Here is a 72,089-nt window from a genome sequence, read left to right as displayed (position 1 = left end):
ACTAAAACTACCCAGGAAAAGTAGATGCTGCCCTAGTTTGAACATGATAACATGTAAACAGCAGCAGCAACAGCACTTGTTAGATGTATTTTGTATCTTTATTGAGATCTCTGCAGTATGTGCAGGGAGAACAACTGATAATTCTGGGAAATATCCTAATTAATTTTGAAACAAATACTTACTTCTGTTTCTTCTGTGCAAACAATCAATGTCTGGTAGTTGTATTGGCAGCCTGGTATTTTTAGTGTCTTGGTTACATTAAAGTAATCTTGTCTCAGTCACCTTAAGCTTTTCAATCATTTTCAGTCTCAAACAAGCTTGACTTAGAGACTTAATCTTTTTGTTTATGTATTCATTAAAAATGTAATCTAAATAAACCCTTCATTAAAATCTGTTGGACAAGGCCAGTGCTGTTAGAGCAATGTAACACTACATCTCTATTTGTTGTGAATCAAATGCTTAATGGGACTATCATCTGATTAGCAAATGTATGAAAGGAAAATTAATCTTATAGTACCCTTATCAGATTAAAGATGCAAATCAGAAGACTAATACAGGGCATATTTATCTTTCTTCCAAGTGCTAGAACAATCAAGAAAGAAAGCATAGAAACTGCTTAAGGAAAATCCTAGAAACAATACTGTGCCTGCAAATGATGAGAGTGATGGGCAGATCTGAACTTTCTCAAAGCTCACAGTTGTTCAGAAAGAGATTTTAGCACCTGTTTCCAAGCAGCTTAAATGAGATGGAGAGCAAATATTTAATATGAGCCTCTGAATCTCACAATAAAATAGAAAAGTTTGGTACAGATGTTACCTTTGAAAATGTGGGATGAACTCGACTCTGTTCATTTTGTTACTTTTTCTGCTGCCAGTTCTGGATCAAAAAAACCTCATTCTAAATTCTTAGATGCATCTTTTGGCACAGTGAGAGGCAAGGAGAGTTGGTTGTTGCATCTATTTTCAGGCAGAACTCCAAGTACAATGTTTTTGCATTAACAGAATGACATTTATTGGACAAATACTAATCATTCCACCTTCACTTTAAGGCAACAGAAAAACAAGGGGCAATTCTGCAGCAGAATTCCTCCCATCCTAATGAAGGTAAATAAAAGCATTCAGTTCAATTATGCCCAAGAAATGCCTTTTCCTTTCTCTACTGAATCTAAATGGGAGCTGTGTAGGGAGTCTGGGAGGTTAGGGCATTAAAAACCAGTTAGTTAATATGAAAATGATTAAATGAAACCTACCACAGTTTGCTTCTCAATTGCAGGAATTTCCTCACTTTATGGCCAAGCTTTATTTGAATGGGCACATCTTGATATCTGCATCCCCTACTTTGGAGAATCTTCAGGTTAAGAAAGACAGGTAAAAATCTTTCATTACAGTTTCCTGGATGACTTTAATGAGGAGAAAGCTTAAAAATTGAACAAAAGAAAACAAGAGAGCAAGATTCACTTGTAAAATTTCCTGTGTTGTTGCAGGCCTTTATACAGTTGTCCAGCTTATAATACATATTTGAGGATAATTCCTGAATTTATGCATACTTAAACACAGTTAGATGCAGCCCTCGAATACTTCTACTAACTTCAACAAATCTGTGTAATCCTTCAATTTCAGTGCCTCACCCCTTTCAGTTCTCATTTTTCTAGCAGCATAACTGTTCCTGTTTTTAAGTGCCCTGGCCTAAGTTCATCAGGCCCATTTCAACAGAAAATTAAGTACTCTCCAGCCCCTTCTTCCATATTTTAATCAGAAATGACACTCACCATTAGTCATTAGCTGTGTTTTGATCTCATTAAAGACCTCAACACAGATCTTTATTAGTGAAAATTGTGACCAGAGAAAGCACTGAATTCTTTTTCTTTCCAACTTTCCAGCTTTTTCTATCTTTCTCTTTCTGTGAGACACAGTCCAGCATTGTCCTGCCGCAGGCAGTGCCAACGAGCTCATGGAAACATTTCTTTTCACCCTTGGTAATATCTTGCTCACTGAATCTTATTTAGAGTGAATATCAGCAGCTTTGTAACACAACTGGTTTCCTCCACCAAGCCCAGCTCTGCCACACTTGGCTTCCCTGAATGTTCCTCTTCAGATGTATTAAGGCAGAGAGCCTTTCTGCAAGCCTAGATTTTACAGGTAGAGGATCTTTTATATTCTGGTTACTTCTGTTCTTTAGATGTATCTAATTGTAAATATGAAAAATATCTGGAAAAATATTTCCATCCACTCCATCCCAGGGGCTGCTATTGAGAGCCCCTTCCTTTAGGTGACCTGCCCCAACCTATGCTCTCTGACAGGTGTGAAAATAGCAAACTTGACCAAGGGTAAAAGTGATAGTATATTCACATCCTCAAGGAAAGAAAAAATCCCAAACCACTGAAGAATTTATGTAACTCTCATTTAAATGAAAACGCAGAGAAACAGCATCCTCAGGGTGTGCTCTGAAAGTTCAAAACAATAGGATTAACCATTTTTAAAATGGCACTTGAGAGTAATTTCCAGAGAGAGAAAAAAAATCTCCTTTCTTAACATGCAGAAACTGAATATCTTTTCTAATATTGACTGGTATTGCGAAAGGAGAGACATGAATGGTCAAAAAAAATGTCCCTAAATGCAATTCTGGGCCAAGAGCAACATCCTAAATTCTATTTGCAAAGAATCAGGTAGTCAAGGATAACTGTGGAGCTCCTGTGTCACCAAGGCCATTACCTAGTGCCCCCTGGTTAGGAGGATGCCACAGTTTGCATCAGCTGCTTTAATGATTTTAAGGGACACCGTGAATGAGAACAGTCTAGAGACTGTATACAAAGTGTTGAAACCTTCTGTCTAGCAAAGGCAATTGTCCTGGTTACTATTGCTAACATCTGTATTTCATAACCACTGAAGGTCACCAACTGGGAACTGAATTAACAAGGGAAAAAAACCCAAACTCTCAAAGAAATAACCATGCAAAAAGGAAGATCTCACACTAGTCATACCCTCTGGGTGTTAGCCTGACTGGGGCAGGACAGGCTATTCCCAGCAAATTTGTTGAAATCCTAACATCAGAGAATGCATACAGAAAGTAATTGTAAGTAGGAGGTGACTTAGGAGAGGCATCACTAGCAGCAGGCTCCAGGTTTCTCATTACTTTCTTAAGGTCTTTGTAGGAGTTTATCTGGGAGTAAGAAACAACTGCCCTTTGGAAACACACAACAAGAAAAATTTTGACCCCAGCATATCACTTGCTGCAGCTGCGGGCAAGTTACTGCCATCTCACCAATTATTATTTAAAATAGGGTGTGCATTTTGCAACATCAGTAGAAGCAGAAAGCACAGAGGCCAGGCCCTTCAGGAACTCTGCTATTGATTACAGAAGTGCATGTCATCTTTAATTTCTGTCTGCATTTAAGCATGTCTCCAGCAATGAATGTACTGTGCCACATCTGAAGTTTGAAAAACTGCTGAGAATCCTGCTATTCGATGCTCATAAACTAATTTGAAATACCAATTTCAATTTATTAAGTGGTTTAGAAAAAAATCTGCTCTTCTGCAGTGCATTGTGTGGCAATATTAATTACGTGACAAATTTCAGATTACAAAGCGTAAACAGTTTGGTTTGAGAACTCAAAGTTCTCCTGTTTTGTAACAGCAAAAGTGCTTCTTCTACCACTGTCTGACTTGGAGTAGTTAATTCCAGTTAAGGGAATCTGTTCAAAATGTTCTGGGTAAAAACTGGATCTGAGCAGATACCAAAGGGCATCTCTCATAAGCTCTCATAGAGGTAGTCCTGAAACAGGCTCATTCACAAGATGCCCACCAGCTTTCTCCAACCAGCTCAATTTTTAATTGTTTTTAATTATTTCAAAGCTGCACAGTGGCACAGGAGGGGAGTGAGTGAGAGTGTGCACAGGGAAAGAGATTGTTATCTGAGATACTAGGATGGGAAGCCAAATCCTCCAACACTTTTGGTGTCCATTTCTGATTTTGCCACTGACTGTGTGATCCTGAATAATTCATTTAAAGGTAACAAATTAGAAAGCTTCTAAGGATTGCCAGGTAAAGGTTTTTAAGACTCCCTTGAAGGAAATGTTCACTCCATGCATACACATCCAAACAGAAGTCTCATCAGGAATTTGGCAGTGCCAGATGAGATGCATGCTCAGGAAAGAAATGCTAAATAAATAGCTCTGACACCTACCCACATTCAGTTATGCTGGGTTATTTCCTCATCCTAGAAAGCCAACTTTTTATTACAAAAGAGCACTATACAAGTGATGTAATTTTATTTCTTGAAAATTCCCTTCGAATTCCAAGAAAGAAAAACTGCTCTATTATGGAGATACATCTTAAGCAATGGGAAAGAAAACAGGAAGAATTCTTTTCTTCTAGTTGCATTTAATTTCCCACAAAATACTTTGTAGATAGGTAACAGGGCCATAGCCTTAATTGTTCAAAACTATTAGGCAAATTAATCTGTGAATTTATTTAGGAGTACATGAGGTTCTACCTTACATACTGAGCTTTGAAAGTTCATAAAAGGTTTCACATGAGAAGCATGAGACTGATGCTGGCAGTCAGTTTATTTGCTTAGGTTGGGACAGGAGCAAGAAGAGAAACACTGCAAATGTTTACTCTGCATAAAATAATTTAATCACATCCATTAGCTCTGTGAGACTGGATCGAATCACAGAAGCCTGTTGCGTCAGTGAATTGCTAGTTGTCCCCTGCAGAATTATGACAAAATATTAATGACTAACATTTTATAGATGCTGATAATTTAATAATTAAAAAAAAAATATTAAAGCTCAATAAGAATTACTGCCTGTAACATCTACAGGAAAATTAGGTTGAAATTGCTTTGTGTGATTCATGCTTTTTTTGATAGAGCTCTCAATCTACTGTAAAATCAGTACACTTATAACAGCTATGGGTGATCATTTAATACATCAGCAAAGCATCTCAAATAGGAATTTATGCAGTAAAATCATCTTAGCCTGCATTCCTTGAGAGACTGCACTGCTCTCTGACCCTGGCAAGTGGGTGACCCTACACATGACCAAGAAAGGAGCTTTAGGGGGAAAACCATTTCATTTCTTTCCCTGTTTCATACTTTAGAATTGCACTTCCAGTATGCTATTTTTCTTCCGCTGTTAAAATGTCACTCTTAAAAATTCTTTTTTTGTGGAAACTGGGTAATTCTGACTTTTCAAGGCCCATATGCTCTCCATCCTGAGATTCTGGGGCTTTTTGTTTTTTCCTGTGGTGCAATTATGACCAGAATTACATTAAAAACAAATAAACAAAAAAGCCCACAGCACCACAACACAGAAAGAACAAGAAAGACATCTTCCCTCTTTCTCCCCCCCCCCCCCCCCCATGTGGGGGGTGTCAGACACCCCATTATATCTTTTTCCTTGGAGGAACAGAAAGAATCAGAAGAGCTACATTTTCCCATCAAGATGAGAGAGTGTGAGTTTTTAAATCCAAAGAAGTGTACATATCCTCATTGCTCTAACAGTAAAAGGAAGCATACCTTTGTGAAGTCATTGTCTGCACCATCTTAAAACAATCTGTAAAGAAGAATCACATTCTCCAAATAATTCTGCTGAGTATTCAGGCTTAGAAACACCAAGCATCACCGACTGGGAAGAAAGCAGATTTGTCTTTTTATTTTGGAGTCCAGTGGTCAGAGTCACCATGAAATGAAATTCAGATTAATGGTTTCATGTGGTTTTGATTATTTTGAACCTACTTTGGGTATAGCCACAATATGCATCCCCTGTTGTTCCTGTGACAGTGATTTTTCTTTGACACTGGTGCTTGAATAAGAATCTCTATAGTACTGGATGGGGCATTATTATCAGCTCCATCCATACCAAGTAAATTCATTTACAACAATAATTTCTTCTGTTTGCATGCGATTTTCTCACCTTCTGCCCCATGGATTATGCCCTTTGAACAGAATACTTGTGCCCTAGAGGAGTAGAACTCTGGAACACTTGTGTGTGACTCTCACTTCGTCAGTATTCATAATGCTGCTTGGGTCATCTGATAACCTTTATGTGTAAAGAAGGGCTCAGATGAGGTCTTTAGAAGCAGTATTACAGAGCTGGAAAGAACCTAATATAGTTTCCAGAGCTCAGTTGCAATCTGTTGCATCAGAAATGCCATTAGTGGGATCTGAAATTAATAAACACTTGTGAAACTTGTGAATCAAACTAGGCTCTGTTACCTAGTTACATTCAAGGGGAGATCTGGGTTTCACAGAGGAGCATTGGGCATTCTGTGTTTGTATCTGAGTTCATTAAGAAAATAAGAGATTATTGGTAAAATTTGCACTCTTTTTTTCCTGCCTATCTTGCAAGTTGAGCCACCAAGTAGCTAATTTTTAACATGCTACAATGAATAAGCTTGCTGACTAGTACTGCTTTTAACCATCCCGTAGGCTCTCAGAAGCAGGCATTTGACCTGCTGAATCTCTCTGACTGGAGAAGATAAATACTACAGGCAAGTTTAAAGGGCTTTGTCATGTCAGGCTTTCTGTGATACTGTCATTCAAGAAAGTCATTGTTGAGAATTAGAGATAATATTTTTTTTTCTTGAAACCTAAGAATGAATATTTCAGCAGCAATTCTCTTTCCATTTTTGGTTCCTTTTCTCTTCATGTGTTTTCAGTGGGGGGTTTTTGGTGTTTTGGTTTGATTTTGGTTTTTTTTTACAATTCTTTCTTAGCCTCCTCCCTGTGTCTCATCAGTAACAGAATTACATATCACTCTTCTTTTCTTACACATGATGTGTACTGAGTATTATTTGAATCTGAAAAGACCTATGAAGAATAAGAAGCCAGTAGGTTTTAAGAGGACCTAAAAGGATTTTCTTGGAGGCGATGAAGAGTTTTATCACCTGGATACTAAATGCGGCTTCTTTTACAATATCACAATGTACAGTTCCAGAACACCATAGAATGAAAATGAGATAAAAATCAATTGGGCCTTTCTAATCTGACTGAGGTATAATTATATACATAAAAATCATATTTAAGTGTTTGCATAAAATAAAAAATAAGTAACACAATATAGTTACAGAAGCTGCCTCCAGAAAACCACTGAAGAAAACTCTGTAGTCCCAACAAACCCAATAATGCTACTCCCAGAAATAAAATTGAACTGACATTCTTATACCTTAATTGGAGGCTACTTCCAGGCACGGGCTTGCTTGCAAAATAACAAAAAGCAATAAATTTTGTTCCTATGTATTCCAGAGGCTTTTGAAGGCTTTATGAATGTTCATTTCTACACCACCAGAATGTTTTTGCAAAGTGTAAAAATAGAAATGAAAGTTGCATTCCCTTCTTGGTAGGCCCCCTGCAGCATTTGCAGCCCAGAAAGCCAACCGTATCCTGGGCTGCATCAAAAGCAGCGTGGCCAGCAGGTCAAGAGAGGTGATTCTCCCCTTCTACTCTGCTCTCATGAGACTCCATCTAGAGTGCTGTGTCCAGTTCTGGATCCCCCAGCACAAAAAAGACATGGAGCTGTTGGAGCAAGTACAGAGGAGGGCCATGAAGATGGTCAGAAGGCTGGAGCACCTCTTCTATGAGGACAGGCCGAGAAAGATGGGCTTGTTTAGCATAGAGAAGGCTCTGTGGTGACCTTTAGCAGCCCTCCAGTAGCTGAAAGGGCCCTATAGGAAAGCTGGAGAGGAACTTTTTGCAAGGGCATGTAGTGATGTAGTGACAGGACAAGGGGAGATGTTTTTAAGGTGGAAGAGGGTAGATTTAGGTTAGACAGACATTAGGAAGAAATTCTTTAGTGTGAAGGTGGTGAGGCGTTGGAACAGGTTGCTCAGGGACGCTGTGGATGTCTTATCCCTGGCAATGTTCAAGGCCAGGTTGGATGGGGCCTTGAGCAACCTGGTCTGGTGGGAGGTGTCCCTGCCCATGCAGGGAGTTTGTAAGTAGGTGATTTTTAAGGTCCATTCCAACCATAACCATTCTATGGTTTTATGGTTATTTCAGAGTTCATGCCTAGCCTCTGTATCCTTCTTATCTACATAGGTGGGGCAAGTGGAAATGTCTGTATGCTTTTGTTGAGTGTCCTTTTGCTGAGTGGTCTGGGGACTGGAGGCAGAGTAAATTGATTGTGCAGATACATCACCTCCCCCTGCTTTTAAGGATATCAGGGAAAATAAAGTAATATTGTTTGCAGCTACAACTCTTCAGAGCCCTAAGAATTATTCTGCTCTGCAAGGAAAAAACCTTGAAGCAAACATTTATACAGCTGTGGGGTGGCAATGATCTATCACTTCTCCTTCAGGGTCTACAAAAAGCTGGGACTGATTCCTCCTGCAGAAAGTCCAGGCACCTGCCAGCCTCAGCTGAAACCCTCAACAAAAGCAGCCATGTTTCCTTCTTAGGAGAACACACAGCAGTCTCCATAATGAGATAATTGTTCCATGCATGTCCATTTGTGGAACTCTGGCCTTTTTTTTTCTTTTTAGGAGAAGGGGTAGTTTAAAGAGGCTAGCTAGGTCACAGACTTTTGCATTGAATTCCATAGTTACTTCAGAAAGAAAATAGTGAAATTCAGGTCATGGTAGTTGTGTCTTATGTAATGTCCATAATGTAAAACTTTTGCACTATAAGTAAGGGGGAAACAATATCCATATCCCATTAGCCTTTCAGTCAAGAAATTAGCTCTGAAACTGCAAAAAAACCCTGAGATATTGCCAAAGCATTACATCAGGTTGCAATTTATTTATTTAATGGAAAAAAGGTTGTATATTGCTTTGCTTCTTTGTCTTTTTTAGGAAGTGCTAGTGAAATGGAATATGGAAGTAGGTGTGAGCAGACCCAGATCAGAGTACAGAGCACCAAGCTGTTGTGTGAAGGGAAAAATACAAAAAGTGGAGGAAAAGAAATACATATAATAAAAATGAAGAATAGTAGGGAACATTAAGACATGCAAAATCTTTCTAATTTTTAGTTTACTAATGGACATTGGTTTTCTAAAAAAGCAGTGTCCATTTATTTTATTTTTTTTTTAACTGGGCATGCCAGTAGGGAAAAACTAGTATTATGAAGTTCTTGCCCAGTCCCCAGTGTAGCTGTATTTTAATGTTAAGAGATGTTCATTATTTCAGTACTTCTGAAGTACCTGTTAGTGACCAAGTACTTATTTGCAGAACACGAATTCTGTAACTAGACAATCTAAATTAATGGACTGATTGATCCCAAGTCCTGAGCACAGAGACCCTTCTATGCTATATAGGTGGCTTGAGCTGTTGGAAATGGGTAAAAGATCACTTGTGAAGGGTAAGAAAAGTAGCAAAAAGATTTCTCTCTTAAGCAGAGAAACTTCTCTGGATGCTTTTAGGCCAAGAATAATATCAAGTGATGACAGTCAATGAGGACCTCTAATTTTCAGGTTTCTGGAAAAGGTGATTTTGTTACTTGTACATATTAGGCTTGTCATGGCTTCACTTTTGTTGACATTATGTTTTAACAGATAGGGAAGAGTCAGAACATACAAATACCAAGGTTTTGCAACCTCAAAGGAATTATTTTTATGTTATGATTTTATTTGAAAACTACATAGAATTTGGAAGAATTTTGAGTTTCTACTGCTGGCAGGTTAATAGTTGTTGGAGTTCTGAGAACGGAAAGGGATGGTTCCTTTCAGGTATCTAGCAGATCCAGATCTTGATTGCCTTCAAAAGCAATGAGCACTTTTTTTATCATCATCGAATCATGTATGTTTTAAGGGACTTTGGAGAGTCATCTATTCCAAGCTCCTTTTCAAAAAAGATCAAGCTACACTGAGTTTTATAAGATCTTGTTGAGTTTTGAATTATCTGCAAGGATGAAAATTTTACAGCCTCTTGGGTTTCAGTGTTGGTACACCCCAGGGCAAAACAGGTTTTTCTGACTCTATTCAGAAGTCCCCACTTTCCAGCTTGTACTTGTGCCTCTCCTCCTGTCATTGTGCACCTTTGAAAAGAGCCTGGCTCCACCATCTCTGTCACCTCCCAGCAGGTGGCTGGAGACAGCAGCAATGTCCCTCTATCTTTTCTTTAGGCTGAACCAGCCTAGTTCTGTTATCTTCAACATGTGTGCATCCCTCTAACCATCCTTGTGACTCTTTGGGAGATGCATTCCAGCATGTGTCTTTCTTGTACCAAAGTGTTCAAATCTGGACCCAGCACCCCAGAAGGCATCTCAGAATTGCTGAGCAGAGGAGGAGGGAAACACCTTGTCTTTTGGCCACACTCTTGCTGATGCAGCCCATGATGCCATTGGCTGCCTTTGCCACAGATGCTTTCCTCAATATTGGCTCATACTCAATTTGGAGTCCATCAGGAACCCCAAGTACTCTACTGTAAAGGTGTGTTGGAGCTGGTCAGTCCCCACCGTGCACTGAGACCCAAGCCTATTGCATCAACATTTACCTTTGTTGATGTTCATGAGGTTCCTGGTGGCCTGTTTCTCCAGCCTGTTGAGGTTCCTCTGAATTTCAGGCCTTCCCTCTAGTACATGAACCCCTTTCCCCAATTTGGTATTGTTCATGAACTTCCTGAGTATGCAGGAGTAAAGAAATTAAACAGTATTTCCTCTAGTATTGATCCCTCAGGCATGTAGCAGGTAACCGGCTGCCAGCTGAACTTTGCCCAGCTGACCACAATCCTCACATACATATCAGCAGGCCAATATCCACCTCAGTAGTAGTCATCTCACTATTTTGGCTGTAAGGGTTCTGTGGAAGACTGTGTAATTTTACTTTCTAGGAAAGCTGATATTCGACCATTTGAATTGTCTACTCTATCTCTCTCCTCTGTTCTCTGTAGAAAAATCCTTTTAGGCACTAAAAATGAACTATCAGAGTCCTGATGCTGAACACAGATGTCTAATTTTTGCCTTTGTTTTCCTTCAGAGTCGGTGGGTATAGGCACTTCCAAAGGTAAATGAGTTTGTTAAAGCCAGTATTAACTCCAAGAGTTCTTATTTCCTGCTAAGCAAATGGGCTTGTATTTTTAAAATAATTTTTAAAACCATTACTATGTTCTTTTACACTTCTGATTTTATCCCTGTATTATATTGATCGGGTGTGTAGTGACATGACAAGGGGAAATAGTTTAAAACTTGAAGAGGGTAGATTTAGGCTAGATATTAGGAAGAATTCATTTAATTTGAGGGTGGTGAGACACTGGCACAGATTGCCCAATGAAGTTGGTGCTGACCCCTCCCTGAACGTGTTCAAGGCTGGGCTGGATGGGGCCTTAAGCAACCTGGTCTCATGGATCGTGTCCCTGCCCATGCACAGGGATTGGAACCAGGTGATCTTAAAGGTCCCTGGCAACCCAAACCATTCTATGATTCTGTGATCCTTCATAGGTCTGGAGGGATATCTTTGTGCCTTGCATGACTTCTCTTTAATGCTTATGTTGTTGGAAAAACTCTTATTTCAGCCACACTAATTTCTTATCTTGGCTTTCTGTCTTGCATCAGAGGGATTTGATGTTCTGCATTTATAGACATCTTCAGTTACTGCTACCTTCCTGGCACTCTTCTGTCATTTAAATTAAGTTTCCAGAAGCCTGCATCTGCCAGATCCTCAAGTGAGTCACAGTTTATTTCTTCTAATCCTTTGACTCCTTCCTCTCCTTATAACAAGAAACTCTTCTCATTCAATTTCACTAATCACATTTATGTTTTCAGTCATTTTCTCATGAAAAACAAATTGAAAATAACTGCTTCATCAGCACCTTCTTCTAAGTTGTTTGGTTTGATGGGGCTGGGGATGGGAGTGGGGGGAGACAAGGGAGAAATCATCTCCATAAAAACTTCCTGGAAAAACTGCCTGTACTAGATTTCAGCATACCTAAGAGTACTGATGACCTTTAGAACATAGTCCTGTATGCTAACAAACTGTTAAACTGTGCCCTGGTGTAAGCTTGTCCTTTCAAGCCAGTGCTTCCCCCAAATACTTTTTGGGTGCAGTTTGGCAGTTCATCATTCTGGGAGTCATTACCAATAGGCAGCTTGCATGAAGACATTTGGAAGCTAAGAGATTTTACTTTATTACATGCTGCTTTGCCTTAGTGCAAAAATTCCTGGATGCGTTTCATTCACTGGTTTATAAGACTGCTGTACCCAGTATTTTTTGCTTTTCCAGTAGATTTGATGACCCAAAATATGCTGTCTTTTGTAGGTTTCTGCAGACAGTTTGTAAAAACCCTTCTCCTCCTGATTAATACTTTGCAGATTTTTGTGCTTAAACAAGCCCATATCTCATCTCTTATTGAGCTCCTCAAACATTATATACAGTCTTGACATGAACCTTAATTGTATTTCCATTAAATGTCTTGCATTTTTGTTCTGTAGTCAACAGGATGCATCTATACCTTTTAACCATTACATTCTGGACTTCAGCCTTTACCTCTTCCCAGTGGTAATAGTGGCTGTGATTTGACCAGGTGTCACAGCTTGGGACAGCGGCTGGACAGTGACAGATGCTCTCTGTTATTCCCACTATCCTCCCCAGGGAAGAAGAGAAAAAGGGAGAGAGACTCTAAGGTTGAAAAAAACTTGAGTAGGTAGAAGGCAACCTTCTCTGATTAGAAAATGAGCAGGGGCAGGAGCAGGAGCAGGAGCAGGAGCAGGAGCAGGAGCAGGAGCAGGAGCAGGAGCAGGAGCAGGAGCAGGAGCAGGAGCAGGAGCAGGAGCAGGAGCAGGAGCAGGAGCAGGAGCAGGAGCAGGAGCAGGAGCAGGAGCAGGAGCAGGAGCTTACCCCAGCTAACACACCACTCAGAAAAGCCCCCAGAGGGCTCTCTTGGGAGCCATTTTATACTGGGTACCATGGGAGGGAATACTGTGACTGGTCCATTTGGGTCCTCTCCTCCCCAAAGGCTCATCTGCTTCCCATTATCACTGCCACAGCAACAGGCTGGCAGCTGCTGTGGGGGTCCCAGGAAGGGCTTTTCTATCCTGGTCCTCTCAAACCAGGAACGAGCTCTATAAACTTTTCCTGCCTATAGCTAAGAAGCCTTAATTAACCAATGATCAAAAAAGGTTCTAGGAAATTACACTGGAAGTAATTTAAGATCTTCTGATTATTATAATACTGATTTTTCAAGGGGACAGTGAGGGTCTAGGACACCTCAAAGTTTAGTTGTACATCACTGGATTAATTTTTAATCATTTAATGGTTTGAAGTTATGCATTCTATGCAATTTTAAATATAGATCTTGTTGACTCTTCACTGGGAAAAGAAGTTATTGAAAATGGTACTTCTAGATGTTACAGCGTTTCAGATGTGGTAAATCTGTGAACACAGTTCTACAAAGAGGCATGTCAGGTTAAATAGATGCAACCGAGTATCTTCTTCAAACATTGTCACAGAAGTATTTTATAGTATTTTATTTCCCCCCCATTTTAACTCTTTTGTTTTTTCTTCTGGTAAAGGCTTCAGATCTTTTAACATGTTAAAATAGCAAAACTTCATTGATGTAGAAATGCTTTCTGGATTTGGATGACCAGCTTTCAGCTTTTGCAAAGTCAGACTTTCCTATGTACATTTCAAAGTTTCTACTTCCTTCTCTTCTTGGAGGAAACCTTTAGAATGTGAAGCAAATGCAGTCAGTTGTATGATTGCCAAGGTGTGTGGGAATAGCTGCCTTATTTTTAAGTCTCCTAATATTTTCTTTTTGATAAGGTATTAATTTTTTTAACCCTCTGTGTCATTTAGCAATTGTGATATCTCATTCAACACTTAAGCAGGTCTACTTGAAAATAGGAATGTTCTCCAGATGTATTTCATCCTTACAAGTCAATGACCCTTTCCCTAAGGATCTTGGCAGCCCAGCTGGCAGTCTCAGCTGGTCCATGGCAGTTCCCACTTTATGTAACTTGGGAATGCAGACACCACAGCAGTCACTGCTGGTATGTTGGTCTCTGGCTCTCCTTCCTTCTACTTCATGGTAAGTCTGCACCTGATCACAGGGGATGAAACACTTTGTTTTTAATTAAAATGAAGCTAATAAACAGAAGCCACTATCATTTCTCTCTAGGGTAAGAATGAAGTAAACTCAGTGAGTCCAATCCTGAACAAATGAAGCAATGATTGAAATCAGTCTGAAATAACAAAAAAGAACCAAGTTTTAGTGATGTAGGGGTTTTTTGTTCAATTTCTATATGAAGACAGGCAACATAATGTTAAATAAAGAATTTGAAGGTGGAGTGACTTATGATGGATTAGGGGTGATGGATTAGGGTTACCAAGTCTTACCATGTTCCATGTAATTTGTATTTCTTGGTACTCGTTATGCTGGTGTTAGTGAAACCTGATTTGCATGGTTGTTTTTATCTACTGAAGAAAATATTTCTTACATCAATTTTGAATAAAACACACACCTTCCACAGCTGCCTCAAATAATAGTATGGTGAATTTGATTCAGTGTTCTTCAAAACATTTTTTAAAAATATTTTTCCACTTTTTGCCAAATCCTTAATTTGCCGAATTCTTAATAGAAATTTGTTAATGTCTAAATACTTATAAACTGGAAAGGATCCATAGGTAGATGAAAAATATTTTCTGTTAGGTTTGGGTTTGGTTTAGTTTGGTATTTTGTTTTGTTTTGTTTTCCCCAAATACTGCAAAAAAGTTTAGAGAAGCTGCCATAGGAGTTTTTTGAAAATAATAAAAAAAGATCACTTAATTTGAATTTGGTGTATCTCTGTCATTTTTGTTTGTGACTATAGCAATGTAGATAGGGATACCTAATAATTCTAGATTAAAAAAAAATAATTCTTATTTTTGTTTCTGCTCTACTTTGTTAATAGTTTTGTATTTTTGTCTGTTGTTATATGAAGACCCTATGCCCACTTATGACATAACTAGCAGCATTTATACAGCAATTATACTCTGGGAATGGGAAAGGTAACAGAAATTTTAACTCAGTAACAGGGTATCTTTCAGTCCTGGTTTGTTTTTAGAGTGTACTTCAGATCTCCTCCTTTCAGTGTATTTGGAATTTTTATATTTGGAATCAAGAGACACTTGGTAAGTAACGGTCCATATGTAGATCTGGTCCTGACATGGAATATTCACTCTGATGTGGAAGCAAGGAAGTCTGATTGGGTCTCACTGCATAATCACACCCAGAGAAACAAGACAGCCCCTTAAAACTTCTCTGAGCAAGTTTTATCCAAAGCTGGAAAAGATGGAAAGTCTGTGTAATATGGAAACATTATTTTGATTTTTCAAGTAGCAATGGTTAAATAGTAAATAGCAAATAGTAAAGTTAGGAGAATGCTCATCACAGACATCAGAGCACACTACCCTGCGACTTTCAAAATAGATGAGGGCTTGTCTGATTTCAGACTTTTCTTCAATTTGACTTAACACCCTGGATTTCTATGCTCTCAGAATACAGGAACATAACAACACGAAAAAGGCTATACTGGGTCAGACTAAATCTGACAGAGGTATCTGACATTCCACCTCTGACTACAGCCAAACCCAAATTCCTGTTGTGAAAGTATGATGTGAAAGACAGCATGATCTTTTTTTTTTCTTTTCTTTTTTTTTATGATCTCTTTTTTTTCTCTTGTCTGCTTCTCTTTCCTTATTTTCTGCTAGTCAAAAATGTCCATGCAGAATGGTTCTATTTTGGAAAATGTGATTTGACAGAATTGAGGCACAGCATGGTGATGTGTTGATTTAGTAGAAGATTAGAGTGGAGAATGAACAGACAGGCTTGCAGGCAAAAGCTGGAGCCCTGTGGCTGCCCAGACTTAGAAACAAGATGCATAAAAGACAAGATAAAACTTTCTAAATCAGCCTGAAGCAGAATACACAAGCTTTAGTCTTGCAAAAGAAACTGAAATCTTTGATCTTATATCTTGAACTAGGCTGTTTTTAAAAGGGTAGAAAATTATTTTGTGGTCAATTTTGGTCTTTTGCCTCTGATACTTGAATGGATGACTTAAATTGATCTGCCCTTTCCTACTTAGTTTGGTACCAATATGCTGCTTTCTCCTGTTGTGCAGTGCCCCTAAGAACAGTCTAGGCTATTGATGTGAAAATCAATAACTGATAACAAAGCATACAGTGAACTGTTAAGTTCATTTAACTTACAGTTTGAAATTTATTTTTTTTCTCCATTGATCATGCACTGTATATGGTGCCATTTGTTAGATGATGATTAGAGCTGAGAAAGGTGTGTTATGATGTGCATTAGGAAAAATTCATGACAGCTGTTTGGCTTAGCATCTTTCCTCAGAATAAATCTAAAAGAACAGCAATAAGCTTTTTTACAGAATAAAGTAGGTGAAGCAGTACGGGCTGTGTCTGCTGACAAAGAAAAGTGGAGATAAGTGATCAAAGACATTTCAATAGCAGCTGAATAGGATATCATAGAGCCGTGGCTCTGAAAGAGAAGCAGAAGCTGAAATATTCAGTATTCAGAAAATATCTAGAGCTAACAGTAGAAACAGTCACAGAAATTGGAAGCCATGGAATGAAGCAGAGAAGCAATAGGGATTTGGAAGACAGCTGGGAGAGAGATGACTGGAGCTGTGTGGAAGCTGAGAACACTGAGGGCAATTTGGGAGCAGTGGGTGGCCAAGGTCATGAAGAAAAATCTAAGTTACTGAGTAGTAGGAACATGTACAGGGATCTTATGACAAAACTTTATGCTTTCTCAGTAGCATTATTCATTTAACAACTTTTTATGTTTTTATACTTGCAGGATAGAACAAGCTTTGGAAGAACCAGATCAGCATTTGAAGACAATAGAATCACAAGTCTCAAAATGCAGAGATAATATGTTTGGACAGATGTTACTGTAATGCTGTCAGCTGCTGCTATCCCATATCAAGGCCTCCAATATTTGTTCTTTATTCTTCAAGCCAAAGCCCTTGGAGACAAGTGATTAAAGACAAATATTAGCTTGCTTTTTTTTTTTTTTTTTTTTGTTTGTTTTTTTTGTTTTCTTTTGTTTTTTTTTGGTTTGGTTTTTTTTTGTTTGGTTTTTTTTTTGTTAAGGGAAATTCTGAGAAAATCATGGCCTAAATGTACACCAACGGTTAAAAATACACAAAACAAATTAAAATTGCCTGCAACTATTTATTTTAAATCTCATATTTTTCAAGTCTTTTGAGCCCACAGCTATGATTTGCTAATGCCTGGTAAGTAAATACTGTAACTGAGGACAGAATTGGGCATCGGAGCCTTTTGTGAACTATGACTGTAAGAGGAAGGAATGAGATAACTTGAAAATCAGATTTTATTTCCCGAGACCAAATAGGGATTTGTCACTTCTTTTAAAAAGCTGCTTGGTTTTTTTTGTTGTTTTTTTTTTTCCTGAACAAAGATTTCTCCATAAAAATACTTCGTAATTTGGAAGTAAAAAAAGTGTCAACAGTCATTATGATACAAAAACTACAAAAGCCCTGCGTTACTCTGAGTGACCTTTTTTTTTTTACAGGGTGTAACAATTTTTAGGGTAAGGAGAGTCATAGAGGGAGCTATATGGTAAGATACACAAAAATGTGCACTGCAACAAAACTAAGATGGGTGACAATTTTTCAGTTTTATGCAAATCAGAGTCACTTGGAAGTTCGTTTTCTGTTTCTGATATATGAAAGTCTTTTATTTTTTCTTTGCCCTCATACCTTTCTGGAAGAGGTTTCTGTTGCAGGAGCAGAATTAGTACACTTCCTCAGGTCCAGCTGATTAGTAACTGTTGCAGTCTTTGTCCCGGCTAAACTGACCAATACCAACTGGCACCTTGTTACCAGGAAACAGCATTTGCTTGTACTCTGCTGATTGTTATATCCTACATCATGCAAGACTGTCTCTTCCCACAATGTGATGATGAAAGGATTAAAGCAAATTCCTGTTGAAAGTTTTGCTTTCTGCTGTTATTCGGGTTGATCCCTTACTGTTCTAATTTAGTAAAAAGAGAAAGGAGAAACGTTGATTTTTAATTTTTTTTTTTCTCTGGAAAAGTGCAAAGCTTCAAGTGGTAATGACACCAAATTTTGAATTCTGGTCCACTATTTTAGTCTATCAAAACCAAAGGAAAGATAATGAGAGTTTGAGTGTCAGCAATATTTTTAAAGGTTTTAATTTTTTTTTTTATATCAGCCACGACAACTAGTTTTAATGACTGTAGTTTCTATATGGTTGCTACAGGATAAACTTTAAGTAGCTGCTGGTCATAAAAGTCCTAGTAGCTGAAAAGAATTGTCTAAGTTTCCTGCTAAGCCAGCAAACAGTGGAAAACATCCTACTCTGCATGTGAGGTCAACAGTTTTAATTGGATACCTTGGGGGAAAAAAAAGAGCAAGTTCATTGATTTCAAAAGTTCCGGTGGTGTTCTCAGTCTACAGTGAAGTTTCCTTGATTACATTATTTTGAAGTTAAACTACTTATTCCTGTCTAGGAGTGCTTTTAGTTCTGATAATCCTGAGGTCATATCAGCAAGTTTTCTTGCTGTAGTCTTAATGGAAACAGAGCTACATCACAGAAGCTACAGATTTTGTAATAACCAGTATTCAAAATCAGAGTGAAATTTGGACAGCTGGCAAAACTCAAAGTTGCAAGTTACTCAGAACAAAATGTAGCCTAGAAAACTAGGTGTTGAAGATGACTGAGCTGGAGGAAACACAAGCTTGACTTTCAGATGCTGTTATGAGCCTACAGTGCTGAATTAAACCCATTTCTTTTTACATAAGGAGGAAATACAGAGGGCATACAGAGTGAGTAGGCCACATAATCGGGCCACATATTTTGAGGTTTTGACAATGTGTCCAGCACTGAAAAGGAATCTACCAATGTTTATTGTTCCCATTCTTGTCCATAAGCTATGTCCTCTGTTTATATTGCCTCTGCAATGATGCAACACTCAGCAAGAAGTGTCTGATTTTTGGAAATATCTGGCTTAGACCACTGGGAATGGCAGTGCAAGCTATTTAACAACACCTAACGCCCTAATCCAAACCATTTCTCACTCAGGTGCTGGTTAAAACATTCAGGACATCTATCTATTTGTACTTCTAAAAAATGTATTTATTTATATTTATTTTTGGATGGATTTATATCATGAAATATTTGCAGCAATTCCATTTAATAAAAAAATCCAGCATTAATTTGAAAAAATTACTTTGATAGGACTTTTTGACCAGGTCTAAATCTGTCAATAGAGATGAACTATGCAGCTCTGGGGTTTATGTGTTCATGCATAATTTCGTCAATTGAGCACTATCAAATGTATGTTCAAGACCTTGCTCCTCAAGGCAAAGATTTGCTTAAAGCAGGAGAACCGAGGTGGCTCTCAAGTCCTTAATCCAATGCAATTTATTTATTTTATAGATACAAGCTAAAATTGTACTAGCTAGAAGCTAAAACCTTTTTGTCTTTGTTCAGTTTTCCTGCTGTAGTTTGTACGTGAGCCTATTTCTAAGCAACAATCGAGGAAAACAAACAGGTTAATGGAAAATGAATGGTGTGTATATATAGAATCGGCTGCAGGTTACACCAGGGCAGCTCAGGAAGCAAAAGGTAGTTAGATGGCTGCGTGGCTAAACATATAGCTAGGTATAGCTGGATCTGGAGATCGCTTTTTTTTTAGGTGGCAGAGTCACTTGAGCCATACATACCCTGATGGTCTTTCGTTCGTCCCTCTCTTAAAGTGGGAAAGCGAAGCTGAAGCACCGCTCTCCCCCAGGGTAAAGCCCGCCCTAAGCCTGCCTCAGGGACAGGAGCGCAGCTCGCTGCCTGGGAAAGGGGAGGGATCACACCTGGGCAAGGGCAGCGGGGAGTAGGAGGAGGAGCCGGGGGCGGTGGTGGTGGAAGAAGAGGAGGAGGGGATGGTGGTGGTGGAAGAAGAGGAGGAGGGGATGGTGGTGGTGGAGTGAGAGGACTCCCCCGCCTCTGCCCGCCTCCCGGCTCGGCTGTACCCGGACCAGCCCCGCCCTTCCCTCAGCCTCGCCCCTCAGCCGGCTAACGGCCGCGGCTAACGGCTGCCGGCGCTACCTGTGCCCCGCCGCCCCGCCTCGCCCCGGCCCGGCCCCTCCCCGCTGCGGGCGGTGTGGCGGAGGCGGGACCCTCGCCGCTGGTTATCTGACCCCTCGCCGCAGTACCCGGTCTCTCTCTCTCTCTCTCGCCTTCTCTGCATCCCCGATCGGTTTCTCTGACCCCCCTCTTCCCTTTCCCCCCCTGTCCCCCCGCCATGCCGAACATCGTGCTGTTCAGCGGCAGCTCCCACCACGACCTGTCCCAGCGGGTGGCGGACCGGCTCGGGCTGGAGCTGGGCAAGGTGGTCACCAAGAAGTTTAGCAACCAGGAGACCAGGTGCGTGGGGCGGGCGGCGGCAGCAGCAGCGTCCTGGGGAACAGGCACTCCGACTTCTGCCTGTGGAGGGGGCGGTGCCCGGTGCGGCCTTACCTGCGCTCGCTTCCCGGCCACACCCCTGCAGCCGGGCGGCTGCTCCGCTCCGCTGCCTTCCCCGGGCTGTCCCCGGCTCCGGGCCGGCACGTCCCGCGGTTGCGGGAGCCGCGTAGGCCCTTGGGCCGCTCAATCGTTTGGGTGGCCCTGTCCAGGTGCGGGTGGAGCTGCAGGGGTACAGCACGGTTACGGGTGACCTAACCTGGCCGGCCCGCCCTCCCGCCGGCGACAGAAGGGGCCTGCAGGGAAGCAAACGCTGCACCGGAGCTGTCCGGGCTCTCTCGGGTTGAGCTAGTTCGGGAGAGCTCCTCTGGGCTCATCCTTGCGCTGGAGGAGGGGAGTGACGGCCCCTTCCCAGGTGGAGAGCATCCTTCCTGGGGCTGACGGTGGTATTTGCAGCAGGCAAACCTGTTTGCAGTCTGAGGGCTGTTCAGACAGTTAATTAAGCAGTTAATCAGTTTTATGCCCGTAAAAATGGTATTATCTGGATTTTATGAATTACAATATCTTGCACAGTTTCTTAAGTGGGTCTGTGAGGGGATATAAGAACAGGGTGGTGATGGTGGGATAAAAGCTTGCAAAAGAGCCTGGGTCAAATCACACTTCTGGATTGAGATCCCACCTGCAGTGGGATACTGGGTACTTTCTCCAGTTCTGGAGCCTCCCACATAAAAACAACTCAAAGCTCCTTGAACGTGTCTGGAGGAGAGCCACTAAAATGACCTGAAGGCTGGAGCACTTCACCTGTGAAGACAGGCTGAGGAAGTTGGGGTTGTTCCACCAGGAGAAGAGGAGACTCCGAGGAGACCTTGTAGTGGCCTTGAGCAACCTGATCAAGAGTGCTGGAAGTAGATGATCTTCAAGGTCCCTTCCCACCCTAGCCCTTCTGTGACTAGTTGCAACTGATCTTTATTTGCAGTACTGGCCAGCTGTGTGTGTGCAGTGGGCTGGTTACAGCTCCTGTATGGACTTCCTCTGTGGTGTAAGACCAATGGTCCTACATGAGGATAACACAGGTGTTATGAAGGCTTTGTCTTACCCCGAAAAGTGGAGGTGTATTAGGTTTCTGGCCAGCCAAATGCAGAAAGTAACGGATCACAGTGGAAAAAAAAACCAAACATGAAGGCAGCTTGCTCACTTGACTCTGAGGAAGTGCTTGCCATGTGTTTTTCTACCAATACTGCTGTTTACTAGCTTGTCATCTTAACTTATTTTGCCTATCTTGTTTACTCTTTTTTTTTTTTTTTTTTTTTTTAATGAAGAATTTTAAGTTGAAGTCACAGCTGTATGTTGATAGCATGAGCTGGTAAGACTGTGACTGCTTTTCTATATAGGTGTATGAGACTAGGGTGCCACCTGATTTTTTAAAAACAGGTTCCTGACTGTAAGTTGCTGGCTAGTCTCTGAAGTTATTGTATATTTATTTTTTCTGTTATTGTTCTGAATCTCTCAAACAAGCATGTTTTCATTGCTTCCTTTGAAAGATTAGCATAGTGTATTCTAAAACTGTTCTCACAAAGTTTATTCTTCCATTCTGTTTTCTGTTTTTCACTCCAAGTTTAATTGTTCTTGTTTTAGTTACGCTCATTGGCATTACTGTAAACCCTCTTCCATTGGTGTTCATGCAACCTAATGCTTGCACATGCTAAACCATCTATTCATTCCTGATTAAAGGAAGATTTAAAACTTCTCTCAAGTCTTTCCAGCCCCATAGTCACTTTATTGCTCTTTGATCTCTTTTCTCCATCATAAAACTGATTTTGTGTATTTGGTTGCATGACTCTTGCTAACTTATGTTTGATTTGATTTAATGTTCCAGACACACTTCTTTAGTTCTGTGGTTTGCTATACTTTAAGTGGAGATTAATTGATTTAGATTTCTGCCATAGCAGAAATTTATCTCCAAAGTTTTGTATTTAGTAAGTTAATTAAATTCTAGGCCTTAGGATACAGTAATGCCTAGTTTATCACTCTAACTTTTCCCAGGTGTGCAACATTGACCTCTGCCTTTAAACAAGTAGGTAGTGGTGACTGCAGCATGTCAGTGGTTTGGCTAATCTAGTAGTGCCAGTTTTCTTAAGCAAGCAGGGGTGTAGTGTAGTATAGATATGAGGAATGTATCTAATCTAAACACAAAACATTATTTCTCGTTGTTTCTGTTGCAATACTATGAGGTTAACATTGCCTTTTTTTATTTTGTTTTTCTCCCTATAATTAAAATGCTTTAAAACACTTGAAGTCCGTAAGTGTTTGGGGTTTTTTGTGGGTTTTTGTTTGTTTGTTCTGGGTTTTTTTACAATTTTGTACTTCTTATATTCTAAAATTAAGTTCTTGTCTCCCTTTCAGCACGTACAATGTATCCACTACATAATGTTTTAAGTGGATATTTATTTCAGGATGTTTACCTTCAAGTTTTGTAGACTGATGTAAGAGAATTCCTTAACAATGTACTTGAAGGTAAACTGCAGCTAAAATTGAGAAGTTATTTATGCAGTGATGGTCCTTTCCTAAGGCATCTGGATTTTCAGCCTGTCTTTAGAGCAAAGTTTCATATTGTGTGTATGTTAGCAAAAACTTCTTTCTTTCTATATAAAGATAATACAGGTTTGGTTTTTTTTTAATTTTTGTTGCATTATTAAATTTATAAAAAAGTGTATTTGCATTATGAAATACATTTGCAGTATTGCAGAATACTAGAACCTGATAGTTAAAGTGCTCAAAGAACCTTTAAACCTTCCCAATGGCTCTCAGGCAAACCCCTGTGCAAACAGATAAGCCTGGGCTGGAGGGTCATCAAACTCTTGCTTTGTCAAATCTGTTAAGTTAGCAAGTTGTAGAGAAGATTCATCTTTTGTAAAATCTGTTTTGCTGTCTGCTGCATCCTCTTTAACATAAATGTAAACTATGTGTAAATTGATAAATGTGTGCAGCCCCAGGCTTATGACTTTATCAAAAGGTCAGATCTAGAAACCCTTTGCTTGGGAACTGCAGTTGGTCTTGCAGAATAGTGTGGAGGGAAGACTAATTAAATATTTTGCATTAAATTTCAACTCAGGCTCTAGGTCTCAGTCCCAATCCTTAGCAGATGCAAGGGGGTTTGAGCAACTAAAGATGAACTCCCAAGTTCAGCCAGGCATAGGATCACCACTGACAAGCACTGTGGTTAAATGGGCAGGTACATTCCCAAGTTCAGAACTTTTAAAATGGGAATGGCTTCTCTTTAATTTATATTGAGACTAGTTTTTCATGCAATATACTGGTTCTCTAGTGATGTGTAGGCATTCAGCATTCTCACAGGTCTGCAACTGAGAAATGTGCTGTCTGTGCCAGAGGAAGTGAGGGAAATTGCCAGTAGACTCAGCCACAGCCCTGTTTTTTTTCCTCCTTTCATCTAAATAGTATGGAAATGCTTTTCTGCAGCTGAGTACCAAAGTCAAGCAGCCCTAACTAAAGCAGCTCCTCAATAATATCTGGTTGTAGAAGATAACTCTGTTCAGTATTCAAAGCTTGTATGTCAATTAAGTACCAGCCATTCTCCTGGTGGGAGCTTGGGTGGTACCACCTTCTCACTTATCTAGCAAAATGTTAGGGCTGCCCTGAGGGCTCAGTCAATTTATCTTCAAACCCCAGAAAGAGCAATCATCAGCAGAGTTGGGCAGGATGGAGGAAGAGGAGAAGAATGGAAGTCCTTAAAACCAGGCATAACTGTTGTAGCCTCAGCATTATGAAATTCTGACTGAAGCATACAGATTGTAAATGTTCTTTGTTGTTCACAAAATTGTGTCATAGTACACTGAGATGACATTTAACTATAGTTGATACACATTTAAGTCCCAGTGAAGGTAATTTTGGTGAGTCAGCTGATAAAAAAATTTATCACTGAATGTACATCACTTCTTAAATATTTCCTACAATATATAATATGTTTACTTTTCTAAAAACTAATGTTTTTCTTTTAATGCTGTGCTTGATATATTTGTCCTTCTCAAAATGGAGAAACTGGAGTAAGAGAGAGCATCCTTTTACACACATCTGCCCCAGTGGAAGAAGCTAGTGCTCCCACCCATTCTTTTGAGCCTTTGAGTTTGCTTTCTTTTTCCTGTCAGATTCATGGGCTGAAGTGAGTTGTCTTGTGGATCTTCGCAGTAAGGGAATTGAAATTCTGCCTGGCACATATGAATTTGGAGGCTGCCTTCCTGTATCTTAAATTTAGCTGCTGAACCTGTGTTGTTTCAGAAATATTGATTTAAGTGTATGGAGGAAAATATGGGTTGACTTCAAAGGGACATTGTCCACTGTGTGGGAAAAGCTGTGTCGTTGGTATGAGGGTCATTTGTTTGTAAGTAAACAATATAATTGGTATCTTGGACTGAAATTTAGTCTTAGAAGGGTAGAAAAAAAATAGTTGATGATTCCTTGCAGGAATCTTACAAGCATGGATGTGAATTTTTATTTCATGCAAAGTGTGGTAATGGAAAGCATTAGTTCCATGAAGTAAATAATAGAAAAAATCAGAAACAAACCTGGAAACTTTTGGACCAGTGCTATATATCAGGGATGCACAATTCAGCACTGGGCTGTAACATTTTCCTGCCATGTCCCTTCTGACACCCTGCAGCTCTCCTACTGAAGTTGCCTCCAATGCCTCACTACATTCCCGTAGCCTGGCTCCTTCGGGTTCAGCCACTGGGGGGCAGGGAGGTCGTCGTCTGTGTCACCCACAGTGAAGTAGGTGGTCATGGTGTTTGCACCAATACTCCAGTCATGGAGTAAGCAAGCTCATGTGATAAGCTGGTGTTAAATCAACTGTAGGTGATAGGGAACAGAGACATGCTGGGATGCAAAATATCTCCTCATACCATCCAGATGCTGAACAAGTGATTTGCAATCAGAGTTGTGCTCTGTCTGTGGCAAGGGAGACTGGTGTTATTCGTGATCCCTTATGCCCACTTATGCTGCCTTGAGCAAGGGATTTTACTACCTTGGTTGAATAAGATAAAACTTGTTTTCAGACTGTGTTTTGTGTGTGTTTTGTTTATATAGGGAATTGGAGATGCAAAAAATGTGGCTGTTTATTTATTTTAATTGCTCTGAATCAGAAAAAGGCCCAAAAATATTTTGAAGATTTTGGTTTGAGGCTTCCACTTTATTGAGCTTCCTGTATACTCCACACTTTTTTTCTTCAAGTAGATACTAAATTCTTGATATTTAAACCCAAACAATTATGTGTGAATAATGGCTGATGATTCCACATATCATTAGCTGCATAGTTTGCTGCTCAACCCTTGAGTAGTCTCTGCATGTGATCAGGCTTGCTAGACCTTTGCTTCCAAATTTCTGAGGGCTCCTTTTGGACTGCCACTTGGCAGTCCAGAGATGCTTAAATGAAGTTTTCCTCTTGCAGTGGCAGGCTATGTGTGAGACCAGAGAGTAGGAAGATATTTCCCATCCTGTGGTGCTTACCAGTCTGGTGTCCACCATTAGGACAGGCCAGTTGTTAATGAAGATCTGGTTGGGATTTAGTCTTGGAGCAACTAGTCAAAGTGGAAGAGCCTAGTGTTGAGTGGAGACCATGAATGCCAGGTGATATGGCATTCCTATAGGCATAAAACCAACTCTGATATTTTATTGGTTCTTTGCTTTGGGCTTTGTTTGGAACCCACTTTTTTTTTGTATAGAATCACAGCAGTCAAAATATTTGTTCAGTAAGTTGGAGGTCTTGCGTTAAAAGGCTTTCCTCTGCAAAATGTGCTCCCAAAGGAAAGAGGTCAAACACACCCCTCAGATTAGTGCTTTCCATTGGCTGAGTTTCAGTGAATTGCAAATTCAGCATCCGGATTTTTTTATCACTTTTGAGGTATTGATTCTTTTTGCACATTGTATGAGGACTCTAGACCTTAAATTTTGACACATTTTCTAGTTGTTAGAAGTGCCTGATTTTGAATTTTGTTTAAGCAATGCTTCAGGCATTTAAATATGTTTGTAATGTCAGTGGCTTTTGAGCCTTTTCCTTAATTCATGGTAATTATTCTATTCAAGTTTTTACTTATTAAATTGAATTCTCAAATCAGCCTTTGCAAGATGTGGGCAGATACCAACACTCAAACGTGGTTTTCATCTTGTGTTGTAACTTTCCCAGCTACAGCCTTGTACTATGGACTTTACACAACTGGCTCAAAGTTAATTACTTTTGTGGGCTACTGATTTCTATATTTTTTATTTTAAAACACAGTTGTGTGGTGTTAGGACTTCTAATGTAATGATTTTGTTGGTTCATCTTGAACGAGAAGTTTATTTAAACTATTACCAAATAGCTGAATTTGATTAAATTGCATAAAACAAATAGAGCTTGTAATCTTGAGGCAAGATTTTGTTCTTGTGTCCTTTCTCTGTGTCCTCACTATGTGAAATTGTTTAAATAACCTCCAGACAGTTAATTTGGCCATGATATAGATGGTCTAAGTGTAATTTAGTAGTAATGTTAGTAAGATAACTCACAAAATTTGATTGCTGTTAGCTTGGTGTTTTCCATAGGTATCTGAGGTGCAACAATTTTGATACCTGGTACTGTAGTTTATAGACTTATTGTTTATCTCTTTATATCTGAATGTTAAAAAAGGTGGAAAAAACCCCAAAATTAACAACTACCCCCAAAAAAACCCTACCAAAAAAAATCCAACAACAAAAAACCCCATGCAAAACTCCCCCAGTGTGGTTAGTTAAGGCTATGTCTGATGAAATACTTTGAACATAGTGATTTGCTATCTTTTACTTACTGGTTTGATAAAGATAAAATAGGAAGCTGTGTGAATATTTGCTGTCTACACAGTGCCTCTCAATACTAGGCTTTAAGAAGGCAGACAGTAATAGGTACTGATGTTTTGCACAGCTGTCTCCAGTTGATTTGGGAGAAGATCTTAGTGCAATAATTACATCTCAGTATTCTCATTTATTATCTTGATTATTTTAGTTTGCACATAACCTCTGTGTCTACTAGAAAAGATATTTCTATTTACAGCTATATTTCTATGTGCTAAGTAAGGGTGTCATTTTGGCCTGAAGAACATAAACAATTTTTTTTCAAATGCACTGAGAGAAAATAATAGCAGTTTGGTTTTCTAAGTTGTTTACAGATGAAAAAGTTCTTGCTTGGCCAAGGTGGCTGAAAAATTGAAGCAGCATCACTTCAGATCCATTTTATTAACCAGATCTATATTTATCTTAAAGTATATTCCTCAGCCTTCTGCAACCTGTTATATCTTTGCAGTGTGCTTAGAAAGGAGCAAAACAACTCCAAGTGCTATAGTTCAGTGTTCTTTGTGTAGATAATAAACTGTAAGTTCATGTATTTTTGTCATCCAGCAAAGTGTTTTTCCTATTACATAATGTCTCTATGAAACTGACAGTACATTTTGCCCAGTTACTGAAGTCTTACTTTGCCCTCCCTGTCATTCCAATGACTCTTAAGACTGTGTTCTCTTAGTCTTTTTCTAATGTCTTCTCCTTTTTAATGACTCCTAGGCTAATTTCTAGTACTGGAGTGTAACTTGAGTTGAACGAGGTGCCACAGAGCTGCTTATGGTGGCATTCTCCTTTTGACTTATTCCAAAGGTGTATGTGACAACACTTGTTATTAAGTCAAGTGGCAATTATAGGTTTCCAGAGCCCTCATAATAATCATGAATCTGTAACGATGATTGAGGCTGCCTCCATAAGCTAGTGGGTAGTGGCTTTACTCAGAGCTGGCTTTGTGTGTTCAGCAGCAATGAGAGTTTCTCGGTTTATTTATTTATTTTGGGGGCTTTTTATATTTCTGGGAAGCAGAACTCTGATATTCCTGTGCCAGAACTGGTTTTGTGTAGGGCTTCTAATTAAGCCTAATCAGTTCTTCCAGTTGTGGAATATGTTTAGTGTACTACTGAACTTATGTTGATGAATACTTCTTTAGCTCCAAAACAGGAAAAAAATCCACTATGAAAATATTTTGATCAAAACAATTTCCTCTGAAGAGTTCTATTCCATTGATCAAAAACTTGGGCAGGGAAGTAAAGGTTTCATCAGCAAAAATCATGTCTTTGTACTATGATGAAAACCTCCAAAAGGTTTCCTTGATTAACAGTGACATATGTGCAGATGACACTGTTTCTGTCCACCTCTGTCCTTCCAGACAATCTGGTGTTTGTTGGATGATTTGCTTTCTTTTTGCCTTAAGAAATCCTGCTAGTAGCATTCTCTAGGAAAAAAAAACAAAAACAAGAAACAATCAGTTAAGGAAAAACATTAAATTAAGACAGGATCTTTTTGAAGGCTGTTTGGAACTTTAGAGGAGTCAAACAGTGGAGCTGAGAATGTGGACTCAACTTGATGGTAATAAATCAAATGTTTGCATGCCATTAAGGTGATTTTAAGCAATAAATTCTTTTTTCTGTTCTGTAGCTACAGAAGGCCAAAGCAGCTTGCACAGCACCCTGAAAGCTTATATTTATAAGTTGTTCATATTGTGTTTGTCTTGGACAAGCCTTAACATTGAAGGACCCACTAATTATTTGATCCACATCTGGGCCATTTGGATGGTTTCCAGCTAGCAGCTTTTGCTTATTTGTGTCTAGGATAAAAATGCAACACTTTTAAATAAGTGTCCAAGGTATTAGTGTTTAATAATTAAGATTAACTTAGTAGAGCATGGATTTGAAATATCTGATTACCTCATTATTTAGGTGGTATTTCTTGTACATTTTTTATTGATTCAGAGAAAAATGGTTATTCTGCTGGATTTACATGTGAGTTTTGGAGTAACAGATGTGAGAAGTTACTGGGGGTCAGCAGGAGATTTCTCCTGCTTGGTTCTAGAATTGAAAAAGGGATTCATGTTCAGTTGACTTATTTTAATTTCCCTATTTCATTATAAGCTATATTTAATTTTCAAATTCTGTGGTGCTAGCAGTGATCAGTGCCAGAATTTTCTTTGAAATCTGTGTGTGAATAAGATAACTCTTAGAGACTATCATAAGGAACAAAAGTATGAAAGCACAGAGCAAATGGAAGGACTGACACAATGTAAGAGTTGTTGAGTCACAGTGAGCTGTTTGAGTAGCCCTCTCAGATTTTTTTTTTTTTTTTTTTAAACAACTTCACCTGGACAATATAGCGTACATTTTCACCAGACTTCTGGTCTGTCTTTTTTTCTAAATTGCAGTAGTTTTTTGGATTCAGTAACATCTTGGTTATCATAGAAAAATAATTGCCCTCTTTTAGGAGGTATTTTGATGCAGAGTATGTAATGCTCTAGTGCTGGTTCTGTTGTTTCTGTGCTTATGTATGTTATTCTCTAAATGGTTATTTCCTTCAGGAATGGCAAGTACGCAGAATATACAGGCTAAGGAAACAAACAAGTAACAGTGATTACATGTTGGTTAGTGCTGACCTTATGAAGTCCATATTTAGGAAGTGAATTTTAGACTGACATATTGAAATAGACACTCTATCAAGGGGACAGTTATCTAAATTGCTGTAAAAAACATCTTGCTCTGCATGTGGATAAACTTATTTGTCAAAATAAAACTTTTTTCTATTCTTTAATAGTGCTTTTCCAGTAATTCACATGCTTAAATGGTTTTCTCCTGCTCTTTCAGTGTAGAGATTGGTGAAAGTGTGAGAGGAGAAGATGTGTATATCATCCAGAGTGGCTGTGGAGAAATAAATGACAACTTAATGGAACTGCTCATCATGATCAATGCTTGCAAGATTGCATCATCCTCCAGAGTGACTGCTGTAATTCCATGTTTTCCATATGCCAGGCAAGATAAGAAAGACAAGGTAGGTAAAAATTGTAATTTCAGAAGGCTTTTTTTCATCTGGTTCACTTGACATTTTTGGAGAAGAAGCTTTTCACAAAAAAATTTAAGTTATTTGAAAGATTTGCTTTTTTAATGCTTTTTCAGTAAAAAGACTGTTTATATTGTCCATAGGTGAATGGTGACAAATTATTTTTTGTGTTTGATAATTGACACTCCTTCAGTTTGAAAAAGTAGGTACATGTGTGTGGTATATTGCAGGATACTCTGCTAGCAGACCTCACCTTTGGAACATTTTCATGCCTTTCCTAACTTTTTTTTTGTTTTATCTCTGAATATGTTGAGAGTACATCCTTTTTAAACACATTAATTGCATGGGATTAAATCCTAAATTTGAAGTGCTGTAACCATTGTGTAGGTGGGCTTTGCCCTATATGGTTAAACAGAGCCAAATTGAAAACACTGATTAGGTCTTCTACACATGAATTAATGAAAACTAATGAATTTATCAGAACATTATTTTATGCTGCAAATCAGATTCAAAAAGGAAAGGTTTTATATCAATAACAATTATTTTATTGATGCAGACCAAAAATTGTATGGAAATCTCCAAAATACTCTTCTGGTCCTAGCTTCCTTCTGAATTTGGTCAGCCATGACAGATAAATACACTAGTTCAACCAAGTCAATAACATAGTAACAAACACTCTGTGACAAGTGAGTTTTATTTTTAAAAAAGCAGAACTGAACCTTCCTATATCTACTATATATGCAAAAAAAGTCTAATGTCATGTGAATGTTAATTTTTAACTAAGCTCACTTGGGAAGAACTAGGATGAATGTGAATTTGGCTTTTAAGATTGGAGTGCAGTGGTTGTCTTTTTGGAAAACAGCCCCTCTCTGATACTTCCCACAAACAGACTGATCCCTCCTTTAACTTTGGGCATCAAGCAGACCATACTGAAACCCTTCTGTTCTTTACATTTCTTTTATATGAAACTTGACAGGCCTGAGAAGTGATTCAGAACCTAAAAGTAATAGCAGGTGTTACAAAATATGTAGTGCTCATCTCTGATGTCTGAGAACTATATACAGAAAAGTTCTTTTCATTCTTTGAGTGCAGGCTCTCTAACACCATGATATCATTATCAAGACCCACTTGTTAAACTTCCAAAAACAGATTTCAGGAGTTAGATAGTAGCTCCCTATTCTTCGTCTGCATCTTTTGGAATTTTATTTTTGTGGTGTTTTGTACTGAATAATGTTCTCCCTTGAACAAGAGAGCTGAAATACTTTTTTATCAAAAGAGCCTTGAAAGGGAACTGATAAACATTTTGTTGAAGGGGAAGGAAAGTATCTTGCCATGTCTTGATTTCAAAGTTAAACTGAAAGATTCTGCTGTACCATCCTGTAAGTTCTTGGTGTGAGAAAAGGATGAGTATGTCCCAACTTCTATATTAATCTGTGCTATGCCTTGAAAAGGGCACCCCAAAATCCATGTGGCAGACTACCAAGAGACACTTAAAACCCAGAGTGTGGTAGCTCAACATGCCACCCAGGAGCATTTTGTCATAGAAATGATGCTATCTGAAGGTGGCTAGCTAAAAGTGATTTTGATGAACACAGATTTTGAGCATTTTTCCAGACTGTTCTCTGTGTCAACGAGCTCTGTTCTAGTCTTCTGCAATTCTAGGCAAGCCATTTCTTTTTTTTTTTTTTTTTTTTTAACTCTGTTTTGCAATTGGGAAAATGTTTGTCATCTTTGAAAACTAACCTTGGTAGTTGACCTCCATGTTGCAAAATAAGCTATAATACACACCTGTCAGCACTGGGCAGCGTATTGATAGGGAGATCTTTCTCTTGCTGTTGGATTGCATCATGTCACTTGGTCTTCGACCTATGTTGAGTGCACAAGCTTTGTATGCCACCCGAAGTGTCAGTAAAGTGTCAGACATTTTCTTCCTATAGTTATACACAGTTTTTTCTCACTGGTGAAAGATACTTCTGTAGTTTGACTACAAGCTGAAGCAAAATAATCTTCACTAGCTGGATGCTGTTTTCTGGTTTGAATCTAAGTTGCTGACTTTAATGAATAAAGAACTAAATAGATTGAGTCCTTGCTGCTTAAAATAACCCTGTAATCTGCATGCCTCTGTTGCAGCTATGGTTGCTGAGAAGAATAAAAGTGCCCTGCAGGGGGGTTAGTTGGAACTAGATGATCTTTAAGGTCTTTTCAGCCAAAATCATTGATGATTTATTTATTTAAATAAAGGGCCTTGCAGTAAATATATATATACGTGTGTGTGTATATATATATAATCATAATATATATACATATATATATATTATGAACAAGGCCTACGTGATTTATTCTACAAATTTTAGCATTAAACCTGGAGTAGCTCTAACTGAGAAACAGAGGTGTGTTTTTTTTTTATGGTTTTTTTTTTTTTTTAAGAAAAAGGCTTGCTGAGAATTGTAGAAAAGAAAGTTTAATTAATTTTGGAGCAAATAAACAGTACCATAAACTATAATACTTCTGATAGAGAAGCTAACTAATTAAAAATTAGCTCAGGTGTGTCTGTGCTTTGGCATTCATTGCATTTATGCCTCATCTTAATCATGCTAAAATTCTAAGCCATAGGCAGGAAAAATCTATGTAGGATGCTGCAGAGATGCCTTTCAGATAAGTTGGAAGTACAGGAAGTACAGTAAGTAGCAGGTGAGTTTGGTGTTCTACAGCTCATGTAACTTTGTTTTTTTGATTTGTAGAAGGGGTCCGCGGAGCGTTGGGTAGGTATCTTTTTTTTTTTTTTTTTTTAATCTAATGCTATGCATTTCCACTAATTGGCCTTAAAGGGTGAAACTTTCTGGGTTACATTATGTATAACTGGGAACATTTTGAGTTTCACTTCTTGATTTCAGTTGTGTTTCACCGAGGCCATGACAGTAATCCTGTGGAATAATTTGCTACTAGAAAACTAGCTTCATGTTAAAAATTTATCTTGATGATCAAGGTGATGGATGTCAACTTCTGAAGCTTCAAAGCATATCTTATTTCTGAAACAGTAAATTTAGCCAATACTTTAGTGAATATTTGGTATCAATACACTTCACAACTGGCTTTCTTGGAAGTGAAAGTTCCAGTTATAAATCTTTGGGGTTTATTGGATTTTTTTTTATTTTATTTTTGTTCAATATGCATGTGATGCATTTTGAGCAAGGCAATCTAATAAGATGCTTCAAGGCAACAGAGCTCTAATCTTGATGGCCAACTTCCACTTTCAGCTATGTATCCTTTGCGTAGTTACTCTTGTAAGGCTATTCGATATCTTTGTGGATCTCCCTCTGCCCCTGGTAATTTTAAGAATTATGATTACATCATAATGTGATGTGTAATGAATCACAAAGGAAGAAATAATTATATATCTTGTTATTCGTAAGTGGGGATTTTGCTTAGTAACTAAAAAAATGTGATTTTTTTTACAATTTATTTTCTGTACATAACGTAATGTGTTTCACAGTAATAATTCTGAAACTAATCTCAAATTCTGTTAAAGCATGAACAATGAATACTGTGAATGTCTTTGTTCTTGCCTCTCTGATCAGAAGCAAACCTTATTAACTGCAAGATAAAGAAGATCTTGTTCTTATCTACCTTTGTCATCCAAGTTCCTGAGTAATGAGGCCAGGTTATCTGAGGTTCCCATGAATATACTTCCTTTGATTTTAAAATTATCTTCAATTTGGATCATATGATAGCACAAAATTTACGTACTGTGCAAGCAATCAAATCTTAAATTCTTTTGCACTTGTCATGCTTTTTCTTTTTATGCACAATTTTGTGTAAAGGAAACTGTCAGATAGCTGGAAGCTTCATTTGCCTTGATTTCCTTAGACTGTTCTTGAGAAACAGAAATTGGTATCTGTCTATCTTTCCTTCCAAAACACTCTGTCTACCAAGACATAGGCAATCTGGTGTGTGGTGTCTGCTAAAACAAGTTACCTAGTGGTAAAATCTTCAAGTTCTTCCTTCTGGGAAGGCAGCCTGCAAGGCCATCAGCTGAAAGAAGTACCAAATGGTAACGTATACATTAGTATTTGATGCAGGAAAGTATTTTGGGGTCTTTCTTGTGATGAAGATACTTCTGATATTCATACATGAGATAAGCTAAGTGGTATTCATATTGAGCAGAAATGAAGGGCGGGAGAAAAATGCAGTGTGGAAATGGCAGACGGTGTTCTGGGAAGTATTGCTGCTATTGGTACTGGTTTGGCATCTTCTTCCTTCTCTTCCATGTGGGCTGCCTCATCTGGCTACTGTGGGTTCAGACAAGTCCTGGTGTTCAGCACAAGGGAAGTGGTGGAAGAGTGTAGCCTAGGAAGAAGAGATTGGACAAGGAGGGGAGCAGACGTCTGGTTTCAGCATCACCTGGTAGTCCAGCTTGGCTGTAGCATAAAACCAGATCAAAAAGTAGTAACTAAATCTTTGCTCTCCTAGAACCATTAAGGTTGGAAAAGACCTCTAAGATCATAGAGTCTAACCACCAACCAAACACAACCATGGGAACTAAACCATGTCCTGAAGTGCTACATTCACACTTTTTTTTAACACCATCAGGGATGGCGACTCCACCACTTCCCTCGGCAGCCTACTCCAATGCCTGAGCGCTCCTTCAGTAAAGAAATTTTCCTAATATCCAATCTAAACCTCTCCTGGCCCAGCTTTAGTCCATTTCCTCTCATCCTATCACTGGTTATGTGGAAGAGATTGACCACCTCACTACAGCCTCCTTTCAGGTAGTTGTAGAGAGCAATAACTGCTTCCATCAGCCTTCTCTTCTCTATACACCGAATTCACTCAGCTGTTCCTTGTAAGACTTGCGCTCCAGACCCTTCATCAGCTTCATTGCCCTTCTCTGGACATGTTCCATCAACTCACTGTCCTCTTTGTAGTCAGTGTCCCAAAACTGAACACAGTATTTGAGATATGGCCTCACCAGCACCAAGTACAGAGTAACAATCACTTCCCTAGCCCTGCTGGCCACACTGTTTCTGATACAAGCCAGGATGCTGTTGGTAGCCTTGGCCACCTGGGCTCACTGCTAGGTCATGTTTAGCAAGCTGTTGACCAGCACTCCTGGGTCCTTCTCCTCTGGGCAGCTTTCCAGCCACTCTTCCCCCTGCCTGTAGCATTGCCTGGGGTTGTTGTGACTGAAATGCAGGACTTGGCCTTGTTGAACCTCATTCAATTAGTCTCAGCCCATCGATCCAGCCTGGGATCCAGCCAGGTCCCTCTGTAGAGCCTTCCAACCTTCAAAAAGATAAACACTCATACCCAGCTTGGTGTTATCTGCAAGCTTACTGAGGGTGCACTCAAACCCCACATTCAGATCATTGATAAAGTTATTAAACAAGAATGGCCCAAAGAAGAGCCCTGGGGAACACTGCTGGTGACCAGCTGCCAGCTGGATTTAACTCCATTCATCACCACTCTTTGTACTCAGCTGTCCAGCCAGTTTTTAATGCAGCAAAGTGTATGCCTGTCTAAACCATGAGCTGCCAGCTCATTATTAGATGTTACCAGAGATTTGAGAAAATTCTGGAGCCCAACATCAGATGTCAATTTGTACTTCTAAACCAAGATGAAGTGATCAGGAATTTGGATGGCATGAATAAAAAGTTTACTATCAATAACAGAAATATCCATAAAGCTTTGGCTGATGCGGACCTTAGAAAGAATGAGGAGCGGCATAGTCCTCAGTAACAGGAAAATCATCTGTGCTGAATTGCTAGTGATAGCAAACTCTTATGGAAGCTACATGCATTTCAGTTTCAGAGCTCTGTTGGTGTTGTTACAAATGTCATCTTGTGCAAAAAAGAAAAAACCCAAAAGGGATGGTTTTCAAAATGGAGAATTTCTGTAATGCTGCCGATAAACTTGATCTATCCATAAGAAAGACTGCAATGTCTCTGTCTTTTCTGGAAGTATGTTGGCAATCTGCAATTTAAAAAGGACAAATGCTGAGGTTCCACCCCAATTAGCAAGTTTTGAGGGAAATAATATCTCCTTGGTATTACACAGGCAAAAAACAATCCAGGTTAAATTGTCAGTGGTTCCTGTCAATAACAATTAGATTTTGCCCTTGAGCATTGTGTATATGGGCTGGAGGGAGAGTGGGTTCATAGGAGGCTAAATGACTCTGATAAAGAAGTGTAGCAGGAGACAAATCTGTGCCAGCAGAGTCTGACAGTGAGATGGAAATTCTGAATTGCAATTCTGCCTTCATGCTAATGTTATTGCCAGCTATTAGCCTTTTATTTTAAGACTGGCAAAAAGAAAACAGGTTTTGTTTAGTATTTCTGGTAGAGAAAGCTGTCTAGGGCAACATAGCTTTTTTCAGAGCTTAAAAAATATATGGAAAAACTTTGGAGTTGATCAGAAAAAGAAGTGAGAGATCCTCCTGTTGTGATTTTCCATCTTCTGTTTCTTATGTTTCTGCTTTGTATCCTTGTCACTTTTTAAAAAACCCTTGACATTGGCATTAACTTTCTAATTAGATTTTTATTCTTTCCCCTTCTCTTTTTTCATTCCACCCCTGTCCCTTTGGGTAATTCTAAACTCCTAATTGCATTTAACAATTAAGCCTGAATTAGCAAAAAAAAGAAAAAATAGGCTGGGGTAGAGGAACCCTGCCAGCCTGGATCTGTTACAAGCTTTACTGTATCATGATTAAATGCTTGATACTAATTTATTTTTTTTTTAAGCAGTGTTTTCAAAAATTGGGTTCATTCTGCCTTTGGTCTTTGTTTTTGGCAATGTTTTTTAGAGCAGCATAGTTGCTTGAGAGTTGGATGTTAATGTAGAGTAGTGGCATAAACAAATGGAGATTGTGTCTTTCTGCTATAGAAAGGGCAGCTGAAAGTTTCAAATGGAAAAATAGAAAAATTATATCCCAATTTTTATCTACTTGTTACTCTAATTACTACAAAGCATTATTAGGCAGACTATACAAACTGATTTAGATACTACTAAATGCTTTGGGTTTCAAAACCCTCCTAGTAAGATAGCTACTGACAGCTTAGTTAGACTGAAGTTCTGGAGCTCTTTGTATCTAGATTTCAAATATTCTAAAAGAAACATCAATAAAAATAACTCATTTTCTATTTTCTTGCATCTAGTAAAAATAATTTTTTTTAAATTTAAACGTTTGTGCTTTATTTCTCAGAGTCGTGCTCCAATCTCTGCAAAACTTGTTGCCAACATGCTGTCAGTTGCAGGGGCTGACCACATCATCACCATGGACTTGCATGCTTCTCAGATCCAGGTAATTCACTACTTACAAACTGTAGCTATGGACTCTACCAAAGTAATGTGAAAGGCTAATATTCTGGGTTTTTTTCCTTATTATTTTGGAAGGCTAAGTACAGAAGTATAATTTGCAGGGTTCAGAGAAAGTCTTGCTACCTGTTTCTCTTTTCAAAAAAGACCAGCCTTGATTTTATGGGGTGATTTTGCAGGCATTTTGAATACTTCTGTCTCCTGAATACTTCTGTCTCCAGTGAAATTTGCCAAGTCTAGTGTAAGAGTTCCCAGAACATAAAATATACTGGTTTGGGGAAAGCTCTCTTAATCTTAACCTAGTCAGGCATCATAGTATTGCCTTAGATAGAGTTGTGTTGTTACAGCCAAGGGGACAATATTCTCTTAAGAGAAGTGGGCATAGAGACTGACAGCCATTAGCTGGTTTACTGCTCAATGCAGCAAACAGCCAAATTCTTTCCTCAGACACAGAGCAGATGTTGCATGTCATTCTTATGACATTTCAAAATACCCTCATTTCAAAATACCCTTTTTTTTTTCCCCTGGATGCTACCTTTTCTTCCTGTGTTCTGTTTAATCAGAATTTCCCATTATGCTATATCAAATAAAAATCAGTTACATTTCTGTTCTAACAGACTTATTGTAATTAAAAATTGCATTATAACAAATATTCTATTTCTGATATTTAGTAATACTAAGTTGAGTCTTCCACATATCAAAATGCTACTGTTCATGTCAACCAGTTGAAACTTGAGAGTTGATTATTACTCACTGGATACTTTGAAAGCTTTTTTTAAGCATAAATTTACTTGAGTGCCTGAAACTGAGGTTTTCTGATTTTTATATCACTTCAGAACAACTGTTTTTTATTTCTCTACTCTTGGGTGAAATTTTTAGAGACCTTAATACTTGTCTAGCTTGCACTGCATTTGATAATAATAGCAGAGGGCTGAATTAAGCCAGTGTAAAACACAAATTAAAATTCTAACATACACGATAGGCAAAGGCTTGATTCCATCAGTATGTCTTTGTACCAGGTAAGACATAAACACATATTCATGAAGATCTTTTTCTCTTTTGGACTAGGGTTTCTTCGATATTCCAGTAGATAACCTGTATGCAGAACCTGCAGTGCTGCAGTGGATTAAAGAGAACATTTTGGAGTGGAGAAACTGTATCATAGTCTCACCTGATGCAGGTGGTGCAAAAAGGTACCTACACAAGCCTAAAACTATTAATTTTCTATATTGTTAGTGGTTAATGAACTAGGTTGTCTTTTTTCTTCTCTGAGTTGTGCCAGATAAATGTTACCTCACAGAATCCAACCACATTGTAAAAACAGAATAACTAGTTCTTTCAATATTACTCATGCTCAAAAGCTTGCAGGAGCTTTCTACACTCTAAAGAAAGTCTTTTCTCTCTCCCTGCTTATGGCCTCATTAGCTGAATCCCTCTGCAGAGATTTTTCCTGCTGCTTGTTTCTTTAGTCCAGTTGCTGCATCTCTTCCTGCTTGGCTCTGGAATTGCCTAAGTTTCCCTTCTCTGTCAAAGCGTATGGCCTATCCCCACTGTACCTGCTGACATTTAGGTAAGAGCTTGCTTCAATTGTGTTTCTTTTTTTCTTTGTTATTGTGTTCCAGCTGTAAAACTTTTGACCCCAAGGTGTGGACTGTGATTGCTAGAAAAAGGGGGCAAAATTTTGAGTGGTGAAAGGTGCAAACAGTAAAGTTATTTTGTTGGAGTGCTTCTTCATTCACAGCATGCATTACTCAGTCAGGAGTATTACATATAAACTATGTAATAAACTATGTCAGCTATTACATATAAACTAATGTAAGAAGCTCATAAGCTTGCTGGCTCGTGAGGTGATAGAATTGCCATTGAGGCAAAATGCTTACCCTCAAGCTTTATTAGTTGTGCTGCTACTACAAAACTGGCAACAAAAACATGAAGCAAGAGTCCTTTAAGTCCATGGTAATGTCAGTGTTTCGAACATAGTATGGGGAATAATGTGAAAGACTGACATAATGTCATTTTTTTAAAATCACATTCCTAAATATACAGTCCTTGATAATATACAAATGTGTATATTATCAATAAACATTTGTATTGATATTGTCAATAATTGTGTATTATTGTCAAGTTGACATAAGAATTTAGTTTTTGAGAAGACTCACTATATTTGGCTGTATTTAACACTGATAGTCTGTCTTCTGTACCTTTCTGTTGTAATGTAACCAAGCAGTTTGTGGGTGACTAGGTGAAGATGCTGTTTTTCTTAAATGCCCATCTTCTTCACCTCCAGTTATGTAACTTAAAGAAAATTTTCATCTTTCCATTTAAAGCCTGTAGACCTTCAAAATAATTCTTATTATAGTGGTTAATGAGAAGTTAATAGAATGTGAAGAGTTTGGCTTTAAAATTTAAATCTGTATCTCTCAAAGAAAAAATACATACTCTTGCACTCATTAAAAATACCAGAAGTACTTTTTTTTCATACCATTTACTGTTTTTTTTTTCTGAGCATATTAAATTTGGTGACTGAAATGAGGCCTGCAAATTCTGTTGCTAACTTAATGCCTCTGCGGTATTGAGAGTTGCTATGAATTTCATAAATGTTTACAAAAATGCCAAAACATTTGGATGTTTTGTTCATCACCTGATTGTTGAAATGCAGTAACTGAAGTCTCCTTTCTATTTAAATGGTGAAGAAGCAAAACAGTATTCTCTAACTGTGCATGTCAGTTATCATATTAATAGCATTCCAAAAAGACAGGCTACACGTTTTCACCAGCATAGAAAAAAAGCCTAGTGTTGTGTCTATATACCTGGCATCTCTGAAAAAGAAACATTCTTATACCTGAGGTTTGTCTGGCCGCCAGAGGTCACCCTGAATATTTCTAAGCAAGGTATATTGCCAAAGGAATTTCTACTAATTAAGCTACTTGACTAATAGTCAAGGATTGCTGAGTTATTAATTACAATTAAATTGTTTGGTTTTTTCCTCTGTTTTGGTTTCACATTGCTGCAATGGTATTTTCAGTTAGGATGTTGAAGTGCTTGCTGGTCTAGCCTTAGAATCAAAGCTACCTCTACTTTAAATTATCTAATGTGGCTATGTATTGCAGCAGCTTAATAAAAGCTTGTGAATAGCTGAAATGTTTCCCAAGCCAGTGATGGAGAAGAAAAATGATTTCTGGAGTATACATTAAGACTCTATGGTTGTATTTATTTGCAGTGGCTTAAGATTGTCTTTATCCTGTCTTACTTGCAAAAGTTAGTGCTGCAGTAATTTGAAAGCCAGGAAATACAAAACCTGTGTTTTAAGATGAATACACATGTGCCTCTGCTCTTTCTTTTAAAATCCTAAATGTGGTGTATTTCTCCCTGTAACTTAGGGTTACTTCAATTGCTGACAGACTGAATGTGGAATTTGCTCTCATTCATAAGGAAAGAAAGAAGGCAAATGAAGTGGACAGAATGGTCTTGGTTGGTGATGTGAAGGACAGAGTAGCAATTCTTGTCGATGATATGGCTGACACATGTGGCACAATATGTCATGCAGCAGAGAAGTAAGTATTATAAGGAACTGTCCCACTGTTGTGTTGCACTGTAACCTGCAAGTAGCTGATGAACACATTTGCTGTGTCCTGCATGCTTATAACCCAACCTATTTTCTGTAGCATGAAGTCACTTTGAGCATTGAGTTTATAGGTCAGTGCTGTGGTCAAGCTCTGTCCTTTAGAACATGGAATTGAGAAAATATTTACAAAAATATACTATCTGTATTTAGAAAGAGGACAAAATAAATTAAAAAAAAACCCCATAAGTTAAAGGGACTTGGGCTTTCTAGTCCATTTCTCAATTCCAAGGCAGAAATGACAGAAAATTCTTTACTTCTCAAACCTTAACATGGAACCCTTCTGCTCTCCTTAGGTGATCTTTCACAAAGCTTTGCTAGATTTAATGTTGAAAAGTATTTTCTATCCAGTGTTTGCATGTTTAATACTAATTTTTAATGTACATCTTCAGTATAAAACTACTTGTTCTTTTCCTCTGGGAACATGAGAATAAGTTTTCCTGCCTTTTTTCTGGAAGTTACTTGAAGAATGCTCTTATTGTCCTCTAGATTAAGTAATTTCAGTTCATTCTGTCTTTCTAAATGGCTTCCAGACTTCTGCTCTGTTGTTGATACCCTCTGGATTCTTTCCCATTGGTCTGTTTCTTATAGTGAAGCAGGTGAATATTGACCCAATATCTTAACTGAAGCTCTGAACAGTGCTAAGTAGAGAGGATTACTTTTATGGTTTGTTTTACAGCTGACTTCATGCTGCTGCATTTCAGGGTTGTAGTAGGCTTTTTTCACATAAATTGGCTTTATGCTGATTCCAGAAATGATTTGTTCTTCCTGTTGCTGTAGCCTCAGAACTGAATATATATAGCAGTAACTACCTTCAAAACTGTCTTGACAAATTTGAGGAATTCACTGAAATTTGCTTAATTAATTAACTGAAATTGAATGAATATGGAGCATTACAGTTGAGCAAAACTAGAATAAAGTGCTCCTGTCTGTCCACTCGTATTCCAAACTTGTGCTGCCAGCTTGGTTTGGGAGGTGAAGGGCTACAGTCTGTGCTCAGCCAGAATAATGAGATTATAAGTCTTCTGGTCAAAGATCTTGTACGTGATATTGTTTGTAGCAAAACCTACTATCATATGATTATAAATAGTGTATAGTGGAAGTAGGAAGGAACTGCTGAGGAGAGACACAGGAATATTTTAAATTGATGTTGCTGAACCTTTACTGTAGTATTTCTGCTTTTGGATGCAAGCCTTTTTAAAGCTAGTCTTAGTTCAGGGTATTTTGAATTTATATTCCTATCCAATATATTTGCAGATGCTATGAGAGTCTCAAATAGCCTTGCTTCCAAAACAAGTTCCTGTCGGACTCTCTTTGAACAACAGAATCATAGGGTTCAACAGTTACCTAACACTGATAAGTTCACCACTCAGTCATGTCCCTAAGCATCACATCTATGGGTTTTTTAAATACATCCAGGGATGGTGACTCAGCCATTTCCCTGGGAAGCCTGTTCCAATGCCTTTCCACTCTTCCAACAAAGAAATTTTTCCTAGTATCCAATCTAAACCTCTCCTGGTGCCCCTTGAGGCCATTTCCTATCACTTCTTTATAGGGAGAAGAGATAGACACCCACCTTGCAACATCCTCTCTTCATGTAGTTGTAGAGTGATAAGGCCTCCCCTCAGCCTCCTTGTCTCCAGACTGAACAACCCAAGTTCCCTCAGAAGCTCCTCATAAGACTTGTGCTCTAAACTCCTCACCAGCTTCATCACCCTTTTCTGGACACTCCAGCACCTCAGTGCCCTCCTTGTAGTGAGGGACCCAAAGCTCAACACAGTAATTGAGGTGCAGCCTCACTAGTGCCTCAGGTACATGGGCATGATCACCTCCCTAGCCCTGCTGATAGAATTTTGTGAAGAGATATTGTGCAGTTGTTTGCTATCCACATACTAATCTTCATCAGACTCCAAAGCACATTTCTAGGCTGTGCCTGTTGCAAATCAATATCAAAAAGTTGCCTAGTCAGTGATGTTTTTCTCGTACACCCATCCACAGAGGAATTTAATTGCTGTCAAAAAGAAGGTCTTTTATTTCTTCCCTGCCATGAAAGAAGCACTTCTTTATTTGCTTACAGTAGATCTCTATAGAGCAAATCCTAAACCCATCAGACACCTTCAGTGTATGGGCAGTGTTACTAAAATTAGTGGGTTTGCGTGAGTCGTGCTGCCTTCTATCATGCTTTTGGCATGAAGGAGTGTTTTTCATTAATGCCAAATCGAGATGAGATGTACTTTGAGCTTAATTAGACTTGCATCAAAATACTTTTTAGGCTCATTTTTCTCGGCAACCTCGATGAATATTAAGCAGATGGGCTAGGAAATGTATTTTCAGACACATCAGAAGTACACAAAATTGGAGTAGCTACACCCTACAGGGAGGATATACTACATGTAATGCTGAGAATGACCACAACTTTTATGCTGTTGAGTCACTCAAAATGAGATTCTTTCTGTGGTTTTGTTTTTTTTCCCTATCTTAATGTGCTAATGCTTTGATCTGATAAAACACCACTCTTCAGGGCTCTAGTTTTTAAGGCTGGAAAAACAGCTGGGACATAACTGAGTGTCTGGGGGCAGAGAGGCCAGTCAAAACCAAGTTAATTCTGACTCATTCACAAGGTGTTCTAGTTCAAAGATCTAGTTCTTTGATTTATACTTACTATTTTTTCTCCTGTGCTGCATCATTTCACTGCATGCTTACATTAGCAGCCTGTTTCTCACAACCTTGCAGTAAGCTACGTTTTTAACCATTAACATTTCTATTTCCTCAAACTCATTCCAAGCAGAATCGTTGTAAGTGCAAATGAAAACAAAGGTGGGAAATAATGGGGGTACAATAGAAGTGTGTCTTAGAAAAGGAGGCTGAGGGAAGACCTTATCACTCTCTGCCATCCAACCTGCTTCATGTTTGCCTGATTAAGATAGAAAACTTGGACTAGAATTCTGTTGTATGTTGTGATGATACAATTAGAAGTGCAGCATTTTAAATTAGTCTACTAGTTAGCTACTGATAGGAACTGAAAAGCACAAATAGAGTCTTGGCAGAAAGTGGATTGAGAGCAGCCCTGCAGAGAGAAGGACTTGGGGCTATTAGTTTCTGAGGAGCTCAACATGAGCCAGCAATGTGTGCTTGCAGCCTGGAAAGTCAGCTGTATCCTGGGCTGCATCAAAAGAAGCATGGCCAGCAGGTCACAGGGGTGATTCTCCCCCTCTGCTCCAGTCTCATGAGACCACACCTGTGGAGTCTGTGTCCAGTTCTGGAACTCCCAACAGAGTAAAGACTTGGAGCTCTTGGAAAAAGTCCAGAGGAGGGATTCGAAATTGATCAGAGGGCTGGAGCAGCTCTCCTATGAAGACAGGCTGAGAGAGTTGGAGTTGCTCAGCCCAGGAAAGAGGAGGCTCCAGGGACATCTTGTAGCAGCCTTCCAGTACCTGAAGGGGACCTATAAGAAAGCTAGGGAGGGCGTTTTTATGAGTCTGTACTGATAAGACCAGGGAGAACGTTTTCAAACTGGAAGAGGGTAGATTTATATTAGATATTAGGAAGGCATTCTTTCCTGCGAGGGTGGTGAGACACTGGCACAGGTTTCCCATGGAGTTTGTGGCTGCCCCCTCCCTGAAAGTGTTCAAGGCCAGGTTGGATGGGGCTTTCAGCAGCCAGGTGTAGTGGGAAGTGTCCCTACCCATGCAGGGGTGTTGGAACTAGATAATCTTTAAAGTTCTTTCCAAGTCAAACCATTCTGGAATTCTATATAATCCTCAGTTGTTCATGGGTTTTTTGAGACTTACCCAAATAACTTGAAAATGTGTAAAATTATATGAATTATTTTATAGCTACTTCTATCTTCCTGTAGCTTTCAGGGCAAATTTGTGTGTAAAATGTATTTTAGAGATGTGTATAAAATCTATTTTAGAAATGTGTTTGGTTTAATCTATAGCCATATTTATAAACATGCATCACAGCATACTACTTCTTCCTGTTCTACAGGCTGGTATCTGCTGGAGCTACTAAAGTTTATGCCATACTTACTCATGGCATCTTTTCTGGTCCTGCCATTTCTCGAATTAATAATGCATCATTTGAAGCTGTTGTGGTAACTAATACAATCCCCCAAGAAGAGAAAATGAAACACTGCCCAAAAATTCAGGTACAGTGGTGTCTATCATCTGTTTAAATTTATGATTTGTGTTTTACTGTTCACCAATGATAGAATTTGTGCTTTGAGAGGAAACAGTATTCTAAAATAGTTTGTGCATCTTTGCTGTTTTCATAATATCTTGCTCAAACATTGCAAAGAACTGCTTTAAGAGGATTCAAGTACTATACACTATTACAAAATATTTGGTATTTGCAGCAGACTGAGTATACATGACTTTGAAAGAGTGGCAAATGAAAAATTGGCTAGGTTTTTGGAGGGGTTGATCAATTGATCAATATTATTAATCATACAATATTTTATGTAGGAAATTAATTATGTTATTGTGGATGCTATAGAAACCTAAGGGTTTTTTTGCTTTGGGTTTTGTTTTTTTTTTTAATACTACACTTAAAATGTCCCAGATAACAATGTTGCATGTTTGTTTAGAAAAAATGAATCTAAAAATACAAAGCTGACTTAAGTCAATAGCTTTCATATGAGATTTCTCTGGGAAGTCATGTGTCCTTTTAGGAGTTACACCTTCATACAAAGTGAAGGGAAGCATAACATACTATTTTTTTTTAATGCAGCATTGATTTTTTTAAAACAGCTTAAAATATATTTGCTATTTATTGAAATCAGGTAAGCACTTAAAAGGTGTACTTGTCTTAAACTGTACTTGTGTCAAGTGGATACTGCCATCTAATGGCTGGACTTTCTTTACAACATGCCCAGTGCCAGAAATCTTCAGCAACAGATGTCTGCAGGGGTCTTACACAACGTGTGCTTTGTATCACTGTAGTTCTTTTGTATGTTAAGTGCCTAATGGTTTAGTGTTATTTTACTTCCTCGAAGAGGTAACAGGGCACAATGGTAAATGCAATGGTTGTTCATATATTTATAAATGGCATAGTTCATTGGCTTTGGCATCCCATAAAGTTGTGTTTTGGTTTTTTTTTTTTTTTCAGTTTATTGACATTTCCATGATCCTGGCTGAGGCAATTAGAAGAACACACAATGGTGAATCTGTGTCCTACCTGTTCAGTCACGTCCCCTTGTAACTGCAGGAGATTGCATCTTTGCAAAGATCCCTTCAGCTAGCACTGTTGTTTTTAACAATGCCTCTCACCCACAAGAAATTAGTATCTTTGTACAATTCTGGAGCTTGTATGTTTAATTATTATATCTGTCTTGTAATTAAATTTTGTTCTTTGCAAATGGGCAATAAATCTCCATCTTGCAGGAAACTTGGAGTTTCCTTGAGAATCTGGAAGTCTTATGTGTTGCATAACTTGTGTTTTATGTGCCCATTGTCACCCTCTGTTAAACTGCTGCTTCAGATCTGTTTTTCTAAGCAGAGCTACAAACTGTTCATAGAACTTAAGTGGAAGTAAGGCATGTAAGAATTTTTTGTGTTAAACTAAGTGCTTCAGGCTTGGGTATCTCGTATCTACTCACCTGTCAGACGAGCAGCTGTTGGTTTTTGTTTTATGTTTAACTACCATGAATAGTATTTTGTAAGCCCTACAGAATGTAAACATTTACATTCCTTGTTAATTTTTAGGAACTGTTGACACATCCATAGTATTAGCTGTGTTTCATACTCTTCTTGTTCTCTTTTTGACAAGATACATGTGGCTGCTGTTTTCTTTTGTAAAGCTCTTATTTCATTAAATCGTTTGCTTAACATCTATTCTTTGCACTTACTGTCTTCAGCTGTAAGATTAATGTTCCAGTATTCCTGGGATGATTTATTTCATATGCTTCAATAATAAGGACCAATATTTAATCATGAACAGTTTGGTTTAATTTTTTTTTCCTCAGAGGTTTTGATCACATGAATTATTTCATAGCAGTTTTCCTTTTAATACTGTAAAGCTTCACTATGCACAGTCCAAACAGCAAATTTAAATTTAAATTTAAACACATTTATACTTATACAGACTGGTCTCTACCTACATTTACTTGATTTAAAATTATTTGGGGAGGCTTTTTTTCCAAACTGTTCAGTCAATAGACCTTCAGGTTTCTATTACAAAGAACTAGAGGACTTTGCTGCCAGTGAGCTATGGTAGACCATCTAGTCTGAAATACTTAATGATTTTAATTCTGTAATGTTTATTAAAAAGTTTTGCCTCTTGTATGCTGAGAAAACTTATGGACTGGTAATACAGTCAGTAATGGATTCTTCAGGAAAAATCAAACCTAATATTGCAATTTTGGGTCTTTGAATCCTTCTACAGTGTTTTCAGTGTTCCTGCTAGAAAGGAAGAGTGTGTCTATTGAGATAGTGTTCCTGCATCTAGATCATGGAAAAACTCATTTTCCTACCAGAAAATGTGATTGTTGATTATAGAAGCATTTGCCCTGCTTGAGATTCTCCTTTACTAAGAAGCTGCATAAAAAATAGCGTCATTTTATCCTACCTTGCTTATTCTGAGATATATTTATAATGATAAAATATTGTATTGTGCAATTGAATTTTCCATTACATTTAAGACAATCTTCAGACAGACTTTTTTTAGTTTCTCTTAGAATGAATGTATGTTGTCTCTAATTTTTTTCATTTAATTTTCTCTTTCTTCTGTGGGTTTCTTTTTCCTACATGAAAATAAGTACAGCATCTTTACCTGTATTGTTTTCAGTTCTGAGTACAGAAATAGGGTATATGTGGTACTGTGATGAGAATGCAATTTAGATATTAGTTCTCAGAGGAATTCCTCATTATGGCTGAATTTTCAAAAATACATAATGGGAATGAATTTACATTATTGTTTTCTGAGGTAAAGCAATTTTCAAAATGGAAGAATATTTAACCTATTGTCTTAACTGCTAAAAATGTTTTCAAGTTTGTAATGCCATTTCTGTGGGACTTAATTATACCAAAGTTTAGACTTTAATTCTATGCAAAAGGTATGTAATACATTTAATGCACAGTATCAATTAATTAGCTTTTTAGATCGTTGTTACGAATAAAATTAAGTTGTTTGCCTCTACTGTGCACAAGTATTGTAAATAAAACTTTAAAATTTACTTCTGCAAAGAGATTCCTTGTGTTTTTATTTTCTTTATGCTCTTTTTGGAGACCATCCCCTGCACAAATTAAATAGGATAGAATATGGGCATTGATTCTCTTGCAAACCTTGCTCATAAATCAGGCTGCAGTTGTCTTGGACATAAGGGTGAATTGGTAATCACACCATACTGCTACACATTTTTATAATACGATCATCCTTCTCTTTTTATATTCTGACAAGAATGACAATGTTTAAATTTCATTGGGGGTCTGAGTTAACACTGTATGATTAATTGAAGTTATTTCTCAGACTGTTACAAGCAAACCCACTCTACTGTATTGAACAAGATGAGATGAGCAGAAGAAAAATCCAAAGTTAAGCTTAGATTTGTGTTGTCTGCATTTTGTGCTCTTGATGTGCTTATAAAGAGTTACAAATTAATTCCAGCAGCTCTGTGAAAAAACCATCCATTTTTGCAATTAAGACATGGGAACAGAAAATTGTGAGCTGTTTGGTTTTTAATGCTCTATTCTCCCCTGTCTACGGTGATGCTCTGGTCTGAAGATCAGGGGACAGTTCATCCTGCTGCAAAATCAAACAGGAGAAACAAAAAATTAACGAAATAAAGGCAACATAATCAAATTTATTGTGAACAGCTCACTTTGGGTTGCAGTCCTGAGCATCATTTTTAAAAACACTATTTTGATGGGTTTTAATTACATTTTTTTCATGATAGTTTCAGAAAATATTTTTGGCTGTTTCAAAATCACACGCCTTTAACATGACTTTGACTAAGGTGCTTTTACCTCATTTTTAAATTTTTGTGTTACAGAAAGTTGTGGCTCAAACTCCTGAACACAGGCAGGTGGGTGAGTTTGTAGCATAATCTGAGGGTCTTCCTCAGCAGAGCTCTGAGAGCTTCCTTTGCACTTGTTGGAGGCCAGTCTTCTCTGCAGTTTCTTCTCTACAGAAGATAACTGCTTTACAGGTATCTGCTGTTTATGGTTTTGGTTATTTTTATGACCTGCAAACACGTCTGCAACTGTTACCAGCAGGAATTCATTGTTTTCTACATCCAATAAGGCTTCCGCAAGTGATTTTGTAAGAATTTCCTCAGTTTTGGTCTCCATTTCTCTTTGTGGTTCTTTTCATACATCTGTTTACATCTGTTTGAATAGCCAACTTATGGATTTCAAAAACTGAGCAACTTGAATTATCTCTTGGGAAATTTCTTGGACATATTACACAACATTACACATTACACTGAACATGCTATTAACCATGAAAATGTGGGTTTGTATCATAAGTGTTGGTATGAGGCTTATAACACTAGAGAAAAGACATGACTGCGAAACTTAAATTAACCATCTCTTAGATAAACACAGTAGAATCCTGATTTTTATAAATGAACCAAAGCAACTTGCTGGGAGTTTTCATCTAGAAGATAAAATTGAGAAAAAAAGAAGAGAGAATGTAATGCTGTAATGTTCACCAGTCTGATTTCCATGTTATGGAAAACCAAATTTTTAGAGGAGGGATTAAGGCAATTAAAGACCCTTGCTCCATTTTAAATTATGGTTTTCACTCACAAAAGTGGCAAAATACATGTATTGTTACCAGTGGGTTCTCCCCTAGCGTGCGCGGTAGTAGGAAGTGGTTTTCTTCTTTCAGTTATATTGTGCTTCACAGGAGATAAAAACAGACTTGCATAATAATGTCTGTGGGAAACCTGAACTTTAAAAACCAGGAAGTTAGTGACCCTGTGACTGTAAAAATTCCGGAGTTTGGGACTTGAGTTCCCCTTCATTTAGCCCCCACTCTTTTGAAGGGAAATATCAATGCATTTTGCTTCTCATGTTTCTTAAAACAAAAAGGTGCTCTGTTTCGATTAGCGTTCAGCTAAAGTTAGTTTCACTCTGCGTGTAATTGAAACTCTTATGCTCATGGCTGGATGACAGTTCCTAATGTGAAAAAAAAAAAATCAGACTAATCCAAAAGAAAAGGCAAAGAATAGGTAAGTTTTAAAAATTTCTGAAGTATGTAAGTATAGACTGCAAGGAACATCTCCAAAGACAGTGAGCACCTGTCAGAAATTGCGAGGATTGATGACTGGACACCTTGCTTTGGAAAGCGTGCTTAGCACCAAAGTGACTGGGTGTTAAGCATTTCCTGTTTTAAGCAATGTTACAGTGTCATACACCAAGGATGTGGTTAGGTCCTTGAAGAATCCAACTTTCACAATCCAGTTTGTGCCAAATCTTTCTCTTTGGTACTATTTCACAGCTAATTGAGCACATTTGCTTTACAATATGGTGAAAAGAAACTACGAAGGCATAGAAACTAACTTTCTTTTGTTGTGGCATACGATCTCTGAAATGCTCAGAGTGGAATAGCTAGTATAGGGTGTTAGCAATTAATGCTTTCCTCCTACCAGAAATGGATTAAATGGCCTTGCAGAACATAGCAGTGAGGCATCTGCATTAATTATAACACAAACAAGGCTCAATGAAAACCTCAGTGCATCCTGCATGGAAAGAGAAATCTGGTTACCTGTAGAGAGCAGAGGAATTGTATTTTTTTACAGAATTCATGGCTTGGCTTCACAAACGAAGATTTAGGAAGGGCTTTCCCCACACTTGCTGCAAGGGTGCTGATGGCTGATGAGGCCAATGTGGGACAGGGGTTACAAAAGGCCCACCAGAAATTCTCCTGTGAGGGGACAGCCAAGGCACAGTGCTTTCTGTGCTGTCTTTTCTCCTCAAGACTGATTCTACTATGTTCCCAATGGAGACAGCAGGGTTATGGATGGTGTCTCCACGTGGACACTGCTGGCAGTCAGTATGGCAAAGCTGAGGGATTGTTTCAGGGAGTCCCTGTATCTCCCTTTGCGGCTCCTCAGCCAGTGGCAAGTTCACCATCTTAGGGAGGGGGTGATCCTCCATCCTGGAGACGTGCCCTCCTCAGCACAGCTGAGTCCTCAGTATCATGGCCTCAGTACTGGTGACCCCTGCCTGTTCAAGGACAGGGACATTGGTCACACAGTCAGTCCAGTGGATATTTAGGGTTGTATGGAGGCAGCACTGATGGAAGCGTTCAAGGAGTCACAGGTGGTGGCAGTGGATGACCCATGATTCAGACCCATATAAAAAGACAGTACAATGCCTCTGTAGACACCAATCTTTGTACATTTCTTCAAGTATTTATTGCTTCTCTCTTATAAAGTCTTCCAAATGCCATGTATGCCTTTGCTAATCTGTTGTCTTTCTCTTTGTTGATCGTGGCATCTGATGAAATAATGCATCCCAGAGAGCTGAACTGCTGGACTCACTTAAGCTCTGATTCACCTGTGATGATGTGGGGATGATGGAAGTCTTCCTGTGGTGCAGGCTGGTAGAGAACTTCTGTCTTCTTCAGGTTGGCTTCCAGCCCCAAAAGATCTGCAGCCTCTGCAAAGCAGGATGTTATGTGCTGCAGAGCTGCTTCTGTGTGAGCAGATCACACAGAATGTGGTACCGTGATCAAAATGCAAGTCTGGGACATGGGGATTTAGGGTCTTGGTGTCACCTTCTGTCACTTTAGCTTGAATAGGCTCCCATTGGTACTACATCAGATGCATATGCCATTTTCTTCATCAAGGTCTGCCATGGCCCTTGGGAGCATCGTGCTGAAAAAGATTGTGAATAGAGTGGGTGTGAGAACGCAGCCTTGTTTCACACCATTGATTATTGGGAAAGATTCAGAGAGTGCATTGCCATATCTGACTTGGCCCTGCTGATCCTCCTGTAGCAGGATGATCATTTTGAGGAACTTGGGGGGGCAACCTAATCATTCCAAGGCCCTCTCTACTGACAGTGTCAAAAGTTTATTGAGGTCAATGAATGTCACGTGAAGACCTTTGTTCTGTTCCATACACTTCGCTTGCAGTTTTATGAGAATACCATGTCTGTGGTACTCCTATTGGCTCTGAAACCACATTGGCTTTCAGGTAGAACTTCCTCTGATATAGCAGGTACTAATCTGTTCAAAAGTATTTTTGCAAGGATTTTTCCAGCAATGGAGAGCAGAGTTATACCTCAGTAGATGGAGCAGTTTGACTTTTCTGCTTTCTTCTTGTACAGGGTGATGATCACAGAGATCTGGTGGTAAGTTGCCTTGTTCCCAACAACTTACAAGGAGCTTGTGAAATTTAGCATGGTGTGCTTGGCCTCCATGCTTCCATACTTCGGATGAGAGTCCATCAACCCCGGCTTCCTTGCCAGCTTTCAGTTGCTCTATGGCCTTAAGAGTCTCTCTCAAAGTTGGGGCTATGTCCAATTCAGTTTTCACCAGTTATTCTGTAATGTGTTGAATTGCTGAGCCTTGGACTACACAGTTGGCACTGAAGAGAGTATGAAAATATTCAGACCACAGATTCAGGATGGAGGTTTTATCTGTCAGAAGCATTTGGCCATCTGCACTGAGTAGAGGGCTTTGAACACATTCAGCGCTTCATAGAGCCCTCTGTGGTCACCTGTAACTGTGCATAGTTCAGTCTTTTCTGCTAAGCTGATCCACCACTTGTTCTGGATGTCTCAAAGTTTCTGTTAGAGCTTACTGCATGCAAAAGAAAAGGCAGCTTTTCTTACATGGCAAGATGGCTGAGCAAGGTGTCCTTGGTGAGCAGTTCTGTTCTTTTTCAACAATTCTTGGATCTCTTGGTTGTTTTCATCAAACCAATCTTTGTTTTTCTTTGAGGACAACCCTAGGGATTCTTCAGAGGACTGTAGGATGCTAGTTTTAATGTGTTGCCAAAGTGCTTCAGGAGAGGGATCTATGGGATGATCTAAAAGTCCAGCTTGAAGGTTTACCTGGAAGCTGTTTCTCACTGTATCTTCTTGAAGATTGTTGACTTTGAGCCTCCTTCTTGGGATCCCAGCCCTCCTAGGTTTGGGTTTAAAGCAGAGGGCAAGTTTACATCACACAAGGAGGTGGTCTGTATGACATTTTGCACTGGGCATTGCTCAGGTATGATGGACATTGCCAACATTTCTCTGGCACACTAAGACACAGTCACTGAGGTGCCAGTGCTTGGATCAAGGATGCATCCAGGTTTCCTTCAGGCTCTCTTTCTGTTGGAAGATAGTGTTGGTGATGGTAATCTGCTGCTCAACACAAAATTCTAGCAGCAGGCGTTCATTGTCATAACAGTATCCAACACCATACTTGCCTAGTACTTCTTTCTAGGCTTCATAGTTCTTTCCTACTCTGGCACTGAAGTCACCAAGTATTATGATCTTATCACCTGCAGGAACCTTTTGAGTGAGGCAGCACAGGTCAGTGAAGAATTTGACTTTTTCTGCATGGCCATCTTGGAGGGTTGGGGCATAAATACTGAAGAGAACAACATGTTGCTTGTTGTGTAGTGGGAGGTGTAAGGAAATAATGCGACTGGAACGACCCATCAACAAATTTTCAAGTTTGGAGGTGATGGAGTTTTTAATCGTGAAGCCCACTCCTGAGAGGTGTCTTTCGGTTTTGGGTTTGCCTGACTAATAGAGTGTGTAGCCAGCACCATGTTCTTTAAGACTGCCTTCCTCATGAAGACAAACTTCACTGAGAGCAGCAACGTCGATGTTTAGTCATGACAGTTTGTGAGCAATTAGAGCAGAACAATGCTCAGAACACCTACTGGATGCTGTATCAAGCATGGTTCTGATGTTCCAACATGTGAGTGCCAATCTGAACACACCTTTAGAGGCAGGTGTATGCCTTTGTCTCTTTGTCTTTGTTCGACCACATCAGAAGATGCTTGTTGACCATGGCTAGCCAGCCGGGTCGGGGGGTGGAGGTGAGCCCATCCTGCTTGTGGACACACTTTTTCTGACCCTTCAGTTGAGACCTGTCTGGCATGGGAGGCCCTACTGGAGCCATATGCCACCACCAGCATAGGTCTCAACCTCACAAGGGCACACGAGCTCCTCCCCCATGACAAGGGGGTGCCTGTGGAGGGTTACAGTATTACAAGTAAAGTAAATGGCAACTGAGCACAAGATCAACTAGGAGGCAAATGCATGAGATAAGTAATCAGGCACAAAAGTGAGAGCAATGGTCAGGAATCTATACTGAATTAATGAGCACTTTCCTAGGCCTTGACAGAAACAGTCATGATGCTCAACTCTTTCCTGTGTTTATGTCTACATGACTCTGAGAGCAAAACGAGAGAATTTTGAAGTATGGTTGAAGGTTCTTTTTGTGTTTAATTTTCAGGTTTCGGTCTTACAAAACTAGTTGCTCTGCTCCACAAGTGTCAGAAATTATGGATGGATATTTAAAATGTAGAGAAATTATGTCGGGAAAGAAAGTATTAAAAAAACCAAACCAAAAACCAAAAACATAGTGAATATACTAACCATAGTCTGCTCCGCCAAGCATTGAAACTTCTAAGAAATTTTCAAACAGACATCATGTTCCATGAAATGCTTTATTGTTTTTATCAAACCATCTTAAGTCTACCTGTGTCATCTTTAATGTTGTCTCTCTACACTTTCCCACACAGTTTTCATTCTTTTTCGTATGCTGTTTCCTATGCTCTTACCACTATCTTTTTTTTTTTTTTTGGTTTATTTTGGTTCCCTTCCCCTAAGTGTTATTTACTTAATAGACATTTCTTTCATAAGCTAAGCAGCCAGTTTATGAGATTTGTCCCAGTTCTTAAAGAAACAAACTAAAAAATACAAATATTAGAATTTATAATAACTTCCTAACTTCCAAATCGAAAATACTGTTAGAGTTAATTAACAATTTCTGTCTTTCTGTTCAGCTTACATTTGAATGGGGTGGGAAGGAGGAAGAAGGAACTTGAACTTCTGCAAATTTTTGCTGTCTGAAGTGAATGTCACCCTTAGATCATGCATTTTCCTCCTAGCTGATTGATCTTGTGCTCAGTTGGCAAATATTTTGCAATTACCCCCCCCTTTGAGGTTCCCTGTGGCTTTGATGTTCATCTTTTGGAGACAATTTTATGGGGTTTTTTTGTGTTGTGATCCTGGATACAGCAGGTAGCTACTGTAAATTAGAGAGTTTGAATTGAAAATCATGTTCAAAAGTACCAAAGAACAGAGCGAACTGCAGCATGTGAGACCAAAAGGGAAAGAAAAAAAAACCAAGCAAACACTTTTGCCACAACAATGTATGGTTGTATGAGTAATGAGATATTTTTTTTTCTTAAGAGGAAAAAAAAAAAGGAGTACTCACTTATTTTTATGGGAGGTGGAGCAGTAAATGAGGTACTGTTGTTTGAGGAAGTAGGTTGCAGCTGTTGTTTCCCATTTTATTATTTCTCAAGTCACAGTCCAACTGAAGCGTAGTGATAGTGATTACTGCTGGTGTCTTGAGTGACTTATTTCATGTAATGCTCTCCTCTGCACCTGAGCTTAACAAAGTTGGGACCTCTTTTATGCTGTTTTCTTCTGCTTGGATTTACAGTCTCCTCCAGTGACAAATTTGCCAGACACAGAAGCACACAGAAAATGGTAGGTTAAACTTATATTTTAAATTTGCCCTTGGAGCTCTGACTAGAACTGTAGTGGAAGACTTTCAAGAGCATACTCTCCTTTTCTGCTTCCTAAATATTCTAATTTACTATTGTGTTTAGAAGCTGTGGTACAAAATGACTGGAAAGGAATGCATTTATGTGTGCTAATACTAACCGGATAGAATTTAATTGTACTGCTGTGCTACAGAATGAGTACAATTATGTCCTTTCTAATTCCTGTAATGTTCAAAGTGTTCTTTTTCTCTCTAGTTCTCCCCCTATTTCCCCTCTTCACCTTTAAAACAAACACAGAGCAGCTACAGAAAAAAAATCATTCGGATTCCTTTGGTTCCCTTTTGAAGAATACCCTAAATCACTACGGGTTTGTGCACATGCTACCTAATATCAGCTGATGTTTTATAAAGCCAAGCATGGATCACAGAGAAAAGGACCCTTTATATGCAGACCTCTAGTTGTACTTTTAAACTAGCTTCTCATTGCAAAGATAATGCACAAATCAGTGTTGATTCTTTCTTCTAATTAAAACTACCTTTTTTATTTGTTCTGGTACTATATAACAGGCACAAGGGGTTACACATGCAAATAGGTAGACATGGGGCCTGAATGTAACAGGTTACAGTTAAAAAAGCTATTGCATTAAAAGGGTATCAGGAAACAGAAAGATAAAGAACAAAATGAAGCACAAAGATGGCAGGAACAAGCCCGGCTCTGTAATACCCATTAGGTTCCTAAAAATACTGAAGTATGTCAGAGTTCAAAATCTGAGCATTGCAAATGTCACAAAAGGCAGTTTTAAACTTCTTAAGAAACCTACAAGCATACTTGTGAAGACTTTTAAGGCCCAGATTCATTAGACCTACTTCTAGACACCCAGACCTGCAGCATAACTCTCTGCTTAGTGTATAGTCAGGAAGAGCCCCCCCCGCCCATGTTTAGAGCTGAGCAGCACCTGCAGAAGACCCTTTCTCTTCTCTTTCCTGCTCTCTCTTGAATGTCAGTGTGGCCATGTTGATGGAATGAACTGAGGAACTTGTGTAAGTATGTAAAATTAGGTCCCCGAGCACAGAGCCCAAGTATGAGTTCATGTAGAAAGTTTGTGGCAATCTAGATCACAATCTCACCCTGCTGAGATCCTACCTAGTGTTTGAACAGAGAGTTTGATTTTGGTTCAGCAAATCTTAAAGGTTGATTCTAATTAACTTTTCCTCAAGAGCAACAAATCTGTGGTTAGCAATAGAGATTTTCCTTCCTTCTTTTAAAGGAAGACAGGCTTCTGGAGTTTGATCTGTGGTGTTTGTCAGTTTTTCCCTCCATGGCTGCAGCTGCCTTGTCCATGGCTGGAGAAGGTCGGAATGTCACAGTATGCTGTGGTGTGAGTTGGTGGATAAAATAGATGGCACCCATAGGATGCAATGACATGTCCTGCAGTGAAGAAGCTGCAGTTTTCCTGCCACCTCCCTGTCAGGCTTCATGGGCACCTGCCTTGGCTAATGACCTTGGCCTCAGGGGTATGTTGGCCTAGCAAAGCAAGAGATGGAGGTAGGCAGGAGCTGGGGCACTGTTAGGATAGGCAATCCTTGTTTTTTCATTAGTGTAATAAAGTCTTTTATATGAATAATATAGTACATCCCTTGGAAAAGAAGGAAGGCAAAATATTTACAAGAACATATCGAGATTTTTCTTTATCATTTTCTTTATCATTTTCTTTATCATGCCCCTTTTCATTCAGCACAAGACCTTCAGTTTTCTATGTATTGGCAGAGCCCTTTTTTTCCCCTTCCACATACATACCCATATTAGTGGAGGAAAAACATTTGAAAAAAAAGAACAAACCTAGGATGAATGGAGGAAATAATTGCATTTTGTCTTCTCCAAAATGGCTCCTTGCTCTGATTATTCTTAGTCATCATTTTCATCCAAGAGCTTTCCTTCATCAACAAGTCAGAAAAGTTAATCATCCTCTAAAGCTGATTGATTAGCCCATACTGAAGACACTGGTGAACTGTCTTAGTGACCTCTGTTTGGGGGAGTTTCCAAAGTGAATTTCTGTAAATCAAATGAAAGTTATTTTCATTCTTAACAAGAAGAGCTGAAGAGAATCTCCATCCCTAAGAGAATGCAGAGGGAAAACACTGACAAAGGTTGCAGAAAATGCTGAGGTTCTTAATACCTTCTTTATCTCAGTGTTCAGTAGTAAGACAAGTTGTTGTTCAGGTACCCAGCCTGAGCTGGAAAACTGAAATGGGGAGCACAGTGTAGCCCCCATAATTCTAGGGGGAATGGTTTGCAACCTTATGCACCCCTTAGACACACAGTAGTCCATGGGTCCAGACGGGATCCACCACAGGATACTGAGGGAACTAGTGGAAGTGACCACCAAGCCACTTTTCATCATTTATCAGCACTCCTGATTTAGCAGGGAAGTCCCAGTAGACTGGAAAATGTGAAACCTATTTACAAGGGACACAAAGAGGACCTGAGGAACTACAGGCCTGCCAATATGACTTTGGAGCCAAGGAAGATTATGGAGCAGATGTGGCATGTCTAGAACACCAAGATAGTCAGGCGTAGTCAGCATGGGTTTCTGAAAAGCAGCTCCTGCTTTACCTAGCCCACTCTCTTTCTGTAAGAATGACCTGCTTAGTGGATGAGGGAAAGGCTCGAGGGAGGCTTAAATTGGATATGCAGGAAGAATTTCTTCACAAAAAGTATTGGTAAAGAATTGTCAAGCATTATAACAGGCTTCCTGGGGAAGTGGTTGTAATGCAGATGTGGCACTTAGTGGCATGCTTTAGCTATGTTTTTGGTAGTGTTGGACTCCATGCTCATAAGGATTTTTTTCAACATCAGTGAGTCTATGATTATATTCTAGTATTCTAATAATCCTTCTGATAATCTGAAGTTTGAAATAGGCACTCATCTGGTGTGGTTTTGAAGTAACTGGATTTTTATATGCATTGAAAGATTAATATTGCTCATTTACGCTATTATGGAATGGCAATCTGCTGGATATTCAAGATCACTTCTTTTCCCTTAAAAGAAGTCACAGACATATAGCCTCTTATTTCTTGTGTTGTCATACGTTCAGTAGGATTTTTTTTCTATGATTCATTATTTAGAGAGTGATATTTATCTTACCACTACAATACTTAGTGATAAGAAAGTAAAAACATTTGAGGAAATACCAACATATGCCTTTCCCAAGCCTAAACTTCTACCTGTGCATCCATATCTAACCAGTGTGAGAGACAGGACTTCAGATTAAATGTATATCTGGTCTGACCAGGTTTGTGGTTGATGTAATGGCCTATGAGATTATTTCATTGCACTAAATTAATACCTCCCCATTTCCTATTTTAGGTACCTCACACAAATGCATTGTCATTTGTCTTGCTCTTCCTATTTCCATTGCTGCTGTCAGGAGTTTGGTTTCCCAAAAGTTTACCCTGTGATGTTAAAGCCTCTGAAGGTACCGTGACAGTCGACTGCACTGATCGACATCTCCTGGAAGTCCCCAAAGGGATCCCTGCAAATGTGACCAACCTTACCCTGAGTATTAATCATATCCCCCATATCTCTCCAACATCCTTTTCTTATCTTCAAAACCTCATGGAGATTGACTTCAGATGCAACTGTGTGCCTGTCAGAATGGGGCCCAAAGATCACGTGTGCACCACAATACCAAGGATTGAGAATGGCAGCTTTTCTGCCCTGACAAGCCTGAAGTCATTGTATTTGGATGCAAACCGGTTGCCAGAAATACCCCAGGGTCTTCCCATTAGTTTAAGTCTGCTGAGCCTGGAAGCAAACAGCATCTTTTCTATCCAGAAAGTCAATTTTTCAGAGCTAGGAAACATAGAAGCATTGTATCTGGGACAGAACTGCTACTACCGTAACCCATGCAACGTTTCATTTGAAATTGAAAATACAGCCTTTTTGGAGCTGAAAAAATTAACAATACTATCCCTGAAGTCTAACAATTTAACACACATTCCTCCCAATTTGCCATCTACTTTAAAGGAACTGTATATTTATAATAACATGATTCAAGTGATTCAAGAATATGATTTAAGTGCCCTTCAGAACCTAGAAATTCTTGATCTAAGTGGTAATTGCCCACGTTGCTATAATGCCCCATATCCTTGTACTCCTTGCCCCAAGATTACAATTCAGATACATTCAAAGGCTTTTTATTCCTTGAAAAATTTAAGAATTTTACGACTTCACAGTAATTCTCTTCAGAGCATACCCAGCAGGTGGTTTAAAAACATCAGGAATCTCAAAGAGCTTGACCTGTCCCAAAATTTCCTCATGAAGGAGATTGGAGATGCTCAGTTTTTGAAGTCTATCCCCAGCCTTGTAATGCTCGATCTGTCCTTTAATTTTGAATTGAAGATGTATCCTCCATCCTTGAATCTTTCTAAAACATTTTCTTCCCTCTCTAACCTTGAAACCCTGAGGCTCAAGGGTTATGTCTTTAAAGAACTGAGAGAAGGAAATCTGGATCCATTGCGCCGTCTTAGAAATCTAACGGTGTTGGATCTTGGGACTAACTTTATTAAAATTGCTGACCTGAGAGTGTTCAAGGAATTTCCATCTCTTAAACTCATAGACCTCTCAGTGAATAAAATTTCTCCTTCTTCAGCTGAAAGCAACTTTTATGGATTTTGCTCTAATCCTAGGGTTTCAGTAGAGCAATACAACAGGCAGCTATTACAAGAGATGCATTATTTCAGGTACGATGTGTACGGGCGAAGCTGCAGGTCCAAAGACAAAGAGGCTGCTTACTATGAATCTTCAGTTAAGGAAGACTGCCTGAAATATGGAGAAACTTTGGATTTAAGCAGAAACAACATATTTTTTATTAACCCTTCAGACTTCTGGGGTCTTAGTTACCTCAAATGCCTCAACTTGTCAGGTAATGCAATAAGTCAAACTTTAAATGGAAGTGAATTTAACTACTTGTCTGGATTGAAATACCTGGATTTTTCTAACAACAGGATTGACTTGCTCTACTCCACTGCTTTCCAAGAGCTAAAACTATTAGAAGTTCTAGACTTGAGCTACAACAAACATTATTTTCTGGCAGAAGGTGTTACTCATGTACTTAGTTTTATGAAAAACTTGGCTTATCTGCAGAAGCTGATGATGAATGAGAATGAGATTTCTACCTCAATTAGCACAGGAATGGAAAGCCAGTCTCTTCGAATTTTAGAATTCAGAGGAAATCGCTTAGATGTTTTATGGAAGGATGGGAATCCTAGATACTTGTCATTCTTCAAGAATCTGACCAGCCTGGAACAACTGGATATTTCCTTCAACTCACTCAGTTTTTTCCCTAGTGCTGTTTTTCAAGCCCTGCCTCCAGAACTCAAGATCCTCAACCTGACCAATAACCAAATGAAGAGTTTCAATTGGGGAGCCCTCAGCTATATAAAGAAACTAGAAACTCTGGACCTCAGCAATAACCTTCTGACCACCGTTCCCCGAGAACTGTCCAATTGCTCTTCAACGCTCAAAGAACTGATACTCCGAAACAACCGCATTCGCAAGCTAACGAAGTATTTTCTCAGAGATGCTTTTGAATTGAAATACTTGGACCTCAGCTCAAATGAGCTCCAAATAATTAAGGAATCTAGCTTCCCTGAAAATGTCATTAATAACCTAAAGATGCTGCTTTTGCATGGCAATCCTTTCAAGTGCAATTGTGATGCTGTGTGGTTTGTTTGGTGGATTAATCAGACTCAAGTGACTATTCCTCTTCTGGCCACAGATGTGACTTGTGCTGGCCCAGGAGCACATAAAGGAAGGAGTCTGGTTTTCTTGGATCTGTATACCTGTGAGCTAGACACCTCATATTTGATCCTGTATGCTCTGTCAGCTTCAACTATCCTAGGCTTAATGATGCTCACTGTAACTAGCCATCTCTATTTTTGGGATATGTGGTATGGTTACCATTACTGCACTGCCAAGTTGAGGGGATATCGGCGTTATCTTACCAGATGCTTGCTATGATGCTTTTGTTGCCTATGACACTGAAGATCCAGCTGTGAATGAGTGGGTGATGAAAGAACTGGTTGAAAGGCTGGAAAATCAAGAAGCCAGGCAGTTCAATTTATGCCTTGAACAAAGGGACTGGCTCCCAGGACATCCAGTTTTTGACAACCTTTCCCAGAGTATTCAGCTGAGCAAAAAGACCATATTTGTGCTGACCAAAAAATATATTAAAAGTGGCAGCTTCAGGACAACATTTTATATGGCCCACCAGAGGCTCCTAGATGAAAAAATGGATGTCATTATCTTGATATTTCTTGAGAAGGTTTTGCAGAAGTCTCGGTATGTTCGTCTGAGGATGAGGCTCTGCAGAAGTTCTGTTCTGGAATGGCCAACTAACCCTCGGTCTCAGCCTTACTTCTGGCATTGCCTAAAAAATGCAATAGCCACGAGCAATGCCCAGGCTTACAATAAGCTTCTCCAAGAAACTGTTTAGCTTCCCTGTAAATTTTGCTATGTTCCAAGGTGAGCAATAGATCCTAAACTTCTCCTAGAGAAACTGTCAGAGCATGGAGGATAAATGTGATATTGTACCCTAAAATGAAATGCGCGATTAGTCCCAAAGCTGATAGTACACTTTTTTTTTGCATTGACAGGATTAAACAGAAACTGTTGCCAGCACAGATGTTAAGCTGACATGCACTTTGCTTGGCATTGATTGCTGCACAGCAAGAGAAGATGCACTACCTGCTGGAGGTCCCTGGTTTAGAACAGAATTACCACTTCCAGCTTTCAGTTCACTGGAGGCCTCCAGCATCTCCTGTGGTTGGGTCAAGTGTGGGTCAGACACTTGCTCAGCTTACTCTTAATACACAGACTACTGTGCCTAAAGTTGCTGCTGTTCAGATCACTGTTGGAGTAAATGTCATTCAAAGAGAAAATTATGGGTTCTGTATTTGGTGTAGTTATGAAACATACAAAAGCATTTCTTGACATATTCATCTCAGAAATGCCCTAAGCAAAGCTTGTGCTTTGATTTGAGGAGTTGGGCAAATGTAATAATGATTGCCTTTTCACCCCATGCTTACAGCTGCAGAACCTGCTGCTGCTGCCTGAGCAGGGCAACAGCCAAAATCACTCAGGAAGCTCTGCTGGGGCTGCTGTCAATGCCTTGAGCATGGTATCGAAGCTCTCCCACTGCTGCATTGTGGAAAAGCTCGTAATACTGAGGAGACTTTGAAGAACATGTATAGGCTAAAATAGGAAGGCAAGTGAGAAATAAATTTAGAAGGCCTTGCAGGTGGTGGGTTGGAAGGTGTTGCAAGACAAAGGGAGCCCTTGTGCATGGAGCTGCTGCATGGGAGCAAAGAGGGGCATTAAGAGAGTAGGTGGGCTGAGGGAAGGAAGCCTCTGCACAAGGTAGATGGAGAAAACCAAGTAAAACAAAAGGAAGTGGGAAAAGACAAAGAAAGAAATGAAAAAAATAAAAAATGGAAGAATGGAAAAAAATTGAGAGGAATACCGCTAAACTAGAGTATGATAGAGGTTAAGGAGAATTTACTGGTAATTTCCAAGTAAGCTCTTCACTTTGCCTTTCATTTGCCTCCTTGGCTGCCAGCTGAGCTGGCTGCTCTCTGAGGACTCTGGGCTCCTTTCCAGTGTTGTGCCATCAGCTTTAAAAGTTTGGCTTCCTGGGTTTCCACCCAGAATGTTGATACAGGTCCTTGCGTATCGACTGTGATGGAGTAAGCAGGTCCAGCCAGTGCTGGGGCCGCAGGACATAATCAAGTGACTGACTTGTCCTGACTTCCCAGACCTTTTTCAGAACAAAACACAGTGACTTGAAGTGCAATACATATCAGACCAAGTCATACAAGAAAAACACCCATCCCACAGTCTCTTTAGCTGTGCTGTGGTGTTCCAGAGCAGCTTCAAGACCTCCTTCTCCTCCTTGTTTCCCAGGCAGGTCCTTCCTCAGTAGCTGCTGGGGCACCACTAAAAACCTGAGATGGGAACAGGTGTGAGTTTAGACAGATCTTGAAAAGGGGAAGAGAGTGCTCAGAAAGGCAAACACTTGACCCTGTTCCCCACTGGCTCACAGCACAGCCTCATCACGTGATGGTTTCAGCTGAAGCCTCTTGTAAGTGCAGCCTAAATAAGAGTCTGTGACAGCTCTGGTGGCTGGGTAGCTGACACCCTTAACTTCTTTGGACCTGCTTATTTCAGCTGCCTCCTGCCTTTCCTCACCTACTTGTTCTGCCTGGTCCTTTCTTTAAATAGTCCCTGTTCAGTTTAGTTGAAGGCAACCAGACAGACAAGAATACAGATGGGAAAACTAAGCTTTATACAATATTGCACATAACAAAGATTATTTACTCCTGTTTGTCACAGCACTTTTGTTGATTAAGAACAGGAGTAGGAAAAAGAGGTAGGCCTGGTTGAAAAAAATTGAGTTTTATAGTTGTATTTTAATCACATTTATTTAAATACATCTCTTTCTGATGGTTCTGTCTTTGAGCCTAAACAATTTACATCTCCAAATACAATACCATGAGCAGTAAGTAGTATGCCCTCTTCACAAGGTAATGCTTGCAATGGGAACTGCTGCTGCTCAGTTACATCCACATCATCTCTCTCTGCCCTCCCTTCACCATTTCTTTCTTTCACCTTTACTTCACGCTGGGGCAGATCCACTTTTTCAGCATTAGAGTGAGAGCACCAAGTTACTTGCCCTTCCTTAGGTTGAAGGGGGAAGTATTTTCTCCTCTTCCACTGAGAAGCATCCAGAGGATGGGTCTGGTGTGAATAGCAATATGTATATATATAAAAGGTTAATCTTATGGATGCAGTGCAAGACTGCAGAGAGGCCAGGGATGCTGTGGCAACACTTTTGTGAATATCCAAGAAAGACAATGAGTGGTGCTGTGGTCTGCAGTTGAAAATGAGCAATCTGCTGGCATGGCATTGCCAATGCTTTCAGCCAGTGCCCAAGTTGACAGCAGAGCCCACAGATGTCTTCATGTGATAAAACCCTTCCTGATGCCTGCTTCTTTCCCCCGCATAAAACATGGCCAAGGAAAAAGGAGGGATCAAGGAAGACTGAAAGATCAAGTTTTCTTTTTTTTTTAGCTGTAGAGGACAATTCCTGCCCACCTCCTCACCCTGCTTCTGTGCCCAGTGATACCCCTGAGCAGTTACCATCCTTTGGAGAAGGAGGTACCTGCCCAATTAGCTGAGGCAGGTATACATCCTTCCCTCTAAATGCTTCACGGTAGAAGAGGACCTCATACTGTCCTGGGCCATATCAGTTTAGCAGCCAGAAGATTCCCAATGTGACCAGATCACATGTAGGCATCTGTGGACAGATGCTTTCAGTTAGACAACGTGATGCCTGGCTTACATGTGCAGCCAGTGGAAAGTTGGTCATGAATAGCCATGTCATGTGAACATCAAAATACCAGAAACATTATGAACACCAACTACGGTGACCAAAGCTGTTCTTCACCACTTGCTCTTTCTTTAGGAAAATTGCTCTAGAATCGTGGCTAGACTTCATATTTAGCCCACATGGCCTGGAAAGACCACACATGGAATAGGACAAAGAGAAAGAAGGAGGAATATTGGCAAATTTATCCATTTTTTACAGTTCATGTGGAATCATCAGGAAAATGCAGTTTACATTACTATCATTATTGTGGCACAAGAAAACCAATGAAAAGTGGCAACAAACATCCTTACTTATAGCACAGGTTTATTTTAATATAAAACCCTCTTTTTTCTCTTTGTTCTTCCTGTTTTTAAGAACTGACGTATGAGGAACTTGCAGGTGTCTGCCTGTGAGAATAATTTATGTTAGAGGGGAACTCTGAGGGTCAGAGCAGGTCTAATTGCAAGGTAGCATTAATTTACTGAAGCCCTTGTTCTGCAATAAAGTTGAGGTGCTATGTAGCAAATATGATATCCTGTAAAGGAACTTCAAAATAACATCTTTGAAAAATCTTCTTGAAGCCTTTTGGGGCAGTAGGCCTTCCAAAGGAAATAAGTCTTCCAAAACATTGAATGTATATTTTTTTTCTTTTGAATAACCTCTGCCTTTTCATTTTCTCAGTGTTGTTCTGAAAGTATCTGCCCATAGAAATAAGCTCTGTGATAGACTGTTCATCTGAAAAAATGAGGTACAGGCCAAATTTCTCCATTTATTCTGAACAAGATATTCGTGTCATTTCGGTTATAATTCTTATCAGTTACCTCTGGAGCAGCTCAACTTCTTTGAATATATGTGGAAGTTAAGCCACCCAATATGAGAAGATAAGATGTGTGTCTAAATGCACAAGACATATGCATTAATCCACTGTTATTTCCAGGAGTATAAGTGGGAAAACTTAAGCATAAGAAGTCAAACAATTTCTGCTATATCATCTTGCTGCTCCTGAAACTGAAAAGGGAATCTGGATATCCAATTTATAGAAGAAACCTGCATGTGTTCCTTGGCTATTATATGAGTACTTAAAGGTTACTTATACGTGGTATTATTTAATTAAACATTGAGACTAAAAAGAGAAATTCTTAATTTGGTGTGCAAAGTATGAAATAACAGGAAGTCCTACTAAGTTCTGTAAAACTAGGGTGGGTTTTTTTGTTTGGTTTGGTGTAAGATCTACAGTCTTGAGCCAAAGAAGTGAACTTTGTTTTCCTTCTTTTGTTTTTATTGAGGCATATTTCTAATGGCACAATTCTGAGCAAAATAGATAGCTGAACTTTTTTTTTAAGAGAAACACCCACAAATCCAAAACTATCTTCGCCAGTGCACATTCAGAAACATTTTAGGAAATAAATTTTCAGTCTTTTTCTAGAAATGGCATTATTGAAGGTCTGAGAACAGATTTATAGAATTATGGAAAAGCTGACAAGTCTGTTGAAGGTTTTACTTTTGGTTTCTAAATCTATTTCTGAATATTTTCTGTCACTTGATGAACTAAGTTCCAGTCTCCTGGTCTTAGCTGTTGGGTCTATCTATGTGACAGTTCACACATATCTGCAACCCTGGCATCACATTTTATCAATATTTTAAGATTCCACAAGAGTAGGAGGTTCTGAAAGTGTGTGTGTTGCTTAAAACCACACATGCCTGGTCTTGCATTTTCCTGCAGATGTAGTACATCTTAATAAAAGGAACAAACTGTCAATGAAACCTTCTTTGTGAATATGTCTTCTTTTCCTGCCCTAATTTTTTCATGCTTTTGCATGAATTCAACAGAAATCTGATTGTAACTGACATCCCTCTGTGGAAAATTGCTCTTAGTGCACAAGAATGAAAGAAAAATTCTGAAACATAAACCAAGAGAGTTCAACTTTACATTCTGTTTACATTTACATCTATTTTCTTGCTTGCAGATGGTTGTCCCCCATCATTTACCCAGAATATTTGCGATCCAAAACTCTGTGTGGAATAATTATAGTCATAAAAGTTTATGCTTTTGAACATTGCAGCTGAATGCTGCATTTGGTTCATAATAAAATCTCTTTAGCTAATTAAATATTAACCTTGGAATAGGAAAAATTCAATCACTAGGCTGTGCTCTTGTTTATCTATCCTTAACTCCCATTTGTGGTACAAAAATGAGAACTTTCAAAATGTAATTGCATTGCTCCTTTGGAAAAACAGATCTCAAAACCAGATCTCCATAGTTCCACATGGTTCCTCAGGACACATGTTCCTCTCACATGTTCCAAAGCATCACCATGACAGAAGCTGTTGTGTTGTAAAACCACCTTATGCAGCAGTGGCATCAGCTCTTCAAAGTACCAGAGCTGAACAATTCACCTTCAAAAGACAACCAACAATTTGATCTGTTGCAAGAAGAGGAAGAAGAGGTGATGTATAGCCTGTGCTTAACTCAGGAAACTTAGGCACCAGTGTGGAGAAAAAGGAAGTGGCAGCTGGGGCTTTAGCTGCCAAACTTGTGTTATCACTGGAACAATATTTACTGTTGTTTCACCCTTGATATCTCCTGTAGTTCTGCACAAGACTCCTTCTAATATCTGGCATGAGAAAAGATGAAGCTCCTCATATGGATGATCAGCTTGGTTTTTGGCTGGGTGTGCACTTCATCTGGGTCTGGAAAGGGAGAGGGAAGGGAGAGGGTGCTGTCAGTGGGCTGCAGGTGGTCATGTCAGCTCAGCTCAGCAGTGGCTGGGAGGGGGATTGGACTTTAAAAGGTAACTCTAAGTTTTGTAAACACCATGAAATACGTCTCAGTGTAAGTGCTGAACCTAAAGAGTAAGTTATGACATGACTTGGGTTGTGTAATACTTTTCCTCCACCCTTCGCATCCCGTTTTCTTTCTTGTTCCAGTTGAGAAAAGGAATAATGTTATATTATACATGGGCAAGGCTTCCTAAACACATTCCTAAGGACTAGGAACAATATCTGTAACCCACTTCTCAGTCACAGCTGCCACATATATTTAAGGAATAAATAGAAGACTAAAGATTTCCTCTTGGTACTGCTCCTTCCCAGACTTTACTTCAGCTTCCCGTGGGTGGCAGTAAATAAAACCCTGCTTGGGAGTGAGATCCAGATATGGAAAGGGCCTGACAGGAAAGTTAATCTTCTGGAATAGAGATATTTTTGGGTTTAAATTGCCTCGAGACTGATATGTCTGAACGTGTGCATGTGCATGGGCTCTGAGGGGTGATGTGCATTCTCTCTGTCCCTCTCTATCCTCCATTTCAGAGCAGGGCAGCTTTGCAGGTGACAGAGAAAGAGGAGCAACCACCTCTGCAAACAGTAGCTGTGGTGTAGCTCAGCTTTGAGGCAGCCAGAACCTTGTGAGGATCCTCCTAGGGATCAAAGACACTAATTCCAGAGCAGTTTTATTTGTATGTATGTATATATATGTATGTAGATGTACAGCTGTACAGACTTCAGCTTTAAAAAGAAAAAAAGAGTAACTCTCAATATCATGGTACACAACAAGTATTCTACTAACAAGTCCAGTTTCAGTTATGTTTGTCAACAGCATAGCAAAATCAGTAAAAAACCTGACAGGAACTAAAAATGTGGTTTATGAATTGAAAGGAAAAAATAAACCCAAGAACTCAAGAAGCAGGCTTTCTAAGCTTAATATATAACTAGCTCTATAGAAAGAGGAACCTAAGAGTAATGTATTTTGTCAGAGTAGTTTTCTATTCTTAGGAACAAAAAACTAACTGACACTTGGAGTCTGGCACTATTTTCTAGTATTTTTCTTATGTTAGTAATTTTTCATGCAATGAGTGGCTATTGAGAAAGTTGTTGTTTCTCATGGATAAACCAGTTCTTCTCTTAAAAAACAAAAATAAAATAAAATAAATCTCTATTTTGCTAGTCTCTCATGGCAAGGCACTTTGAACTAGTGAAGGTGATACTATGAGTGGAGGAGTAGCACCAAGGTTAACCAACGAGGGAGCAACTCAGAGTACACAAGCCTGAATCCTGCCCTAAGCAGTCTCCACCAAGGAGCAGGCAGGCTGCCCTCAGGGAATCCCAGGGGAGAGATCTTCCTCCTGTAGGATCGTGCATGGGGGCTGAAAAGGGGTAGTGGGAATGTCACCACCTCTTGAACCCTCCAATCTAGACTCTCATGAGACCTGCTGCAAGCTTCTAAATACTATTTACTGTTGTTTCATTTGGGAAAAATAAAGATCACATTTTAAGCTACCGGTCTCAACCAAGTTTTCATGCCCATTTTTTGATTCTGATACAGGGCAGAGGAATCTACCTGGAGATTAAAGACAGATTTGGTACACCACAGCCTAAGCCTCTTCAGCCATCCTCCTTGGTGTAGTCCTCTTTGGTTGGAGGTAGGGTTGACATTTCACGGAGCATAAGATTGAGAAAGAAGAGCAGAGGTGGGGACTGAAGGATGAGGGAAATTCTGCAGACCCAAAGGCCATCTAAATGAATGTCGAACTAATTCGGATATTATGCAAAATGCTAGGCTTGTGAATTTCATATATTCTTTCCTTTTCACTTCCAAGTCTTCCTCTTTGTGTCTTTACCTGTGATTTGCTGTGGGTTGTTTTTGGTTTTTTTTTATACTGCATAATATGCAGGGGACAAAAAATAGTCTAAAGTTCTATTAACACCTGCTCATAAATCCTTGATAACTGAAAGAATTTCTGATCACTGCTCTCTGCTTCTCTCCCTCTCCTAATCTGTCTCTCTGTGTGTCTTGTCATCTCTCCCTCCCAGTATGTTGTTAAGCCTACATCAGAACACAGTAGCAGTTGTGCCTTAGTAACATGATGCAGCTATTTTTCATGGAGAGAATTGGAACATTTTTTGTAGTATAACTGAATGGAAAATGCATGTTGGCAGAATGAAACAATAAAAACTGGAGCATGAACAGAATCTGAATTTGGTCTATTTCTGTTCTTGAGGAAGGGTATTTCTGACTGCTGATCACCACATGCCTGCCCACCAGTCAAGTGGATATTTTGTATTTTTTTTTTATTAACACTTTTTATTAATCTCCTCCTTTATTGAAATTCATTTCCTATTTTAGAGGGGCTTTTTCTGCAGAACAAAAAAATTATTTCAAATGGCTATATTATTTCTAGTCATTATGTTTTGTCCTCAATTTTGGTGACAAAATAACTCTCGCTAACTCTTCAGTATGAGCTACTTTATATGCATCCATATGCACATTCATTAAATGAAAGCATATCCAGGAAAGAATTTTGTGTCATTTTACACTGGTGGAGAAGACACAGGCAAATATAGCATATTCAGACACATTCCTTCATCTCATGGCAGTACAACCATTGCATTACTCATATGATCTTTGTGTCATTTCTATAAGTAAACAGCATGAATCCATTTTTAGTGGTTTTTTTTTTATTAGAAAAATGATATGGGTTATTTTCAATATGTGTTATTGTGCTTGTCATTGTGTAGGAATAGATATGCTAGAGAACTGTATTGTGTTTCAGGTTTCTTGCTTCATGTTGTTCATGTAAAGAATTTCTGACTCATCAGTATGAAGGACTTTATAACATTTTTCATCATGAAAACTTTTTCTTCAGGCTAATTGTTATTTTACTGGAGGGGCTTTGAGGGCTTGAAATATCTAATGTCAATGCTTCCTACATATTTCATTCATAAGACCAGAGTTTGCTTGCCCTCATATCAAAAACCAGAGTACAAACTACATTTTGGTCACTTTAATACAGGCTATGAGCACATTGCTTGGTTAGTACTAAAGGATTAAAACCTTATTTTAGTATCTAAAAAAGAGCATCAGCAACCTCTGAGTTTAAGTGAGGCCTGAGAGAACCATAGACAAAGAGCATCATAAAATCATGATGTTATGAGGGTATAGAAAAGATTTCTCCAAAGTTTTTAGCAATTTTGAAAACCTTCGGATTTTGATATGGGATTGGGATTGCCATGTTGAGGCCAAAGAACCTAACTGGGAGAGGTCTCCAGCCTTTTTATCGATTAAATGCAATTTTCTCAAATTAAATATGTTAAAGGAATTGCATCATAAAGACAATGATTACTGAAGACAGTACCCAGAGCCCTTCCACCTCCTCTTACCAGGGTAAGGCTCATGTCCAGCAGCATCTTCTCCATTGCAACACTTTCTCAGCACCATAATCTTGAAGGAAGTTGGTGGGGATTAGGCTTTGTGCTTTAGTGACCCCTATGGAAAATAGGTCCTTTGGGGCTATCACACTCCCACCAACCTGGCTGCAGTGTCACTGTCCCACAGTAACCTGCCCTGGGTGCCTCTTTCTCTGCAGGACCTTGACCTGAGTCGTAGTTCCTCAACTTTTCAATTTGAAATGGAAACCCGTGCTCTGGAAACCCTTCTGCTCAAATACATCCTTAACAAAGCACATTTTCTGACTCCATAAAATACCTGCTGTCTGCTTTCAGAAACTGACAGAGCTGTGAGTGAACCCCTTTTTCAGCTGATTTCTTTATGTAGGTGATGGTGTCCGTATAACTTGTCCAGAGTTCATATGCTCTGGAGGAGGAGGATTTTTCTTTCAGTTACCAGAATCAAATCTATTCACAGTATCAAAACATTTCTCAACATTCACAATCTTTAAAATCACTGTGTTAAGAGGAAGTTATAATTTAAGTCACTATATGTTAGAAGGTGTTTTTAAAGAGCTGGACAAAGCATTTATAAACTTCTATTTGCTTTTAAAAAGCTAAAGGCTTT

General features: G+C 39.1%; 2 protein-coding genes across 3 annotated transcripts; both read left to right on the top strand.

The window, feature by feature from the left end:
* Positions 1 to 20,027: 20,027 nt before the first annotated feature.
* Positions 20,028 to 48,318, top strand: PRPS2 (phosphoribosyl pyrophosphate synthetase 2). Of its 2 annotated transcripts, XM_030469633.1 has the most exons (8): positions 20,028 to 20,335; positions 30,061 to 30,244; positions 32,995 to 33,015; positions 37,452 to 37,550; positions 38,633 to 38,757; positions 40,945 to 41,118; positions 45,177 to 45,336; positions 46,296 to 48,318. In XM_030469633.1, exons 1-8 carry the CDS (start codon positions 20,214 to 20,216, stop codon positions 46,386 to 46,388), a joined length of 978 nt encoding a protein of 325 aa, XP_030325493.1. In that variant the 5' UTR covers positions 20,028 to 20,213; the 3' UTR covers positions 46,389 to 48,318. The 2 variants fall into 2 exon arrangements, with proteins under 2 accessions (XP_030325493.1, XP_030325494.1); XM_030469634.1 differs by lacking the exon at positions 32,995 to 33,015 and having other exon boundaries at positions 20,029 to 20,335.
* Positions 48,319 to 51,987: 3,669 nt separating this feature from the next.
* On the top strand, positions 51,988 to 62,556 carry TLR7 (toll like receptor 7). The gene is given in 4 exon segments (XM_030456908.1): positions 51,988 to 52,029; positions 52,463 to 52,486; positions 59,239 to 61,875; positions 61,877 to 62,556. Coding segments are annotated over 4 exon segments (3,195 nt in total). The 3' UTR covers positions 62,369 to 62,556.
* Positions 62,557 to 72,089: the final 9,533 nt, after the last annotated feature.

The sequence above is a fragment of the Calypte anna genome, chromosome 1, assembly GCF_003957555.1.
Source record: "Calypte anna isolate BGI_N300 chromosome 1, bCalAnn1_v1.p, whole genome shotgun sequence".
NCBI lineage: Eukaryota > Metazoa > Chordata > Aves > Apodiformes > Trochilidae > Calypte > Calypte anna.
Note: the sequence above shows the minus strand (reverse complement) of the source record. Positions and strands in the feature narration are given on the sequence as shown.

What these genes read in the sequence shown, in the direction of transcription:
- PRPS2 (XM_030469633.1), top strand. Translation starts at nt 20,214, where the DNA reads ATGCCGAACATCGTGCTGTTCAGCGGCAGCTCCCACCACGACCTGTCC. An exon ending in TTTAGCAACCAGGAGACCAG is followed by an intron (nt 20,336 to 30,060) that starts GTGCGTGGGGCG and finishes CTGCTCTTTCAG; the next exon opens with TGTAGAGATTGGTGAAAGTG. An exon ending in GGCAAGATAAGAAAGACAAG is followed by an intron (nt 30,245 to 32,994) that starts GTAGGTAAAAAT and finishes TTTGATTTGTAG; the next exon opens with AAGGGGTCCGCGGAGCGTTG.